At 43.5% G+C, this 72,089-nt stretch overlaps 1 protein-coding gene across 1 annotated transcript; it reads right to left on the bottom strand.

Moving 5' to 3' along the window:
* Positions 1-52,952: 52,952 nt before the first annotated feature.
* Positions 52,953-53,396, bottom strand: LOC133779236 (uncharacterized). The gene has a single exon (XM_062219223.1). It carries the CDS (start codon positions 53,394-53,396, stop codon positions 52,953-52,955), a length of 444 nt encoding a protein of 147 aa, XP_062075207.1.
* Positions 53,397-72,089: the final 18,693 nt, after the last annotated feature.

The raw sequence follows: 72,089 nt of genomic DNA, 5'->3' as shown, positions 1-72,089 counted from the left end.
AAAACTCTAAAAAACTTACCTCAAACATTAATGTGACCTTGCTAATCCCTTGCCAAATCTTCAAGCCTAGCTTAGGATCCTTGATGCTCAGCCTATCCTAGCTCTCCTCTGAGCTTTGCCCCAAGAAATTTGAAGAGAAATGGTGCTAGAATCCTCAAACCGCCCCTTTTAGGAAAACCCTCTGTTTTTCTCCCTTTTCTTTTTCTTCCTTTTTTTCTTTCTTTTCCTTCAGATTTCTCACACTCTCTAACAATCCCACTCACTATATAAAGCCTCATTTAATCTATCTCTAAGAATCCAATTGACCAAAATGCCCTCCCTATTAATTCTAAACCCTTTTGTCCATGTAGGGCCATTTTAGTCATTCTACCCAATTCCCGCTAATTCCTCAAGTGTCTCTAATATTTTCCCGTTGCTTCCCAATACCTGATAAATCACCAAATATGTATTCCTCATTATCAAAATTAATCTCAATATATTCTCTAAATTCCTGTTTATACCCTCAGGCCCGCTCCAAGCCGGGTATAAATTCCCACCTGGTCTTTTCCGCTAATCTGCTCTCTCTGGGATCGTCTCGAGTCACAAATCATAGATACATCCACATCACAATGTGGTCTCAACAATCAGCACATATCAATACAGTTATGCCCAAAATGGCCAAAATTACAATTATGCCCTTCCAACACAATCAGGGCCTACATGCATACTAATACACATAGTCATGCATCTCAAATAGTCAAATAGTCATATAACATGCTTTAAATCATAACCATGCATTTTACTCAATAAAGTCACACATAAATCCCAATATTCCCTCCCGGCACACTAATCAAGGCCCTTAAGCCTTATTAGCGAATTTGGGGTCGTTACAGTTTAGCTCTGCATAGATATCGAGAGAATTGGATGAGGAGATGTCCAGAGCAAGGATAAAGTTTGTGGGGTGGTTAGCCAATATTACTTTACAGTCGACCCTGTTAGAGTGGATTAAAGATAGGCAGTTGGTAGATGCATAGTTGCAGGAGGTTAGAGGGAAACTCTTAGCAGGAGTGGCTAAGGATTATTCCATTTCAGAGACTAGGTTATTACAATATAAGAGTCAGATCTGTGTCCCGACTGATATGGGGATTAGATGAGAGATACTCGATGAATCCCATACTACGTTGTACTCACTCCATCCAGGCACCACAAAGATGTATCAGAATCTACAGACGTTGTATTGGTGGCCTAGGATGAAGAAGGATGTGGTGGAGTACGTGGCCAAGTGTTTAACTTGTCAACAGGTGAAGGTTGAGCATCAGTGGCCAACAGGGTTGCTACACCTTTAGGTATTTTTGAGTGGAAATGGGAGGACATTACGATGGATTTTGTGGGAGGTTTACCCAGGACAGTGGGGCTACAGGACTCGGTGTGGGTGATAGTAGACAGATACACCAAGTCAGCTCACTTTCTACCACTGAAGTCGACTTGTACTATGGATTAGTATGCGGAGCTGTATGTGAGGGAGATTTTACGTCTCCATGGGGTTCCCAAGTCTATAGTGTCAGACTAGGATCCTATCTTTACCTCCAAGTTTTGGGGTGGATTGCAGAAGGCTATGGGGACTCAGTTGAAGTTTAGTACGACCTTTCATCGTCAGACTGATGGACAGTCTGAGAGGATGATTCAGGTATTGGAAGACATGCCCAGGGCATGCGTGATAGACTTGGAGGGGTCTTGGAGTAAGTATCTTCCATTGATTGAGTTTTCGTACAATAACAGTTATCAATCAACGATTGGAGTGGCTTCGTATGAAATGTTATATGGGAGGAGGTGTAGATCACCCATTCATTGGGATGAAATGGGCGAGATGAAGTATTTGGGACCGGATATGGTTCATAAGACTAATGAGGCTATCAAGAAGATCTGAGCTGGAATGCTCGCTTCGTAGAGCAGACAGAAAATCTACGCTGATCCTAAGCGTAGGGACGTGGAGTTCTAGGTAGGGGACCACGTGTTTCTACGAGTCTCACCACTGCGAGGGGTGAGAAGGTTTGGGAAAAAGGGCAAGCTGAGCCCTAGATTTATTGACCTTTTGAGATCTTAGAGAGGATCGAGCTGGTGGCCTATAGATTAGCACTACCACCGTCGTTATCAGGAGTTCATGACGTATTAAGCATTTTAATGCTTCGGAAGTACATCTCAGATACAACTCATGTGTTGAAGTATGAGGACTTAGAATTGTAGATAAATTTGTCTTATGAGGAACAACCAGTTCAGATCTTAGATAAGAAAGACAAGGTTCTACAAAATAAGACGATTCCTTTAGTTAAAGTGTTATGGATGAATAGCAAGGTCGAGGAAGCGACCTGGGAGCTTGAGTCAGCGATGCAGAATCAATATCTCGAGTTATTCAGGTAAATTTCGAGGATGAAATTCTCAATAGGAGGAGATAGTTGTAACGACCCAAAATCACTAATAAGGCTTAAGGGCCTTGATTAGCGTGCCAGGAGAGCATAATTGGTATATGTGTAATTTAAATGTTTAGATGCATGATTATGTGGCATGCATGATTAATATAATTATCTGACTATGTGACATTCATGTTTGTGAGTATTAGATATGCATGTGGGCCCTTTACAGCTTATAAGGGCATATCTGTAATTTTGGCCCGTTGAGGGCATAAATGTGATTATATGTGATAAATTGTTGAGACCACAGTATTATGTGAATATATTTGTAGGATATGGCTCGAGACGGTCCTAGTGAGCGGATTGGCAAAATAGTCACAACGGGATTCAATACCCGGCTCGGGGGAGCGTAGGGGTAAATTTGGGAATTTAGAGAATAATTTGGAAATTAATTGACATTGAATAAATAATTGGTAATTAATTGGATGACAAGATTAATTGGTAAATATTAGGAATATTTGAGGAATTAGCGGGAACTGGGGGAAATGACCATTTTACCCTTAGGGATAACTTGAGGGCTAGTTAATTAAGAAGGGTATAATGGTCTTTTGTCTAGGAACAAAGGGATACATTTAGAACTTGGAAGGTATAAGTAATTGGAAACTGAAGGAAAACTGTCTCCCTCACTCTCACGATTTCTCTCTCACTCTCTCTCATTGAGCTTTGTGGATTGAGGAAAGAAAAAGGGCAGAACTTAGGCCTTGAGCTGGTGTTAATTGAAGGAGAATATGAGGGAAAGGCTAAGCTGAGGCTTGGAAGTAAGAGATTAAGCTTAGGAGCTTAGGGATTTAAGCTCAAGATCAGAAGATTGAAAGCTTGTGGAGATTCAACAACTAATTAAGGTAAGTTCATAACCTAGTTTTTCTGGAGAGTTTAGTTTATTAGAATGGGATTTAAGTTGAGTAATTGAATGAGGAATTGTCACTGATTTGGGATAGAAACTTCAGTCGGTATTGTGGTAGTTTTATGTTTAAACAAGTGAATTAATGTCTTGAATTCGTAGCTAGTTTGATGTTGAATTGGGGAGGTTTGTTTAGGTAAAATTTTGGGTTAAGGTCTTGAGATTCTTGGCTGGGAGAAGCATGTGAAAAGCCCAGATTTTTCAGGCTCGAAGGGGGCACGCCGCGACCCAGCCCTGGGGTGCCATGGCGTGTGTGGCCATTTTGGTCTGGGATGATATCTGACTTGGGGGCGCGCCGCGACCCACTAAGCTAAGTTGCGGCCCGCCTCCCCTTTGGCTTGGGTACTTATTCTCTGACTTGGGGGCAAGTCGCGACCCACTAAGCCAAGTCGCAACCCGCCTGGGGATTTTAGCCTTAGAATTGTTTCTAGAATCGGTAAGTCTCGGGGGTTTGAACCTAGGTGCTCAGGACAATTTCTACTACCCGGTTTAGTAGAAATTGAGGTCCCGGAGGCTAGTTTCTATCTCCTAAGTATTTATTTGGATTGGAAGTTAACAATTACCCATTAGACATTGTGACTAGGTTTATCACCAAGGCTCGGGGCTGAGGATCGTGCTCGGAACCATTTCATTTTCATTGTTCAGAATTAAAGGTAAGAAAACTGCACCCTTGTGTGGCTGTGTTGGGACTGAGATTCCTTGTATTTGAATACAAATGTTATATGATTGTGATATGCCATGTGAGCATGAAATAAATGGCCTAAGAGAGCTGGGGTTGATAATTTGTGCACAGGACGCAGCTCAGCCACTGTGAGCTGGGGTCGGCTAGATAAACACTGCACTCGACCTAAGCGAGCTGGAGTTAGTGGGTTAAACAGAGGGTGCGGCCTAAGGGCCTTTGATTGTATATAACTGTTTTTGGAAGTTTGTTAATTTGTCCTTTAAACCCTGTTTTTGGGATCCTATGTGTGAAACATTTATTTTAATGAAAATTGTTCGTTTATGACCAAAATATTTTAACCCTAACTTGATTATGACTTTAGGAATACATCTTTATTCAAATGACTTGATTAGCAAGTCTTGCAGTATTTTAAACACACAGTGTAACGGTCTTGGTTATCCAGGGCGTTACAAAATCATTCCCATAATCACAACCAATCGTTATCACAACATTACCAACATTCAACCAACAAAACCTATGCTTTGAAACACTTAAAACCTCACCAAATACCCAATTCTACAATCAAAATTCAAAGCTTAAACATAACTTTAAAATAGAGAAAAAAAACTTAAACTAACTAAAAAACAGGAAACTTCAACTTAAAACCTTTCCTCAAACACAGAATTGAACCCTTTCCAAGGCTTAAACACAACCCTAAGCTCACAAGCCTTAATTCCCCAAGTTGAATCCTTAAGCTAAGCTTCACAATCTCAACCGAGAGAGAGAAGGAGAAAGAAACTCTGTTTTGCTTCAGCCTTAACCTTCTACAGCCCTCTAAGTTTAAACATATCCCTTGGTCAAAAGACCAAATTGCCCCTAGGGTCAATTTAAACCCTTACAGCCACGCAAGGGCAAAACAATCATTTCCGGTCTATTCTATTAATTATAATTAACGTCCTCTAATTCCCATTATTCCCAATATTCTTAAATAATAATTAAATCATACCCCATTACCCATTTATTCCTGGTAATGTACTAAGCATCAAATTACGCCCAGACTTACCCCGAGCCTGGAAATTAATCCCGTTACGACCAAATCGCTAATCTTGCAACCTAAGACTGTCTCATGCCGAATAGCTCGAACATATCCACATAATAATGTGGTCTTTTCCATAAATCACCAACATGCACATAAATATACAGATACGCTCTTAATAGATCAAAATTATAAAAATGCCCTTCTAATAAGAAGTGGGCCCACATGCGTGCAATTATCATCATATCATCATATAATTCACATAATCACGCATTTAATCACATAATTGCATATTAAATCAATTATGGCCCTCCTGGCTCCTAATTCCAGGCATTAAACCACATTAGGGAACTTGGGACATTACAACTACGCCACCCTTAGCGCCGAGGAACTGGACGTGGGGAGCTTGGTGACCACAGAAAACCTTTAGTTGGTCGGAATGCTTGCCACCAACTAGTCGATAGATGCTCCTAGCTTCTGGGGGATACAATGTGAGAGGGATCCTTCCCTGAGGGAGGAGTTGGCCCTCGTTCACATCGAGGCTGTGGAGGTTGCGACCAAGGCGGACACGGAGAAGAAGAAGGTGGAGCAGGCCCGTCAAGCGGAGAGGAATCCGTCCAAAGAACTGGACGCCATTCTCGAGAGGAGCCAGCCAAACATTGGAACTTCCAAAGCTAACATTTCAGGGCAAGGTAACTCACCTCTGATTTTAACTTATGCTCCTCATTTTGAGGACTTAGTTAGGAATAGGCTATAGTACCAGGACTATCTGCTCAGGACCGTCAATAAAGTGGGGCTTCCTTACCCTTTTTTATTAATACACTAACCCTCATGTACTCGTCCTGGTTCTTACAATACGGTAACTTTTTGGACCTCGATGACATGGGGGACCGAATTCACTCTTTCGCCCTAGGAGAGTTGAGTCGTGCCCGTTCTTTAGATAAAGCTTCGTCCCGGAGGACTTTAGACTAAAATTTCCCTTATTTTTTTCTACTTCTATCCCCATTCATATATTTTGTTGACCAGTTTCTTTGTCTGTTTATCTCAGATGATTCAGAAATGTCCAACCCGGTGGCCAAGATGAAGGAGATGATCGAGGCCATGGTGGCCGCAATCAAGACTTCGGAAAAGAGGGCCACCAAGGGCTCGACCAAGAAAAAGGTCATAGAGCTGATCTTTGGGGGACTAAATGCCAGTACAGGAAGCTTCTGAGAGGGCTCCAGCTGCAAGTTCCCTTCCGGTGGCGTGCGCCGAAACGATCTCGCCCCAACCTGCTCCTTTCTAGGTCATTAACTTGGAACATGAGCCCTCTGAAGGTGGAAGGGAAAAGAAGAGGGCAACATACTCAATCGCTGAAGAGTTCTCAAAGCGGGCCAAGAGGGCCATGACCAAGGATCTATCCTTGGTTGAGGAACACTCATCCGGGGAGGGCCTGATCATCATGCCACAGCTTCCGGATTCCCCCAGGCTCCCTATCAATCCAGCCCTTCCTGAGGAGGAGGACTTGATCCTTTAGGAAGACATGATGAAAGTGGTTTCCCAGTCTTGGGATGAAGGTCAAGACCAACAAGATGAAGTGGCCTGAGCTTTACTCATCTGATGGAAGGTGGAGTTTTCCACATTTCCGGAGGCCTTTAACACTCCCTAACCCATCGTTAACCGATTGGTGGCCGAGATCGGGTTTCGGCCTGCGCTGGGCCAAGACACAGCTTCATTGGCTGTTGATTTGCTAGCCTAGGTGGGGAATACCATGTCCACCTTCCAGTTGAAGTGGTATGCTACCATGACTAGCCAAGATGCCATATTCGTTTTCCAAGCCATTCGTCACCAGACCACCGTGGTAAATCACATGCCCGTGTGATCTTTTATTTTACCATACTTATTGCATGTATATTTTCTAACTTTGGTTTGTTCTAAGATGCCCTATTGGCACATAGGAATGTATATCTGGTGGCAATGAAGTTGGAGATGGCTCAGATGGAGTTGGAGGGGGTCGTTAACCAGCGGGAAGCTGCTAAGGAGGCCCTGGCCAAGGAAGCTACTCGGATTAAGGCTAACCGCGAGAAGGCTACCTGGGTTCAAGCCCAACATGAGGAAGCTTTGTCCAGGAAGGACGCCGACCATAAGAAGTTGATGGAAAAGCTGGAGGCGGAGATGCATCGTGTTCGTGGCTCAGAGGCTTCGATCAAGGCCTTTCTGGAGGCAGCTGAGTTCCAACTTTGCCAAGAGCGCGAGAAGGTGGCAAACCTTGAGACTGGAACCAGGCCTTGGATGACATGGTTCAGCTGGAGATGAAGCGGAATGAGGATGCTTGCCAAGCGAAGGAGCATGCTAATGCATTGCTGGAGGCCACTTTTGACGAGGCCATTTACATGGCCTGGCTCCAGGGCAAGAACATGAATCTCCTCATCTATCCAGATCCGACTGCAAAATGGATGAATTTGAGGCCAAGGAGAAAGATGATGTGGCGCTCTTAGTTGGGGATGAAGGAGGCGAGAATACTCCGGATGTCCTGGTTCAGAATGAAGCCTAGGCCCGGACCTTTGTATTTTAGTAAGGGCTTCCTTCCTATATTTTGTAATTGTATTATTTTATGGACGCTGATGCGTCCAAGAAATTTTTTATCATTCGTATTTATATATTGATTTTACTTTCTGTACTGTGATTTCCATTTTAAATTCATCTATTTTTCCTCAAAATTCACTAAGTGTTTTATCACTCTGCATGAATCTGGGTTGAATGTTGGGTCCTGGTTCCAACGGCCGGGACCACTAGGGAAATGTTGTAGAAGGTGTTTAGCCTATCATGAGACCCACGTTCGGGTCTTGACGGACTGGACCATTTTGGACTTATCAATATAATTTGACTGATTTACCCCGACTTTATAGTTCAGGCTCCAACGCCCTGGACCGTTAGAGATTTTCTTTAGATGTGACTTAGTTAGAAAACTTGTTCTAAACTTGATGTTCAGGTTCCAATGGTCTGGACCATTAAGGAGTTAATAATTTTTGTCTGATTTATTTATCCTGACTTTGGTGTTCAAGTTCCAATGATCTGGACCATCAGAGACTAGTTGATTAGCTTATTTTAATTCTGAGGTTCAGGTTCAAATGGCCTAGGCCGTTTATAAGACTAACTTTAAACAACTTGAATCTAAGATTCACATTTCAATTGTTCTAGGCCATTCAAAGGAAAACATGATTATGGATTTGGTTATCCGGGACCACGTTAGGTCTGGACCATATAGGTCCGGCCTAGGACTGGGCTTTGAGCCTTGCGTCCTATTGGGTTTTGAACCCCCCTCTCCCCGGACCATGTATGTCCGGGTTAGGACTGGGCTTTTAGCCTTGCGCCCTATTGGATTTTGAACCCCCAGGACCATGTATGTCTGGGTTAGGACTGAGCTTTTAGCCTTGCATCCTATTTTGTTGGGAGTTGGGTTTTGCACCCCAGTCTATATGATTCCGTATCAGGACTAAGCTCTGAGCTTTGCATCCTGTTTTGTCTTTATTCCTGGACTTACTTGTATAGATGGTCACACCCCCCAAGCAATCGAAGAGTGTATTCTTAGGTCACTTGTTTGTGTAAAAAAAAAATTAAGACGGACGTGAACTTTCTCTTTCCTTACAATATTTCTTATGTGTTTTGTATACACCATTTTCATTAAACAAGAAATCGCCATGGGGCTTACATTGTAAAGAAAATTAGGAAGGAAAACAGAATCAGATCCTCCCCACTACTGATAGTATTGGCGGAGGTGTTTTGTGTTCCAGGCCCTTGGTGTAACGCCCTGGTTACCCCAGAACAGTTACAGTGAACGGTGAACCGGAAATTTGACTCGCTACCCGAGTCCTTAGGTTAAAAACGTGATCTAGGTGTTGTTATTAGGTTAAGGTGGAAAACTAGTAAAAAGGAAAGGGTACATTTCATTAAGTAAAAAAACTGCTCATGAGCCTTTCAAAATGTTTACAAGGAGTTTGTAATACAAAAGAGTCACTATTGTTTCAAATTTACAGTCCCTGCTGGCCTAAGCGGCAAAAATAGGGTAAACCCCTAGTCCCTCTGAGAACTCCTTGACCGTGGCGGTCAAGCGGCCCAATATGTACACCACATCGCCCAAGCTCTCCACTCAGGGTTGGTTAAGCTTTTCCTTCCCTTTACCTGCACCACATAGCACCCATGAGCCAAGGCCCAGCAAGAAAGCATAGTAAAGCATGATATAATATCAACAACAGTCATAATAACCATTTAGGACTATCAGTCCAAGCAAATAGGTGGCAATAGCCAAAAGTCACAATAATGAGCATCGCTCCCTCTGGCCATGTGACGATAGGGTCACCAGGGCTTAACTGATATGTGATTCTTTCATAAGTTTGTTCAGGACAGGTGCAAGGTGAATAGTCACCAACATAACCTTCCTCACGACTTTAGAGTCGAAGCTATGGACAACGTCCCTTAGCCATGCGAAAAACGGGCACCGGGGTCATATACCTTGGCTATAGACATCTGGTCGTAGACCTGGCAAGTGCTTATAAGTTCTTCGACCTTAGGGTCGGTCCCGCATTAATGCCGTGGAGCTACTCAATGCGTGATCATCGACTTTAGAGTCGGTCCCTGACTAGTCGGTGTCATAAACAGGTAACCAGCGTTCATTAGCATTTAATATGCAAACCACGTCCACATATATCAACCAACATGCTTCAATATCAAACCATGCATGTCATATACCTTTACAGGGTGCAACTGTATTCATACACTGTAACGCCCTACTACCTTAGAGCCGTTACAAGTGAGTTTAAAACAGAAATTGTGCATTTAATTGACTCTAAGTGGTTTCTAAAACCAAAAGTGTGAATAAATCAGAGTTTAAGGCTGTACTCTTCGAAAATGATTAGTTTCATTGAAAACGTTAAATGTAAAACATCTGGGATCCCAAAATGAGGTTTACAAAATATTTACAACTCAAAAATAGATTTACACTTGATCAGTTATCAAAAGAATGATTTAATACAGCCATATACAAAATGCCCCCAACCAAAGCAGTCGGGCAGGCCGAACATGTACGCGCCGCCCCCACGCTCTCCATACTCATGGCCGGTTGACTGACTCCTTGCTTTTACCTGGCACACGGAGCACCCGTGAGCCGAAGCCCAGCAAGAAAACCCAAATAATACATAACATATGCAAATCAAATAGCTGGCATAATTTACTGATAAATAGGAAAACCATCATAATAAACAAGTACGGCCATGCCGCCCCCGAGGCCTTACCAAAGCCTGGGGTTTCGGTTCTCACCGCGAGGATAACTCATGTATCCCTTGGGTCCCACCCTGAATATAAGCATCCCATGTGCTGTGTGTTACTTTCGGCCCCACGGCCGTACCCGGCCTACGCCGCACTCGGCCCTTGCCGTTCATTTCATCATAATCACACATATAGTACATTCAAAATAATCATTCACACACATCATGATTCATTTAAGGTTAAACATTTGCACATAATACGATCTGGGGCCATGCCCTACAATCACACAGTGGGGCCATGCCCTAATCTCGGTTGTTACAGTTTTCTTACCTTTAGATTCAGTAGCCTTGATCAACCTGACTCCTTGAGCACGATCTTACCCGAGCCCTAGCGCTTACCTAAGCAAAATCCACAAATCAAAGTCATCACCAATCCTCAAGTCTGAAACCTAGCCTCGGGACTAATCCCGAGCCCCCGGGAAGTCCTAGATCCCCAAAACAACATGGCGGAAACGAGCCCCGAACCCTAGGTCAAAAATCCCTTCACAAAAGCCCAAAAATCCCCTCTGTGAACAGTGCAGCGCTACAGCACTCAAAAGAGGGCGCTGTAGCGCTACAAGCAGAAACACCCTCACCAGACAGGGGCTAGCGCTACAGCACCCCCTGCCTAGCGCTGTAGCGCTAGTTGCAGCAGACCAAAACCAAAAATCGCATCTTGCGATTTTCTTCCCCCATTTCGACCCCAAACTTGCCCAACTCTTTCTCAAGCCCAAAAACAAACTTATACACACCTCACACTCATCCCAAGCACCCCATGAACTCAATACCAAGCTCAAGCAACCCACAACTCAAAATCCAACTCAATGAACCCAAAAACCAGAAAATCACTCAAACAACAAGGATAGGGTCTTAGAAATCATACCGTGGGTGGAATTTCGACCTTGAACTGAACCCTAGACCTCCTTGGCTTGCACCTTCACAACCTTGACCTGTTTTCCCCAAAAACCCCATTCGTTTAGCTAAAAAACACAGCTCAAAACCAGCAAAACCCTAAAACCGAAAACCTCAAGAACTTACCTCAAATCTCGGATGTGATCTTGCTAATCCCTTGCCAATCCTCAAGCCTAGCTTAGGATCCTTGATGCTCAGCTAACCCTAGCTTCCCACTGAGCTTAACCTCAAGAAAAATCAAGGGAAATGGTTGGGGGAGCCACAAACCGAATCTTCAAAGCCAAACCCTTCAGCTTTCCCTCTCTTTTCTTTTCTCTTCTTTCTTTCTTTCTTTCAGCCTATGCTTTTCTCTACAAAACCCACTAAGTATAAAGACCTTCTTTATTTTATCTCTTACAAGCCTAATGACCAAAATGCCCTCCCTTACTAAATCTAAACCTTTATGTCCATAAAGGGGCATTTTAGTCATATTACCCAAATTCCCACTAATTCCTCAAGTGTTCCTAATAATTCCCGCTCGCTACCCAATACCGGATTAATCATGAAATATATTCCCAGATTCTCAATTAAACTCCCTAGGCTTAACCCAAGCCTGGTACAGGTTCCCGCTTTGACTTTCCGCTAACCCGCTCATTCTAAGATCGTCTCGAGTCATAGATCACAGGTATCAACATAGTCATGCCCAACATGGCCAAATTACAAATATGCTCAATCAGGTCTACATGCATACTAATTCACATAGTCATGCATCACAATTAATCAAATAGTCATATAACGTGCATTAAATCATATTCATGCATAAAACTCATTAAAGACACACACAGAATTCCTTTATGCCCTCCAGGCACACTATCCCAGGCCCTAAGCCTTAATACCGAATTTGGGGTCGTTACAACTATCCCCTCCTCATGAATATTTCGTCCTCAAAATTTACCTGAACAGCTCGGGATACCGCTCCCGCATATCCGACTCCAGTTCCCATGTCGCCTCTTCGACCTTGCTATTCCTCCACGGTATCTTAACCAATGCGATGGTCTTGCTCCTCAAGACCTTGTCCTTCCTATCAAGGATCTGAACAGGCTTTTCTTCATACGATAAATCCCGATCCAATTCCAAGTTCTCAAAGCTCAACACATGAGTAGTGTCCGAAACATACTTCCGGAGCATGGATACATGAAACACGTCATGAACCCCTGATAGAGCTGGAGGCATTTCTAACCTGTAAGCCACCTCCCCAACTCGTTCCAGAACCTCAAAGGGGCCAACAAACCTGGGACTCAGCTTGCCCCGAACGCCGAATCGTTTTACTCCTCTCAGGGGCGAAACCCTGAGGAATACATGGTTACCAACCTGAAATTCCACGCTCCTGCGTTTCTGATCTGAATAACTCTTCTGGCGACTTTGAGAGGCAAGCATACGAGCTCTAATCTTCTCAAGTGCCTCATTGGTCCTCTGAACCATCTCAGGACCTAAATACCTTCTCTCACCTGCCTCATCCCAGTGAATCGGCGATCTGCACTTTCTTCCATACAGCATTTCATACGGAGCCACTCCGATAGTCGCCTGATAACTATTGTTGTACGAGAACTCAATCAGAGGGAGATACCTACTCCAAGATCCCTCAAAATCCAACACACAAGCTCGTAACATATCCTCCAGTATCTGAATTGTCCTCTCAGACTGCCCATCCATCTGAGGGTGGTAAGCGGTACTAAACCGAAGCTGCGTGCCCATAGCCTTCTGCAGGCTCTTCCAAAACTTGGAAGTGAAAGTGGGGTCTCTGTCGGATACTATCGACCTCGGAGCCCCATGAAGTCGAACAATCTCCTTTACATAAAGCTCTGCATACTGATCCACAGTATAAGTCGTCTTCACCGGTAAGAAGTGGGCGGACTTTGTATACCTGTCCACAATCACCCACACCGAGTCATGCTGACCCACGGTCTTTGGCAATCCTACCACAAAGTCCATGGCAATATCTTCCCATTTCCACTCGGGAATCCCTAGAGGTTGTAATAATCCTGCTGGCCTATGATGTTCCGCCTTAATCTGCTGACAGGTTAAGCATCTAGCCACATAGTCCACCACGTCCCTCTTCATGCCTGACCACCAATACAAAACCTTCAAGTCATGGTACATCTTCGTAGAACCTGGGTGTAAAGAGTAGGGAGTGGTATGAGACTCGCCCAGAATCTCTCGCTGAATGTCTGGATCAATCGGAACACAAATCTGTCCTTTGTACTTCAACAAACCCATCTCAGAAATAGAGAAGTCCTTAGCTGCTCCCGTTAGGACATTCTCTCTACGTTCAACCAACTGGGGGTCCTTTCCCTGTGCTTCCTTAATCCTCTCGAGGAGCGTTGACTGAAGAGTAATGTTGGCTAACCTGCCAACCACTAGCTCTATACCTGCTCTGGTCATCTCTCCTGCTAGTCTGTCAGATATCTGCCTCGAACTATACAACTGTCCTGGGCCCCTCCGGCTCAATGCATCAGCCACTACATTAGCCTTCCCAGGATGGTACAGGATATCACAATCGTAATCCTTTACCAGCTCTAGCCACCGTCTCTGGCGCATATTCAAGTCCTTCTGGGTAATGAAATACTTTAGACTTTTGTGATCAGTGTATATCTCGCACCTCTCTCCATACAGGTAGTGTCTCCAATCTCTTACTGCTAATCCAAGGAAACTTCTAACTTCAGGAACATTGCTGGGTCTAGGCCAATCTCTTACTGCTTCCGTCTTGCTTGGGTCGACCAGTAACCCATCCTTACTGATAATATGGCCTAGAAATAAAACTTGCGATAACCAGAACTCACATTTGCTAAACTTAGCATATAACTTATGCTCTCTTAACTGCTGCAACACCAGGCGCAGATGATGCTCATTCTCTGACTCTGACTGGGAGTATACTAGGATATCATCAATAAACACAATCACGAACTTATCCAGATAATCCTTGAAAATTCTGTTCATCAAATCCATAAATGCCGCCGGGGCATTGGTTAACCCAAAGGACATAACCAAAAATTCATAATGCCCATACCGTGTCCGAAATGCAGTCTTTGGTATGTCCTCATCTCTGATCCTCAACTGATAGTAGCCTGATCGGAGATCAATCTTCGAAAATACTGTACTCCCCTGAAGCTGATCAAATAAATCGTCGATCCTAGGCAATGGATACTTGTTCTTGATGGTCAACTTATTCAACTCTCGGTAATCGATGCACATCCTGAGCGATCCATCCTTTTTCTTAACAAATAAAACTGGAGCACCCCATGGCGAGAAACTCGGTCTGACAAACCCCAAATCAAGTAGTTCCTGCAGCTGAACATACTCCCAAACTCCCAATGGTGGAACATACTCCTGCAGCTCGGCTTATGATGGTCTTCAATGGTGGAACATACTCCCAAACTCCCAAGGCTTGCTTCCCAAGCTTGAATCCTCAAAATTGGTTCAAAAGCCACAAAGAAAGGTGAAGAGAAGAAGGCACGGGAGAACTCTTTTGCATACTCTGTTTTTTCACTTTCTTCTTCAGCTGTCAAAGGTTATATCTATCCTAGGGGTGAAATGTCCATTTTACCCCTAGGTCAATTAATAGTTTCTAAAGACTCCCAAGGGCATATTTGGTACTTTCCTCCTATCTCGTTAATCATAATTAATGCTCTCCAATTCTCGCTATCCTCAATAATCTCAAACACCAATAATTCACAACCCGTTACCCTTTATCTCCCAGTAACGCTCTAATCATCAAAATCACCCCGAGACTCAACCCAAGTTCCGACACTTAAACCTGTTGTGACTAAACCGCTAATCAATATTCTAAGATCGTCTCATGTCAAATAGCTCGAACAAACCCACATCATAATGTGGTCTCAACACATATCATCGACATGCATACAATTAACATTATATTATAATATAATTCTCATAAACATGCATAAACACATTTAATGGCATAATTAAACAATTATGGCCCTCCCGGCCTACTAATCTAGCCATTAAACCACATTAGGGAATCCGGGGCATTACACTTGGGACCTCTGTTTCGTCTAGTTGCCTTAAGCAATTTGTTCCCGAACATATTTCGTTTTGGATTTCATATGGTCCTTCCTAGTTTGGTCCCAGAACCCCCACTCTTGGATCTTGAGTTGCAGGGAAGACTCTTCTAAGGACTAGGTCACCAGTTTTGAATCTTCGGCTCTTAACTTTAGAGTTAAAGTGCCTGGTGATCTTTCCTTGGTACATGTTTAGCTGCACCTGTGATTCCTCCCGGATCTCTTCAATGAGATCTAAGGACTCTTGGAGTAAGGCGTGGTTCTAGACAGGATCATATGTGTCCCGTCTGTGAGACGAGACCTCCATTTCTACTGGGATAATCGCTTTACATCCGTACACCATTGAATAGGGAGTTTGTTCGGTTGACGTTCTTTCTGTGGTCTGGTAGGCCCATAGGACGCGGGGTAACTCTTCCGGGCACTTGCTCTTGTAGGCTTGTAGTTTTTTCTTCAATGTCCCCTTCAAAATCTTGTTCATGGCCTATATTTTTCCGTTTTCTTGAGGCCTTGTGACTGCAGAAAAGATTTTGATGATTCCATGTCTTTCACAGAAGTCAGTGAAGTGGATGCTGTCAAATTGCTTCCCGTTGTCGGACACGATTTTGTGAGGGAGGCCGTATCGGCACACAATGTTGTTGATAATGAAGTCCAGGGTCTTTTTGGAGGTGATAGTGCACATTGGTTCCGCTTCGACCCACTTGGTGTAATAGTTGATAGATAATATGCGTATTTTACTCCACCCTTCCTTGTTGGGAGCGATCCTACAAGATCGATTCCCCATACTACAAAAGGCCAGGGACTGGTCATCAGTGTTATTTCCGTTGGATGGGCTCGCCAGATCTTCGTGTACCTTTGGCACTGTTCACATTTGCGGACGTAATCAACACAATCCTTCTTCATTGTTGGCCAAAAGTATCCTTGCCTTAGGATTTTCTTGGACAAGCTGAGTCCGGCCATGTGATTTCCGCAAAAACCTTCGTGCACTTCGTGCATGATTGAACATTTTTTGTTCCGGATACGCATTGAAGATATGGCATGGACAACCCCCTGCGATAGAGTTTTCCATCCATCATGACGCATCTGGGAGCCTGGTATTGAAGTTTCCTAGTGGCAGCCCAATCCACGGGAAATTCCCCCGTGGTTAGGTACTGGATGAGAGGGCCCATCCAGGATGTGGAGTAATGTATGGCGTTGATGATCGCGGGGGTTTGAATACTGGGCGCGGGAAGATGGTTGATCGGGACAACCCCGGAGAGTCCTTCAACATCAGTGGCCAATTTTGCCAACGTATTTGTAAACACATTTTTTTCTCTGGGGATCTGGCGGATGAAGTATTTCCCCCAAAATCTGCCTGACCACCAGTTGGGAGTCATTGTGGACTTCTATATTTGCTGCTCCTACCTCAGAGGCCAAGCATAGTCTGGCTAGCATGGCCTCGTGTTCAGCTTCATTGTTTGATGCTTTGAACTAGAAGCATAGGGTGCTCTGCAACTAATGACCTTGAGGATATATTAAGATGATCCCAGCCCTGACCCCATTTTCATTCGAGGCTCCATCTATGAAGACTTTACATAGAGGCATTATGGGGTCGATGGGTTCTTCATCTTTGGTTATCCCGGTGCATTCTAAGATGAAGTTGGCCAAGGCTTGTCCTTTAATAGAAATTCAATGGACATACGCTATGTCAAACTGGCTAATCTCCATGGCCCACTTCAAGAGTCTTCCTGAATATTCGGGTTTCTATAATACTTGTCGTAAGGGATGGTTTGTCAATACCTTAATGGCATGGGCCTGAAAGTAAGGTCTTAGCTTCCTGGATGCGATCAGTAAGAAAAATGTCAACTTTTCAATCAATGGGTATTTGGACTCTGCGCCCAACAACCTTTTGCTCACGTAATAGACCGGGAGTTGGACCTTTCCCTCTTCTTGCACTAAAGCGGCACTGATGGCGTGTTCCAACATGGCCAAATATAGGTATAACGACTCCCCATCCACTGGTTTCGACAAGATTAGTGCTTGGGCCAGATGCTCCTTTAATTTCTGGAAGGCCTCTTCACACTCGGCCGTCCATTCAAACCTCTAGCTTTCGCGAAGTATATTGAAGAAAGGGATGCATTTGTCCGTGCATTTTGAGACGAAGCGGCTTAGAGCCAATATTCTTCCCGTCAAGCTTTGAATGCCTTTATGCTTTCATGGTGAAGGCATAACTATCAACGCTCTGATCTTGTCCAGGTTGGCTTCTATTCCCATCAAGCTTATTATGAAGCCTAGGAACTTCCCAGATGCCACACCAAAGGCGCATTTTTTGGGGTTCAGCTTCATCCCATACTTCTGAATGATGTCAAATGCTTCTACCAGGTCATCCGCATGTTCATCCAAGGTCTTGGATTTGACCAACATGTTATCTATGTAGACTTCCATGTTCCTTCCAATTGGCTCCGGAACATCCTGTTGACCAGCCTCTGATAGGTGGCCAGCCCAAAGGGCATGACGTTGTAGCAGTACACACCTTTGTCTATCTGGAAGCTGGTATGTTCCTGATCTGCTACGTGCATTGAGATCTAGATGTATACGGAGTAGGTATCCATGAAACTCAATACCTCATACCCGGATGTAGCATCCACCATTTGGTCGATCCAGGGCAGAAGGAAGCAATCTTTCGGGCAGGCCTTGTTAAGGTTAGTGAAGTCGATGCAAGTTCTCCATGTCTCGTTCGACTTTGGTACCAACATCGGATTGGCTAGCCAAACGGGATACAGGGCCTCTCGAATGAAGTTGATCGAGGACAACTTCTCAACTTCTAATTTGAGGGCCTCTGCCCTCTCTGCTCCTAGAGGTCTCAGCTTCTACCGGATCGGAGTTGCATATACGTCAATGTTCAGGGTGTGACATATGACTTTGCGGTTGATCCAGCTCATATCCGAGTGAGACCAGACCAAGACAACCTGCTTCTCTTTTACCCAGGCAATTATGGCAGCCCTGACCTTCGAGTTCAAGTGCCTCCCGACTTGGATTACTCTGGTCGGGTCATTGTCACTAATGCATACCTCTTCCACCTCCTCCATAGGTTCTAATTCCCAATCCGCTCCTATCCACGGGTCCAATTCATCCTCCGCTCGGACCACCCTCCATGCTGGCTTTGGTGGTGGAATTGGATTATGATTTTCCTCTTCAAGAGGCTCTTCACGAACCATGTAGATTGGTCGGGCGGAGATGTGATAGCACTTTCAGGCGCTTTTCTGATCTCCCCACACAGTTCCCACTCCTCCGTTATTGTACGGGAACTTTATGCAGAGATGGCGGATGGAGGTGATGGCATCGAAATCGATCAAAGCGGGACGACTGAAAATAACGTTGTAAGTTGTGGGGCAGTCCACCACTACAAACATACAATATTTGAACGAGCGTTGAATCTCATTCCCCAACGTCACAGGTAGTTGAATCTTACCCATCGAGAGAAATGCATCCCCATTGAAGTCGTAGATCTGTGTTGGTCATGAAGCCAGATCTACCTCGGTCAAACCAATTGTGGTGAAGGCTGGCTTGAATAGTACATTGACGGAGCTCCCGTCATCCACCAATACTCGGGATACCATTTTTTTTGGCGATTCAGGCATCAATGACCAATGGGCCATGATGCGAGAAATGAACATTTTGGGCATCCTCTTCTGTGAAGGTGATGGGCAGGTTCATTAACTTTGGGCGTTGGGCCGGAGTCTGGACCAAGGCGCATACCTCATGGTCGTGATCGAGTTTGCTAAGGTGTCATTTCTGATCGTTCTGGGATGGCCCTCCCAGATGCGGGCTGCCTGATATGGTGGCCACGTGACCATCTACTCGTAGAGGCGTAGTTTTAGGAGGGTATGGCATTCCAGGTCGAGGTGCTTGTACTATTGGGGCTCCCTGAAGGGCCTGTGCTCTTGAACCTGTGGCGTACCCTCCCTGAGGAGGTCAGTACGATCCAGGTGCACTTGGGGCCAGCGGTTGTCTGGGAATTACTGTCAGTCCCGGAACACCCACTGGCATTCTGACCCATTGGTGGAGATGCCCCAGCTTGATCAGGTTCTTATCTCGTCCTTCAGCTGATGACACTCTTCAGTCGTATGACCCACGTCCTTGTGGTAGGTGCACCTTTTGCTAGTGTCCCTCGAATTCTTTCCCCCTTTGAACATGGGGGCTGGTTTCCGGTAATGGACTACGTTGCCCGTTGCTAGATAGATGTTTTCCCGGGTGTCAACCAGGTCAGTGTACTCTGTGTATTGGGGTTCATAACCCCTTTTTCCCTTTTTTCAGGGCTTTAACCTTTGCCTGATCTCTTTCCTCGGGAAGGGTTTATGCTGGCTACAACTCCTCTATTTTGGAGCGGTTGGGCACCGCCGGGTGCGACACTGTATCTGGTGGGCGTCGCTCTATACCTGGAGAATGGGGTTGATGGAGACGGAGCATACCCTGTTGAAGTGGGCCCATAGACCTTCGGGGTCATGAATGGTGTCCCATGGTTACCAGTGGATCCAGAAGTTGTCTGCGGTACCGGATAGAAATTTGCGGGATACTGTATTCCGTATTCGGGGAAGGTTTGGGCAGTCGACTGTGTTGCCGGCTGCCACCTGAAGGCTTAGATTTGGGCTTCCTCCCAGTTGATGAAACCTTGTGCCCTCATGATGAACTCTTCAAGGGTGGCCGCCTTGCTGCGCTGCATGTCGTCCCAGAGAGGGGATCTAGCTCTGATCCCGGATTGGAGAGCCACATGGCGCTGTCGTCATCCACTTTAGTTTTTGAGGCTTCCTCCATGAAGCACTGGATGTAAGCCCTGAGGGTCTCAATGGGATGTTTCTTGACATTGGCCAGCACTCTGATTTGCATGTCCAATTTCATGGTGGCCACAAATTGCTTACGAAATGTTGACTGCAATCCAGACCAAGATTGATCCGGGCATGAGTCTTTTCCACCACTCTTCTGCGGGTCTAGCCAGAGTGATTGAGAAACAGAAGCACTTATCGCTGTCACAAATGTGAGCCACAATCATCAAGCGTTTGTAATGTGACAAGTGATCCCTGGGGTCTGCGTTCCCGATATAGGCGGGTAGATTCGGCATCTTGAACCCCTTTGGCAGTACCATATCCAAGATGTGTTTGGCGCATGGCTCATTTTCCTCCTCTTTGGAATCAGAGCCTCCACCTTCTTGTTTCCAGACTAAGAGATCCGTGACCTTCCTAAGAGCGATCAACTGTTCCATGAACTGTTTGGCCATTCCATCGTCCATGGGTACTCTCTCGTTCCTCCTGTCGTTGAGGTTATTCCTCAAATCGCCTCCTCGGGGGCGAATCTTTTCTTTGTGGGTCCGCTCCTTTCGAGCATTAAGTCCATCGCGCAAGTCAACCCGGGAAGTATCGTCTCCTGAACTGATGGCTTCCGGTTCTTCTTCACGTTCCTGTTCATCTTGTCTAGGGACATTCCGGGGCTTGACACCCTGCGGGCGCTTCCCCTGTAGATTGTTCGGATGATCCCATCCTGGGACAGGATTCGTCTGATCTTTCCTAGGGAATTTCCCTAGGTTGGCCCCGGTTTTTGGAACGGGACGATCTTTCTTCTGGGTTTTTTTTCCCACAAGATCGACCACTTTGGCTTTTCCTTTCTCTTGAGTGGGATTCGACGGGCCGACTCCGAGATGTGGTCCTGAAGGAGGGATAGGGCTAGTGTTGTTGGGTACTCCAGTCCTGATTGGTGAGACAAGTGGCTATGTTTCTGGAGGCAGAACAGTTGAAGGATTGGCTGCCAATCCTTGGGCAGCAATGAAGGCCTGAAGAGCCAGGAGGGGCTCTTGCATCTGGCGGGTGGCTTCTTTTGGTTCAGTTATCCTAGCTTCTTGATCCAAGACCTGTTATCTTAGGCAGACCACCTCTGGATCCTCCTGTTCAGGTTTCATATTCTTTTCTTCAAGATCAACGTGGTCTTCGGCCTTATGATCTTCGTACTCCCCTCCATCTTCCTCATAATATCCTTCGTCGTAGTCACCCCCGTCCCCGATGCTCTGGGAATCTTCAGGCAGAGGGCCCTGATAGGGTGTATCCTCAAGTTGGTCTTGAGGAAAAGTTTGGTTGGGCAATGGTTCTCCATTGTCTTGTTATTGCTGGTGAGCAGGATCGAACACGGTGTGCCTAGTATTCACCATTTGTGCAGATGATCAAGTTTGATTCACGCTTTCTTTAGCTCTCAATGAAAGCACCAAAATATTTACCAAGTTTTTCGGAACTAGAAATGTAATGAGAAATAAGAGCTAGAAAGAAATGATCAAAGATAAACAAACAAGATTTTTACGTGGTTGGGGCATTAATGAGCCTTAGTCCATGAGTCTCTTGTATTAGATTTTAGAGAGCTTTTGACAATGGAGTTTTCTGCAAGTTTTAGCTGAGTAATTGCTTACAAGTGAAAATCTGGGATCCTCGCTACAGTGGACAATTATTCCTATTTATAGGCAGTCAGGTGCAATGGGCTTGGGTCAGATTAATCTTAGCCCAATAGGGATGTAATCATGGTTTACTCGCTAATGGAGTCATAATACAAAGGATATTGCTTAATAAAACATATTAATCAGGGCCCATTGGGCCGGCTTGGGCAGAGCCAAGCCTTACAATTGCCAATCGTACGTAACTTCAAACTGGTCTGTGTGGGCTTCTAAGGGGATCCTGGGGACAGGATCTGTCAGAGTAGTGGCATTACTATTTCCTAGGAACAGCGTACGTTCCGTGCGTAACCTCTTCTGCAGATTAGTTGAGGAGACCAACTTTTGTGTTTCTTCGAGACATGTCAGCGTCAGGGAAGATCAAACTTACCCTATCCGGACGTCTGGTTCGGGTTCCTTTACTAATGTCTCGGTTCATTTACTGGGGTTCTGGTTCGTTCACCAGGACTCGGGTTCATTCTTGACAAGGTTTTATTCCTAGACTAGTGTGCCTGCCACCTCTATTGGCATTCCCGAGGATATGGGCAGGTTGGGACCAGGAAGAGGATTTGGGCCTGCATCTTGGTCCTGGTTCCCTTGTTATGGCCGCGCCCATCGAATGTTGTTGGGCTCTTCGACGATTGTGCCATTAGGATTTTCTTCTTCCCTATTCATCAGACTCATGATGGGTCAGGGTCTCTGTAAGGGAGCCCATGGACCCATTGCGTCATGCCACGTGTCCCAAGGGGAAAACAGGGATAACAATTGGATTTTATTTAATTTAATCAATTTAAAATAAGTTTTTATTAAATTTTTATTTTTAAAGCGATTTTTATTTTTTTTCTAATTTAATATCAATTAATTAATCAAAATTGTTTTAAAATATTTTTTTAAATGCCACAGCAGCACACCGTTAATATTTTGGACGAAATGGGAAATTTTGAACAGTTTACATTGTTTTGAGGATATTTCCCAAGCAAAAAAAATTCAAGGGCAAGATTCTACACGTGCTATAATTAGGGAGGACATTTTTTTTTTGTCTTAATATAATAGTAACAGCAACGGTAACTATGGGAAACAAATTAATAAACTAATATTGCATTTGGAAAAAAATTTAGTTTTGAATTTTTTAAACACAAAAACAAAAATACATTTTTTATTCTTGTTTCTTTATTTTTAATATATAAAAATGTGTTTGGTAACTATTTTTTTAAAAGAACAATTAAAAACGCATTTGGTAACTTTTATTTTTTATTTTTTTTATTTTCTAAAGTAAAAAATAAAAATATTTTTTGTGACCATTATTTATATTTTAAAAATAAATATAATAAAAATATGATAAAATGATCAAATTAATAATATCTAAGTAACCTCAAACCTCGAAACTCATTATCTAACTATGAGATAACACAAAATGAATAAAGTCTACATAGTAAAATAAAAATATATAAACTAATAATTGTCCAATCTTGAAGAAAAATATTAAACGAGTAATAACAATCAACAAATATATTTAATCATTTCCATGATCGTCGATTAACTCTCCATATATGATTAGCGATTTCATATATTTATTGTTTTTTTAAACAAAAAATAAAATAAAAGTTACACTATCATTGAGTTTTGGAAATGTTAAACTTTACAGTATCATTTGAAATTCTAACAATGATTGTAAAGTGGTAGCTTGCACTTCAAAATTTTCCTCATCTCCATCAAAATACACATCTTTTTCTGCATTGGTCCTTACAAAATTGTGAATACCACAACAATTAATCACAATGTAGTTTTGAATACCTAAATCATATCACGACATTTGCTTTAAAATTGGAAAGTGAGCCTTCAACACGCCACAATGATGAGTGCCTATTTATGTTTGTTTTATCTTGATTTGATGTGCTTACTTCGAGTTTTTATGTGGATTTGATGTGTTATGTTAAAGTGTGTAGGAATAAGCTTAATTGATGAGTTTGTGGCCAACTTGGAACTTCAAGCCGAATTTTGACTATTATTCCTTCATATTCTGGAATCAATCTTAGAAATAGAAGTTGTAGATATTTTTCTCAGCTTTCCATAGCTTTTTAAATCGTTGAATTTGGAGTTTTTATGAAAAGTTATCCATATTTTTCTGGACAATGCCGAAACCGAGGAGTGAAATGAGCTAAGAAAATCAAGTCTACTAGAAACTGGCATGAAAGGTGCCATTGCGCCTACACTGCTGCCAGTTACATTTTGTGAGCCTTGAGTTAGAGCTTCAGGAACCATTGCGCCTTGCGCGTAGATTCTAATTTTTAATTAATTTTAAATGGGATTTTTAGGGTAATTTCGAGTGGGCTATAAATATACACATAGGGTTTCATGAAATGGACTTTTTGGAACATCTCGGAGGTAGAGAATACATTGGAGAACAAGGAAAACAAGAATTGAAGCCTAATTGAACAACTAATCTAGTTTTTCTTCTCTTACTTTTCTTTTTTAGTTTAATTAGTTATGAACATGAATGTTATTGGTTTAATGTTTGTGATCATGAACTAAACATATTTACCAAAATATTGATGGAACTATTTTAAATTATTGAATTAAAGTTTTGATATGATTCCCATGAGGTTTCTCTAGTTTGTTCATGCATTCTTTTGTTTAATGCTTGATCACCATTGAATTGAATTGAGATTTATGATTTTACACTTGATAGGGTAATCTTAAATTGGACCTAGAATGGTCTGATAAAGGAAAAGTGTGAGATTGAGAGATTCCAGGATTTCTATGAGTTTCATTAAAAGAACCATATTACTTAATGAATTCTTGTTTAATTAATATTGAATAGAGATATCATATTGATTAATTAAGAATAATTTCATTTATACTTGAGAAAGATAGATGATTTAAATTAGGGTTCTTAAAATTACAAACTAGGGGAACATATTGGGATAATTGATAAACTAAGATTCGTAATTTGAAATAGGGAGTTCAATATTCTAGGTTTATATTCTCTGATTTTTAATTTGATCATCGTTCTTATTTTATTCTTTTATTTATTTTGTTAAACATTCTTATTTTCAATTTCTCTAATTAAAATTAAAGGCTTAAAAGTTAAGTAATTAAAAAAAACCTAGAAAACTAATCGAATCTAACCTAAGAGACTAAGCACCATAGGCTTAACACCTAGAAATTAGACAATCCTAGTAGTGCGAGAATGGACTTTGGTCACCTCCCGTGGAAACCGAGCCCAAGGATCTCTGACCAAGTCTCTTTATCTCGAGACGCGAATAGAAGGCCGAGTACCCTGTACTTGGTCATGCCGAGACTTGGGGCAACTCCCGTGGACATTGCGCCCTAGGAGCTTGGACCCAAGTTCGGGAGATCCGTGACATGGGGAGCTTGACTAGTCGACAAGCGAAGCACCCCTAATGTCACCTGATCCCACAAAACACCTGGAGAAAACCCAACACAAAAGTCCAATAGCGCGAACTTAGAGATTTAGGTTACTTCTCGAGGAAATCGGGCGCCTAAGGAGCAATAACCAAATCCTAATCAACGAGATATGGATGGATGCTCGAGCCATGTATGCGTGGGACCCTCATTAACATCACCTCCCGAGGACGTTGAGGTCGAGGGGGTGTGGGACAATCTGAAAGTGACGAGACATGCACTCAGAAAGCAGTGTTGAAACCCTTGCCTGACCTCCTAAGTAGTGCGTACTCAAAGGGCAAGCGGTTTCACGTGAGAGGCCCCCTGAAAGCCTGAATCTTTGGATTGCGGGGAAACAGGACACCGAGTGAGGACCGATAGTAAATATCATATTAAAGTTACTTCTAGGACTATGAGTCTATAAGAGACACTAAATGCTAGAATCACTTTTAAAACGGGTTGAGTTCTTGTTCTCGTGGCAGTTTTGTTACGTTGAATTTATAGAACTAAGTGTTTAAAATGGTTTGAGTTCTTATTCTCGTGGCATTTGTGTTATGTTGAATTTATAGAACCAAATTCTTAAAATGGGTTGAGTTCTTGTTCTCGTGGTAGTTGTGTTACGTTGAATTTATAGAACTAAGTGTTTAAAATGGTTTGAGTTCTTATTCTCGTGGCATTCGTGTTACGTTGAATTTATAGAACCAAATGCTTAAAACGGGTTGAGTTCTTTTTCTCGTGGCAGTTGTGTTACATTTAATTTATAGAACCAAGTGTTTAAAATGGTTTGAGTTCTTATTCTTGTGGCATTCGTGTTACGTTGAATTTATAGAACCAAATGCTTAAAACAGCTTGAGTTCTTGTTCTCGTGGCAGTTGTGTTACATTGAATTTATAGAACCAAGTGTTTAAAATGGTTTGAGTTTTTATTCTCGTGGCATTTGTGTTACGTTGAATTTATAGAACTAAATGTTTAAAACAGGTTTGAGTGCTTATTCTCTTGGCAATTAGGTTGCGTTGAACTCATAGAACCAAACCAAATTGAAAAGGCAAGGAAAGTTACACAATTCTTAAACGAGAAAATAATTACAACTATGCTCGGAGGTCTAGAGTTGTTTGTCTATATCCCAATAAGTTATGGCACGCAGGCCCAAGTATAAAAATTATGAACAATCCTTGGGGACCTTCTCCACCAGGTCGATGATTGGGTCTGTACTTGGGATACCCTCTGCCTGGGCCATTTCAGTAGCCGGAGTCACCTCAGTTGGCTGGATGGTTTTGGTTGGCATGGTTGCCTTACCTGTTTGAGCCACTTGGATCACCTCGGTAGCTGAAGTCACTTCCACAACCTGGGTCACTCAGAGACACACTTTGAAGAGGAGTCTATACTTCTCGGGCTCTCCAGTGAAATCCAAGCTCATGTATTGGTTGTGATACCAGGCCACATAGAAGGCGTCCTCGCGCGACTGTCTCGACTTGTTTCTCTAGTTTGTCAACCTGACACTGAGAGGACCTATTCATCTCCATGGCCTGGAGGGCTTTTCTCTCCCCTAGCTCAGCTCGGTCGATGGCCTCCTTAGCTTTCTCCTAAAGTTGGGAGTTCTCAAGGACCACTCGGGCGACCTCAGTTGTGGCCTTCTTAGCCCCCTCTTGGGCTCGCTGCATACTCTTTGTGGCTATTTTTGTTTCCTTCTTTACCCATTGCATGTCCTCGGTGGCCTTCTGGACAGCTTCTTCAAGCTCCTAAGAGCGTTTCTGCTCTGCTGCAAGGGCAGTCTGGGCTCGGGCAAGCTCTTCTCGAGGGCCTCAAAGTTTCTCCTTGAGGGAGGTAATTTTTTCCTGGGACCTCTGGAGTTCATATGACTTCTCCATCATGATGTCTCCCAGGCGTTGGCAGGCCAAGGCAGACTGCAGAAAGAAAAAGTAAAAAGAGGGAAAAGGTTAGCGCACTGAATTGAATTAAAACGTGAGAATGAATAACTTACCCAGATAGAAGCGTACCAACACGAGGCCACAAGAGAAGCCTCGTTGCTATCGCCTATTTGGGAGAAGCTTTTGGTAGTCAACTCGCACATAGCGGAGCTGACCCTCTGAAGGAGCTTGACGACGAGAGGGGCAACAATCTCCCCTAGCTTGGCGAAGAATAATGTCTCCATCTCAACCCTACCTATTGGAGGAAAGGATGGCCTCTCTCGGGGTGGATTGAGTTGACGAAGGGCCTCAGCTGTCTCGTTCAGAGCCTTATTACCTTCCTCCAGCCTTGCTTCAAAATGGTGAAGCATCTTCTCGTATTGCTCCAGCAGGGCCCCCTTGTATTTCTCGGGATACACCAGAAGAAGGATTTGGGGTGGCATCGCCTCTTGCTCCAAGTCTTGGACCGACCCTTGAACCAGCTCTTGAACCGCCTCTTGCCCCGGCTCTTGTGCCACCTCTTCTGGCCCGGGTGAGGATGGGATCTCCAGTATCGGGGGTGGATTGACTATAGGAATGGCTATGGGGGGAGTAGGGACCCTCTACCTCTTGGTGAGAGAAGGGGGTTCTAGATGCTCCTGAGGGCGTGATGACCCCTCTCACGCTGAAGAGCTTGGGGGTGCTCTGAGCCTCAGGGCTGACCGGGCAATGTCAGCTAACCCCATGTGTGCTGCAAGAACAAATTAAATTGTTAAGAGTATTCCCCTAAGTAAATTAATGCCACAACATAAGATGCGCAGAGGCCCACCGTGAGTTAAGCCTCGGTGCAGACAGTGAGGGTGTCTTATCCTATTTCCGACCTCACAACTTATATTGGTACCATATTGTCAAAACTAGTTCGAGTTGAAAGACGTCACTAGATTTAGGGGTACAAAGCCCCGAGGAGTTTACTATCTCCTCGAGTGGTGGAGATACACGTCTGTTAGATCTATGTAATCTTGGAATTCTTCCCTAATCCAGCGCCGATATGAAATTTGTCCACAGCGAAGGAGAGCTAGGGAAGCCCAAACGTGCTTGGGACTTATCCTATCCCCTACCCCGGGAGTGTGATATAAGGTGAGGGGTAGTTAACCTGGAGCAGCGTGCAAAGCTTCCATCCCCGCCTGAAGCTCTTCCTCGAACTCCTGATCCTCCTAGGCTTCTCGGGCTTCTTCCATGACACGCATGTTCTCCAGCCTTTCCTCCGCTAGCCGCTTCTCCAGGCCGTCTATGTAGTTGATGTTGTTGGGAAACTTATACAGGATCTTTATTTATTTTCATGTAGATCTAATATTAAATAAATTAATTTGAGATAACCTAGAAAATGTTTCTAAGATTGAATTCAAAGAGAAACAACGATAAGAATACTTACACTATACGCATCGGAATGAATGAGTCCTTCCTTCAGTTTCACTAACCCTTGTATCCTTTTTGTCACAGAGTATTATCAAGAAACTGAACCGATCTTCTATTTTCTTCACACTCTTCCAAAGTATCCTTAGAATCACCTAGACTAGAGTGAGCAATTCTCAACACATGAGATAGATACAGAGAGAAGAAGAGAAAACAACAAAGATGCTTAGAAAAGGACTTGTATTTAGAGAGAATCTAAAAACTATCAGAAAATCTGACTTGTGACTTGTGTTTTGACTTCTCTCTAAGAACTCCTTTTATAGACTTAATTAGGTCATTTAATTTAATTAAAAAATCAATAAAATAATAGCAAATTTGAAGCCCTAGGTTGAAATTATTATGGGCTTTAGGCCCGTGAAATTTCCCATTTGATTATAAGCCCATTGGACTTAAAATCAAGGCATGTATTATTTTCTATTGATTTAATTAATTATATAATTATTTAAATCATTTATCAAATTAATTATTTATAATTTGAACCTTATTTAAACTTATTTATTAATTTAGATGCCAATTTATCTTAATTAATAAATCTGCCATAATTTCTCTTTTCTACTCAAAATTACATAACTCTGTGAAACTATCCAAAATTGACCTGGTCAACTTTGATAATTATAATTGATAATTAAATCAATTAATTGAGACTATCTAGATGATTTTATCCAAGGTAAAATGGGGACCACGGGCCTATGAAATCAAGCTCCAATAAGTTATCATAAATCTAACAAATAAATTTACTAACTTATTAATTCCTCGTGACTCCACTAAAGACTCAGAATTGCACTCTTGAATTCATAGAATGCTTTATAACAAATATAGATACTCTATTAATTATCCATTGTTACAACTATAATTGTCACTCAATCCTCTATAGACGGTCTACAATGAGATGGGACTAAAATACCGTTTTACCCCTCATTGTATTTTATCCTTAAAACACTTGGTTCCTTGTAAATGATATTTCAGTAAACTAATTTAATTACTGAAATGGGATCTCTATCATTTAGCACCTTGAACCAAACTAAAAGGAAACCATCGTTTCACTTCTTCATCAAAAGCTATAGATGTTCATATATGTGATTAACACTCCCACTCAATTATATTACCGAGTTCCCAAGATGTAAGTATGGGCTAGTCAGTAGGGTATGCTGGTAACGAACAAGTCAAAGAACTCAAATAATACAATCAGTTAGAATACTAACCACTCAGAATTGAGATTGAATTGACCTATGGTCAACTATATGATATGACTAGAATAGATAATAACGGTATGTTTACTTATCTTATCAACTATCAATATCGGTCTTGTCCGATGTAACAAATACATCTGATCTTACCTACTGCGCTAATGTTCTGGAAAGAACATAACACTACAATGTGTAAGTAGATCATATCGTAGATTGGAAAGTCACTGTAAATCCTGTGCACTGACTAATCTTAGGACTAACTTATTTTTAACATATAATCATATTTATATTCCACTGTGATTACGTCACTATAAATATGATTAGCTATATACTTGGGATTTAATAGAAGTTTATATTAAACAAATAACATGAAAATAAAACATGTGAGCAAAGTGATTGACCAAGTCAAAAAATGATTTCTATTATTTTATTGATAATAAAATGAGATTACAAAGAATTTGGATTTTAATTATGGCATAAAACCCCAACAGATATCACGAGATGCCAACTCCCAAGATTTTCTAGACTGGCTAAACTTGGTCAGCTCCAGGTTGCTTAATCTTTGTTCTACTCTGAGAAGCCTTGACCTAATGAGATTTGCTTTAGTTACCAGGAAACTAAGGTCCAAATGTCGGTTGGGGAGAGACTTCATTCCCTGGAGATGATCCTCAAATAGGTGGGTTTAGTGGGTTCAGTGAAAAGGGCCTATTTAAAGGAATTGACTAAGTGTCGAACACAAAAGGCCCTAAAATTGTAATGCCCTGGTTAACCAAGACCGTTACACTGTGTACTTTAAATAGTGTTTAACTCGCTAACCGAGTAACTAGGCCATAAGCATGCATCTAAGTGTGATTATTGGTCCAAGGTTAAAAATCTCAGTTTAAAGGAATGGATGTTTCATTAAAAACATTAAATTGTACATGGGATCCCATAATAACGTTTACAAGGTTGTTTGAAGTTCCAAAATGGTCATTACAACTCAAAAGTTACAACCCGCCGAGCTAAATGGAAAAAATAGGGTTACACCCTAGTTCCTCTGGGAAACCTTGGTCGTGGTGGTCAAGCGGCCGCATATGTACACATTGCCACCTAAGCTTTCCAACTCATGGCTGGTCTAGCTTTCCTTTCCCTTTACCTGCACCACGTAGCACCCATGAGCCAAGGCCCAGTAAGAAAACTTAATGCAAGTGCATGAACAATATATACAGATTTAGATGCATGTCAAGCACGCTCAACAGTGATAACACTACTCATGCATGCATACGATTCAAATAAAGGACTACAACATCATATGGGACCAAATGCCCTAAACAAATGATTAACAGAATTATATCAGGGCACATTGCCAAGCACATGACTAATAAGTCACACTGGGGTCTCAACGCCCTAGGCTCTGGGACTAATAAATCACCCTGGGGCCCATTGCCCTATCCTCTACATAATCAGCCTTGGAGCTGACCTACTGTACCTGACACTTTAGTTTTCTACGACCATTGGGTTGAACAAGCATGTAATACGCTCCTGATTAGATCTAATCATATTGACCAGAGCTCAGCGCACTATTGCCTCCTTGACTCATAAGTCAATGCTTTACAACCAGCGCTCAACGCTATTGTCGTCCTTGACTAATAAGTCAATGCTTTTCTCAAGTATATAATGCTTAACAGGCATTCATCATATAATAAACATCCATATATAGAGCACTCAACATGCTTCATCAATAATCACAGGCATAATCATAATCATGCACATTTACAAGGGCCAATGCCCAATCAAAACCATATTCAGTATTTAGGCCAAGCCCTAATCACGTATGTCACATAATGGGTGCAGTTTTCTTACCTCAGGTTTGAGTATAATGTAAAATAAGCACGATCTTGATCCTGACCCCTAGCGATAACCTAGTCATAACCAAGTATAGAATCTCATCACAAATGAGTAAATAAAGGCTTCTGGATCGAGTCCTAGCCTCTGGGACATCAAATCCTACTAAACCGGGTAGTATAATTGACCCCGAGCCCTTAGGTTTGAGTTCCCACACTCAAAACCTCCCTAAGGCCAACTTTCCCCTTAAGCACTGTGGCCCCACACCCCTGAGCTACGGCCAGCCTCTAGACAGAGGCCCCTGCCCTTTTCTGCTTGCGCCTCGCGCCGCAGCCTGCCTACCAGGCGCAGCGGCCCTAATGCCCTTCAGCCATGTTCTCTTCTTCGTTAAGCTTAGGCCGCGACCTGACCTGGAACTCAGCCAAAAACCTTCATTTTCCCATTTCAAAACACTCCATAAACCTATCCAAACATATCCAAATCCCAAAAACAAAGTTCCCAATCATCTCAATGGCCCAAAACCATCAAAACCCAAGCTTCAAACAACTCCAAAACTCATTAAAACATAGAATCCAATTCAAAACTTAAGAAACTTTAGGAAATGGAAACTCAGAAATTCAAAGCTTAAATTACCTCTGATTATATCGTTTCTTGCTAAATCTTCCTATTAATAAGCTTCCAATCTTTCCTGGCATTACTATGACTCGATCCTTGGTTGAATCTGAGTCCTAAAACTCGAGTTTCCTTCGAAAATGCGATGAACGGTAATAAGGAATAATGGGATAGAGAGAGAGAGAGAGAGAGAGAGAGAGAGAGAGAGAGAGCGAGAGAGAGAGAGAGAGAAAGAAAATTATTTTGAACGTATTTTCTTCCTAACAGATTACTTCAAGCTTAAGTAACCTCAAGTAAATCCCAATGCTCGGGATCCCAAAAACGCCCCTGAGGGTAAAATAGTCAAAATTCCCAGAATTTCCTCCTGATCTCACTAACCCCAAATATATCATCAAATAATCATTCCCATTACCCAATATCCCGGTACTGTACTATATAACCAATATACCCCTTGACTCACATCGAGTCAAAAATTGATCCCATTGTGACTTTCCCACTAGCTTGCTCCCTAGGATCGCCTCGTGCCGAGTAACCCAAATATATCCACATAATAATGTGGTCTCACACATATATGCCTGTGAGCACCACAAATTGGACATGATCCTGAAAGACCCAGGCCTCACACAAGGTCTTCGCAAGACTGACCTGTCTCACCCCACATGAGGCCTCACACTTACCTCACTAAAGGTCCTATGGACCCGGGCCTAAGTGCCGCGCTTAGGTTCCCAGGACCACGCCTCAAATGCGCTTAGGTGCCCAGGCACACCGTCCCTCTCGCGAAGCCCAGCCATCTCGCGAGGCCTAAGCGCATCGCCCCTCTCGCAAAGCCTAGCCATCTCGTGAGGCCTAGGCGCACTGTCCCTCTCGTGAAGCCTAGCCATCTCGCAAGGCCTAGGCGCACCGCCCCTCTTGCAAAGCCCCAGCCATCTCGCAAGGCCTATACGCACTGCCCCTCTCGCGAAGCCTAGGCGTGTTGCCTTCCTGTGAGGCATGCACCTCGCAAGCTCCCATGTCTCCTATGGAGCCCCGCGTCATGCAAGGCGTCTTGCGTGGCCACCCTGAGTGCCCTGTTTCACCCCTTGCCAATTTCGCGAGGCACAGCCTCGCCTACAAGTGCCTCGCGCCAACGACCCAAGGGCCCCCTCTCGCACCGCGACCCTGCATGTACCAGGTGTCTCACGAAATGCGCCTCAAGATCGTGTCTCCTATGAAGACCTATGGAGATTTCAACATTTAAAGGTAAAAACCCAAGTATAATTCAAAGAGATCATACAAGTATGAAGCTTGTAGGGGTACGACCTTTAAGACCCCGTATGTCTGATCCGAATACCCATGCCAGACAAGTAGTGGGAGTGCGAGGAGTGGTGACATGGCCTACATGTCTCTGACCATATATCAGAGTCGACACCACAACCACCTACACCACTACGTCTGGTACCACTTATCTGACATGCATACTAAATAAGTAGTGGAGGCATCCCCACGGATCCTGACTATGTACCAGAGCCGACACCACAACCTTCTGCACCACTACTACCTGTGCCACAATCCTGACGATGTTCCCATATACCACATGGTCCCCTGGGACCACAATGTATCATAATCCATTAGAGCTTCACTATAATGGATTCGGACCCCTCAAACAAAGGGGTTGGAAAAAATTCTTGTAAGATCAGATTAATCTAAGAGCAAAATATGAGTTTTCTTTCTATTTCCTACTTGCAATTTTCCTTCAAGTTTATATAAGTCCATTTGAGTTCATTAGATATTGATTTAAGTTTTTGAGTATTCCATCCATATTTCGTAGACGAGTTCTTACCGTCAACAGTTTGGCACCGTCTGTGGGAAGGATAAGTGCTAAGCCACTGTTCTTCCATTGATTCCAGTAGGGAAAAAATGCCAAGACGTTCTAAATGACTGAGAGAGCCACGAGAGGTGGAGGTCCACCTTGACGGAGATCAGCTGAAAGCCTCCATGAAGAATCCTCCTCCACCCAAAAATGTGGATGTCCTAAAGGAGCCCGGGGTTCACGAAGATGAAAAGGGGACCTCATCCCCGGCCGTCCCACCTGATGAGAATCGTCCAAGGTCAGCAGCTGCCCCTGTGAGAGATGCTGGTGAGTTCCCGCCCCCAAGGCCGCCGCAGGTGCTGAACTCCGGCTGGCAAGTTCCGGGCCCATCGACGCGCAGGCCTGACAAGCATCCCCAAGTCCATTCCGTGAGCTCGAGTTCTAGATCTTGATTTTACGAAGAGTAGATACGCGAACTGCACCGTAAGAAACAAAGGCTAGAAACCACCTTAGAGAACATGCAAGAGGTGTTGAATGGCCTACTACAAGGGAAATTAAACATATATCTCCCTAGGCAAAAAGAGAAAGGTCAAGAGGGGGCAGAAACCACAGTCCTAGTGGACGATGGGAGGACTTGACTCTCCACCAGTAATATCCCCTAGAAAAAGCAGCGCGAACGTCCCGGACCCCCAAACTAGCCCCAGAGGCCAGAGCAGAAGAACAACGCTTACCCTCGTAACGAAGTCAAAGTCACTTCAAAGAAAACACTCTCAGACTTACGGGAAGATCTCAACAAGAAAAGGGCGGATAAAAGGACTACACCTCCTATGGCGCCCCGGGAAGACAAAGGAAAGGGAAACGCTAACCCGTCCACGTTGAGAGACTCCTTGAACAAGAGGAGACAAGACCTAGACTCAGAAATGAGGAGCCTCCAAAGCAAGATAATCACCGCATTTGGGGGACAAGCCATCAATGATGAGTTCAACCATGAATTGCCCTTCACTAAGGAAATCCAAGCCATCCGGCTCCTAGCCATCTTCAAGGAACCTCATACGACCCCATATGAAGGAAATACGGATCCTAAGTACCATCTAGATGCATTTAACGATCTAATGAAGTTAAGGGGGATTTGTAGCGGGGCCAGATGCCATTGCTTTGCTGTCATGTTGAAAGGACATGCATACAAATGGTTCAAAAGACTTCGACCAAGGTCCATCAGGTCTTGTCAACAATTTTCTGATGAATTTCTCCAGTGACATCACGTCGTGCGTGATTACACAATGTCGGGAACCAGCCTCGCTAATGTGAAATAGGGAGAAAATGAGAGTCTAAAGAGCTACATCCACAGGTTCAATATGGAGGCAGCCAAGGTAGGGAGCTTGAGCCATAGAGAGCTAAAAATGGCAATCATGGCCGGAGTACGCCCGGGGAGTAAGTTATGGGATAACATGCTCAAGAGAGAGGTCACAGATTTGGACGATTTCTATGAGTGGGCACAAAACTATATTCGTGTAGAGGATGGTCACGCGAGCCTTAAGGCCGGAAAAGACCGGTCCCCACCAAAACCCTCAATCTGGGAAAACCAAAGCGGTGCAAAGAAGAAGAGGACCTATGAAGGGACAAGAGATGATGAGCGCAGGCAAGTCCCCTACACCTTTTATACCGACCTCACCCATGCTAGGGAACATATCTTCGTCACAAATGAAAACCAGGTCCCTTTTTAGGAGGCCCCCACCAATGAAAAAAGACTGATAAAAAAGAGACCTCGATAAATACTGCCAGTATCATAAAGATATCGGCCACACCACCGCAAATTGCACCCATTTGAAAATAGAAATCGAAGAGCTTATACGTAGGGGACATTTGGGCAGATACATCCGCAAAGAGAACCAAAGACCGGAAGAAGGAGTATCCTCGCCATGGGCACGAGAGGTAGCCCCAGAAATACAAGGAGAAGTTAGGACCATCTTTGGGGGCCAGGAGTCAGAGGAGAATCAAGAAAGGGGAGAGACAAATATGCCAGGGAGGCCAGACGAAGTCCACCACCGTGCGTCTTAAGTTTGGAGCAACGCCCCCTGAAGCATTTTAAGGGCGAGAATGACTCGATAACCTTCACCGAAGAAGACGCACGAGTTGTACATTTCCCTCATAATGAACCCTTGGTGTTGACTGTCCAGCTTGCAAACGTGAGGGTGCATCGGGTCTTGGTGGATAATGGAAGCTTTATGGACATCTTATATCGCCCCGCTTTCGAGAAAATTGGACTAAACATCCGGCACCTAAAGCCTTACAATACCTCCCTGTATTGATTTACAGGAGATTTAATACAGCCCCTAGGGGCAATTGAGTTAGCCCTCACCATGGGAGAATAACCCAGACAAACCACCATAATGGCAAACTTTGTCGTGGTAAATTGCGCCTCAGCCTTCAATGCGGTATTAGGGAGACCCTCCCTAAGAGAATTGAAGGCGATAACTTTCGTGTACCACTTAGCTATGAATTTCCCAACTCCCAGGGGAATAGCAAGCGTGAAAGGAGAGCAGAAGGAAGCGGGGGAATGTTATAACACATCCCTCCGCACGGCCATAAAGCCATCAGTGCCTATGGCAATGGTTGTGCATGAAGTTGCAAACCCGCACGAGTTGGACTCGCGAGTCGCAGAAGAACCCAGAGCCGACCCACTAGAAGAGTTGGAGGACCAGCGCTAGAGATCTGACCTATCATAACTGAGGGACTAGCCTCCGCCTCCGTCTGAGTCAAAGCAAATACCCTGGCGGGAGAGAGACTGTCTCCCTGCTTTGGCTCTTCCTTCTTAATTTGTGGGCATTCTTTCTTCAAATGGTTGGCACTCCCACAGACAAAACATGCCCTAATCCGGCATTCACCATGATGTCGTCGCCTACATCAAGGACACACTGGAAAACTCCTCCAGTTGTCACCACTGCCCTGGCGGCCACCAACAGAACCCCGCACCCTCCTATCAGAACTAGGAGGAGTAAATGAGTCTGGAACCCTTCTTTTGTGCTCATTGGGGCCACTGCCCCGACTAGACCCAACGAAAGGAGGCACCGTCCTCCTGGCATCGCGCCTAACAGCGCTGTCCTTCCATATCTGATCCTCAGCCCTCTCAGTAGTAAGGGCCTTATCCACTGCTCATGCATAAGTAGTAGTCTCTGGAACCAAGGTAATATTCACATCACGGGCAATCATCACATTCAATCCCCGTATGAATCTGTCTCGCCTGGCTGCATCTGTTGGCACTAGATCTGGCGCAAACTTTGCCAGTCTGTTGAAGCTCAAGGCATACTCTGTAACTAATAACCTATTCTGTGTCAGGTTGATAAACTCATCAACCTTCGCAGCTCGAACTGCTATGCTGTAGTATTTCTCATTGAAGACACTCTTGAATTCTTCCCACTTCATGACTGCAACATTCCTCCGCTGTCTCACCACATCCCACCAGATGCGGGCATCATCCCTGAACATATAGCTAGCACAAGCTATCCTTTCACTTCCTTCAACCCTCATAAAGCCCAAGATCAAAGAAATCATGTTCATCCACTGCTCTGCCCGCAGTGGGTCCGACCCACCCTCAAAGGTAGGAGGTTGGTGCTTCCTGAATCTTTCGTACAGGGGTTCCCACCTGTTCTCAGCCACAGGCTGAACCGGCACTGGCGGAACATTTTGTTGTATCAGCAACCCTGCAACCTGTGGAGGGGCCTGTTGCCTCATCTGACGGAGTTCTTCCTCTGTTCTCTGTAGTCTAGCCTCCATTTCGGCCAATATCTACTGACAATTCTGTGGGGCAGGTGGTGGGTCCTGACCCTAAGAAGGAGGAGAAAAAGCAGAGTGACAGTCTTGCTCCTGCCAGGGTATTCACTTTGACACAGACTGAGGCGGAGGCTAGCCCCTAAGTTGTGACAGGTCAGATCTCTAGCACTGGTTCTTTGTATATTGCATTGTTTGATTCAAGGGCTACCCATTCATTTTTATCTGCTAGAGTGATAGATCAGCTTTGTATACCTAGTGGTGTGTATGCTAGGGGATTTCAGACTTTGTTGCCAATAGGAGAACTGGTAGTCTCTAGGAAGTGGATTAGGGCATTTCCAGTAGAGGTAGATGGTAGGGAGTTGTCTGTTGATTTGATTGAGCTGGAGATGGATGATTTTGACATGATTTTGGGAATGGATTGGCTATCCAAGTATGGAGCAGCGATTGATTGCAAGCGCAGAATGGTGACTTTTGAACCAGAAGGGGAGGTACCCTTTGTGTTCGTGGGGTCAGTTAGTGGACTGCGTGTACCAATGATTTCAGCCTTAAGGGCTAAGGACCTGATGCAGGAACGTTGCATAGGATTCCTGGCAAGCGTTGTGGATACTTCTAGGGTGGTGTCAGTTGGACCGGGTGAGGCTAGATTGGTGTGTGAGTTCCCAGATTTGTTTCCAGCGGATTTTCCAGGGTTACCGCCGTAGAGGGAGATTGACTTCGTTATAGAATTGGTACCAAGAGCGGAGCCAGTATCTAGGACACCTTATAGAATGGCTCCAGCGAAGCTAAATGAGTTGAAGATTTAGTTGCAAGAGTTACTTGATTTGGGGTTCATCAGACCGAGTTTCTCGCCATGGGGTGCTCCAGTGTTGTTCGTTAAGAAGAAGGATGGGTCCCTTAGGATGTGTATTGATTACAGGGAGTTGAACAAGTTAACCATTAAGAATAAGTATCCACTGCCTAGGATTGACGATTTATTTGATCAGCTACAGGGGAGAACAGTGTTTTCCAAGAAAGATCTCCGATCAGGTTACCATCAGTTAAGGATTAAAGAGGAGGACATACCAAAGACCGCTTTCCAAACGAGATATGGACACTATGAATTCCTGGTTATGTCCTTTGGATTAACCAATGCCCCAGCAGCTTTCATGGACATGATGAATAGGGTTTTCAAGGATTATCTGGACAAGTTTGTGATAGTATTCATTGACGGCATTCTAGTGTACTCCCAGTCAGAGGCAGAGCACAAGTAGCATCCACGGTTGGTTCTACAACGGTTGAGGGAGCATAAGTTGTATGCTAAGTTTAGTAAGTGTGAGTTTTGGTTGCCACAAGTTACATTTCTGGGCCATATCTTCAGTAAGGAGGGGATTTTGGTTGACCCAAGTAAGATTGAGGCAGTCAGAGATTGGCCTAGACCGAGCAGTGTTCCTGAAGTGAGAAGCTTTCTGGGTTTAGCAGGGTATTATCGGCGGTTTGTTGAGGGGTCCTCCATAATAGCTACGCCATTGACGGAACTGACAAAGAAGAAGACAAGGTATGTCTAGACGGACAGGTGTGAGAACAGTTTTAAGGAACTGAAGCGGCGACTGATTATTGCGCCAGTGTTAAGCTTGCCGACAGAGAATGAAAAGTTTGTGGTCTACTATGATGCATCTAGGCAGGGTTTGGGGTGCGTGTTGATGCAAGCTGGCAAGGTGATAGCCTATGCATCGAGACAGTTGAAGGAATATGAGCAGAGATATCCTACGCATGACCTGGAGTTGGCAGTGATGGTGTTTGCACTTAAGATTTTGAGGCATTATCTCTATGGTGAGAAGTGCGAGATATACACCGACCATAAGAGCCTGAAGTATTTCTTTACACAGAAGGACCTGAATATGCGCCAGAGGCGGTGGCTGGAGTTGGTTAAGGAATATGATTGTGATATCCTATACCATCCTCGGAAGGCTAATGTAGTGGCTGATGCATTGAGTCGAAAGGGCCCAGGACAGTTGTTTAGCTCGAGGCAGATATCTGATAAGTTAGCTGAGGAGATGACCAGAGCCGGTATAAAGTTGGTGGTTGGTCAGTTGGCCAACATCACTCTTCAGTCTACACTCCTTGAGAGGATCAAGGAAGCACAGGGGAAGGATTCTCAGTTGCGAGGTCATAGGGAGAGTGCCTTAGTCGGAGCAACAAAGGACATTTCCATTTTAGAGATGGGGTTACTGAAGTACAAGGGTCGGATCTGTGTTCCGATGGATTCTGGTATCCGATGAGAGATCTTGGATGAATCGCATACCACTCCCTATTCTTTGCACCCGGGTACGACGAAGATGTACCAGGACTTGAGAGCTCTGTATTGGTGGTCTGGCATGAAGAGGAATGTGGTGGATTATGTGGCTAAGTGCTTAACTTGTCAGCAGGTTAAGGCTGAGCACCAGAGGCCAGCGGGGTTGTTGCAGCTGTAACGCCCTACTACCTTAGAGCTGTTACTAAGTGAGTTTAAAACAGAAATTGTGCATTTAGTTGACTCTAAGTGGTTTCTAAAATCAAAAGTGTGATTAAACCAGAGTTTAAGGCTGTACTCTTTGAAAATGCTTAATTTCATTGAAAACGTTAAGTATCAAACACCTGGGATCCCAAAAATAAGGTTTACAAAACATTTACAACTCAAAAATAGATTTACAACAGGTTTGACTATCAAAAGAATGAGTTAATACAGCCATATACAAAACGCCCCCAACCAAAGCAGTCGGGCAGGCCGAACATGTACGCGTCGCCCCCACGCTCTCCATACTCATGGCCGGTTGACTGACTCCTTGCTTTTACCTGCCACACGGAGCACCCGTGAGCCGAAGCCCAGCAAGAAAACCCAAATAGTACATAACATATGCAAATCATATAGCTGGCATAATTCACTCATAAATAGGAAAACCATCATAATAAACAAGTACGGCCATGCCGCCCCAGAGGCCTTACCAAAGCCTGGGGTTTCGGTTCTCACCGCGAGGATAACTCATGTATCCCTTGGGTCCCACCCTGACTATAAGCATCCCATGTGCTGAGTGTTACTTTCGGCCCCACGGCCGTACCCGGCCTACGCCGCACTCGGCCCTTGCCGTTCATTTCATTATAATCACACATATAGTACATTCGAAATAATCATTCACACACATCATGATCGTTTAAGGTTAAACATTTGCACATAATATAATCTAGGGCCATGCCCTACAATTGCACAGTGGGGCCATGCCCTATTCTCGGGTGTTACGATTTTCTTACCTGTATCCCGAGCTTTCCGATGCACCACGGTCACGAGCACGGTCCACTAGCATGAGCCTCTCCGAAATCCTAGTCACAACACACATAAAACACTTTTAATACTAACCAAGCCCAAAACCACTTCCTGGGACCAATCCCGTACTCCCGGGACCTCTAAAACCTTAAAACAACACCCCGAAGACATCCCCCGAACCCCCGGAGCAAAGGCCTAAAATTGCCAAAAATGATATCCTGAAATTGGCCTTGTGCCGCGGCACAACTTTCTTGTGCCGCGGCACCCAGCAAGTCAGGGGCTCCATGCCGCGGCACGCAAAAACTGTGCCGCGGCACGCCTTCGCAAGCCCAGAATTCTGGGTTTTCCTTCGCGTTTTCCCGAGCTTCAACCTCTCCAAATCACCCCAAACCAATACCTAAACCCCAAAACTCAAATCCAAACTTCATATGAACAATCTATCAACCTATAGACACTAGAATCAAGATCAAAACATCAACACAGCCAAGATCCACACCTTTGATCTCTAATTTCAGCAACTAACCCAAAACTTAACAATGCTTAGCTTAGGCTTTAAATTCCTCAAATCAAAACAGAACCCAAACTTAAATGTGTATAAAACCCTTACCTCAAATGGAGAATTCACACAAAGCTTCCTTGATCTCCTCCTAGACTCCCACTTCTCCTTCTCTTCTTCTTCTTCTTCTTGCCCTAACCTTTCTTTCTTCTTCTTTTTCTTCTCTTCTAATTTGATCAAACACTCAAATGCCCAATGCCCAAACTGTGCCCCCCTAAATCCCAGCTGCAATTTGTCTATTACCCTTGCCAAAAGACCATTTTACCCCTTCTTCATAACCCTTCCTAACTAAACCTTCAAGGGCACTTAAGTCCTTTCACTTCTATTTCATTTCTACCATTTTCTATCTAAAACTTGTTACTCACAGCAGTTACAAATGGTTACCCAGGTTACCCAATTACCAATAACTAACCACTCATTCTCAACTCACTTATAAGATTCCCGAAGTACCCTTAGGCTCCTCCCGAGCTGGGTACAACATCCTGTTGTGACTTTTAGACTAACTGGCTCACTAGGACCGTCTCGATGCGTGCATCCTGATAATAACATCACACTCACATGGCACGATCACATAATACAATTATCACAGTTGTGCTCTAAAATGGCCAAATTACAATCATGCTCATTCTAATACAATCAAGTCTACATGCATACTAATTCACATAGTCATGCATCTCAAATAATCAAATAGTCATATAACGTGCAATAAGTCATAATCATGCATTAAATTCATAAAAGTCACACACAGAATCCCATTATGCCCTCCAGGCACACTACTCCAGGCCCTTAAGCCTTAATAGCGAATTTGGGGTCGTTACAGCAGCCTTTGGGGATCCCACAGTGGAAGTGGGAAGATATTACTATAGATTTCGTAGTTGGTTTACCGAGAACTGTGGGGCAGCATGACTCAGTATGGGTGATTGTGGATAGGTATACCAAGTCCACCCACTTTTTGCCTGTTAGGAAAACTTATACTGTGGAGCAGTACGCTGAGTTGTATGTGAAGGAGATTGTTCGACTTCATGGGGCTCCAAGGTCGATAGTATCCGGCAGAGACCCCACCTTCACCTCCAAGTTTTGGGGGAGTCTGCAGAAGGCTATGGGCATGCAGTTACGGTTTAGTACCGCTTATCATCCTAAGATGGATGGACAGTCTGAGAGGACGATCCAGATATTGGAGGATCTGCTGCGAGCCTGTGTGCTTGATTTTGGGGGATCGTGGAGTAAGTATCTCCCTTTGATCGAGTTCTTGTACAACAACAGTTATCAGGCGACCATTGGTGTGGCACCATACGAGATGCTTTATGGAAGGAAGTGTAGATCACCTATTCAGTGGGATGAGACAGGTGAGAGGAGGTATTTTGGTCCAGAGATGGTTCAGAGGACCAATGAGGCGATTGAGAAGATTAGAGTGCGTATGCTCGCCTCCCAGAGTCGACAGAAAAGTTATTCAGACCTGAAACGCAGGAGCGTGGAGTTTCAGGTTGGTGATCATGTGTTCCTTAGGGTTTCACCCATGAGGGGTGTGAAACGGTTTGGTGTTCGGGGCAAGTTGAGCCCTAGGTTTGTGGGCCCCTTCGAGATTCTGGAACGAGTTGGAGAGGTAGCTTACAGACTAGCGATGCCTCCAGCTTTATCAGGGGTTCATGATGTTTTCCATGTATCCATGCTCCGGAAGTATATGTCAGATTCAACGCATGTTCTAAGTTTTGAGAATCTGGAGCTTGATCAGGATTTGTCCTATGAGGAGAAGCCAGTTCAGATTCTTGACCGAAAAGATAAAGTCTTGAGGAACAAGACCATCGCCTTGGTGAAAGTGCTGTGGAGAAACAACAAGGTTGAGGAGGCGACGTGGGAACTTGAGTCAGAGATGAGGGAGCGGTACCCCGAGTTGTTCAGGTAATTTCGAGGATGAAATTTCTGTAAGGAGGGGATAGTTGTAATGACCCGAATTTGCTAATCGGGCTTAGGGCCTTGATTAGTGTGCCTGGAGGGCAATAAGTGATTTAATATGCCAATATGTGGATTTATGTGAATATGTGATAATGATGCATGTTTAATTGAGCTAAATGTGTATGTGGGCCCCGTCAGGGTATTAGGGGCATAAGTGTGATAAATGTGATAAATGTTATATATATATGTGATATGTTTGTGCAGCACGATCCGAGACAGTCCTGGGAGCGGTTAGCCAGAGAGCCACAACGGGGTTGAGATTCGGACTCGGGGTGAGTCGAGGGGTAATTTGGGTACTAGGTGTGTTATGGGATTATCGGGACATGAAAATAAATATTTAGAGATATATTTGAGGATAGAATGTCTAGGCGGGAGTATTGGGGAAATTTACCATTTTGCCCTCGGGGACGTTTTGGTACCCCGAGCCTTGAGGTGACCATATAGACATAAGTTGAATAAGACAAATCTTAGAACTATTCAGAACACTTAAGGAACCGACTCATTTTCTCTCTAAGCAAGTGGATGTTTTTCTCTTTGGAGACTTAAGGAGAACTTAGAAGAATTGGCTAGAAACTAGAAGGATTTCAGCTGAGAAATCTTGGGGAGCTTGGAGCTTCAGGATTGAAGATCAACTTCTGGGATTGAATTCAGCAAGGGGTAAGCTTTAATTATAAGAATATGCTTAGATTTGCTGCTGGTTTGTAAGAGTTTGCATGTTGGTTAAGTTTGATATGTTTTAAGTATTTTGGTTGAGCTTTGGAGTAGGATTCAATGGGGTTTTGGTGCTGTTATTGAGCTGAAATGATGGTGCTGGTTATCTGGGATTAATAGTTAAGTTTAGGATGAATTGGCTTGAGGAAAGGTTTAGAAAAATGGTGTGAAAATCTGGGTTCAGTGGGGAGGGCCGCGCCGCGGCCCGTGTGCGCGTGCGGCCATGGGAGGCCGAGAAGTTCATGCGCTTCGCGGCGCTTGGTGCGCACGCCGCGACCCGTGTGTGTTGCAGGGGTGTGCTAGCCTCTGTTTTGAGGCTAGCCGCGACTCTTGTGGGTGGGGCCGCGGCCCTTAGTGCCAGTTTGAGTTTTTAAGAGTGTTTAGGCTTGGGAACTCAATGGGTAAGGCTCAGGATGGATTTTATCACTCGGATTGATAGAATTCAAGGTCCTAGAGGTTAGGATTATGGCTCGGAGATATTTATTGGATTAGAATTTTATGAATGGATGTTATTAATGTGTTGTGATTAGGGTTTCGGCGAGGCTCAAGTTAGAGGACTGTGCTCGGGACATCAGTCTCGGAAAGCTCGGAACTCAGGTAAGAAAACCCTTGTTCCCATAGAGCTTGTGTGCAGGGCTGAGCCCAATGTGTTTGAATAGAATTGGTATGCAGGGCTGAGCCCAATATGTTAGAACTACGGGGCATAGCCCTTTAACTGAATATGCTAGAATTTTGTACTTGCTTGCTATGCTATGTATATTATGATGTGAATGATCGGCTAGAGCTGGGAACGGTGTAGACCGAGAACGGCGAAGGGCTGGGAACGGCGTTGGGCACGTTGAGTGCAAGGCCGAGAACGGCAAGGGGCCGGGAGCAGCGTTGAGCACGTGGAGTGCGAGTTGCCAGGGCGAGTCCCTAAAAGGATACCTGGGATATCCTCACGGCATGGTCCGCAAACCCAAGGCTTGGTAAATGCTTGGGACGGCTAGGCCGTAAGTGTTTAGCCCATTGGTGGCCTGTTTATATGCTTGATATATGTGTTGCATATGTTATCTGTTTGTGGGTTTTCTTGCTGGGCTTCGGCTCACAGATGCTCTGTGGTGTAGGTAAGGGTAAAGAGAAGATCAACCAACCATGAGTACAGCAGGCGTGAGGCGGCGTGTACATGTTTGGCCAGCCTGGCTGCCACAGCCAGAGGATTTTGGGAGATGCTTGTAAATGAACTTAGATTTTGTCGTTTAGCCGACTTGGTTCTATTTTTATGTTGTAAATATTTCTAAACTGTATTTCGGGATCTCAGGTGTCAAACTTTTATGATTTTCAATGTTATGGAGTTAATTCTAAATTTTTCCTTGGTTTATGGTTTTATTACACTGTTTGACTTAAAACCTCGATTAGCGAGTAGAAAGCATGTTTTTAAACTCACCTGTAACGGCTCTAAGGAAGTAGGGTGTTACAAAAAGGTCCTACAAAAACAAAAAAGAGCCTCCCAATAAAGGCATATGCTTCCACTAGAGGAAATGCCTCAGGAAGAGCACTCACCAATAAGCCTAGAGCGGCTACCAAGCCGTCTAGCCAAAAAGGGTCCTGAAAGGGACCCTTGCAAAAATAGTACTATGAATAATGACGAGAAGGACGCTTCTCGCAAGAAATAATAAGCGTGCGCAAAAGTATATAAAAGGATAACTAGAACCCAAAGGGTCAACATATCCTTATAGATACAATCAAGATGCACCAAAGAGAGACCTATCGAACCCCTTTGCGTGGGCTCCAAAGGACCTCAAGCCTGATAAATAAAAAGTATATATAAAAAAGAGGACCTATCAAACCACATTTTGCGAGCTCAAAAGGACCTCAAACATAGAGGAACAAAAGCAAATAATCACACATATATATATACAGAAAAAAGGAGTCACGATAATGTCACAGGACTAATAAAAGTTCCAACAACAAAAAAATTAATTAAAATTAAAAACCCAAATGAGCATATAGTCAAATTGAATTAAAAGATAAGATCGCAGAAGCAGAATCTCAAGGCCTCCTGCCGCAGGCATTCCACTCAGGCACCCTAGCAACGACGTGCTCACTAAAGGAGGAGAAATCGAAGTTAGGATTTTTCCTCCATACTCCGTAGAGGGCTCGCTCTATGGATTTATACTCGATATCAACCAAATTCACCTCTAAGGAAGTGACCCTCTCCTACAACGTTGCGATTTTAGCTTCTGCTCCACTAAGATCGGCCTTTAGGCGAGCAACCTTTTCCTGCAGCATCACGGCTTTGGCATTCGCCCTCTTCTTCTTTTTCGATGATGAAGAGGACTTCGCCAGGGCCTTCTCAAGCTTAAGCTTTGTGTTAGTAAGTTCCCTCTCAAGCCCCTGAACCTTGACCGTTAGACAACCTCTTTCGGCATTTGACGAGGAGAGGTCCTGCGCAGAGTCGGCAAATCGTTGGGCCATTGTATAAGTCTGCACAAAAAAAATAACAATAATGATGATGAGCAAAAAAAAGAGGGGGGGGGGGGGGGGGGGTAAGGCTAATGTAAGATGCATGAACTCACCCAGGTGGTGGAGCGTACAAGAGTCTCCCTAAGCTCCAACGGGGCAAAATTCCCAAGACTTCCCCAATAAATATTAAGAAGCGCCTCAGCGACCCAGGTATACCGTTGCCCATAAGAGGTCACCATACGACCCACCCAAGGTGTCCTTTTCGATTTAGGGGCGCCTAGCTGGGTAGGGACGGATGACTCGCTCACCGAAGGAGGAGGGGCACAGGAATATCGGGAAAATGACCCCCCAAAAAACCAGGATTGAGGGAAGCATGAGGGAGAGCATCGTAGTCCTCAGAAAAGGGAAAGACGAAGCCCCTCGGCATGCCCTGTTGACCATGGGAGTGAGAGGCCATGTGATGGTCCATAGGGGCCAAAGGAGGGCACCCCCTAGGAGACAGAGATGATTGGCGAGGTCGCCTGTGTTCTTGGGAAACCTCCTCGGGCACCCACTCCGCATCACCTCCATCAGAGTGATGCTCAACTTGAGGCACCTTCTTCCTTCGCTCGAAAATGTGACACAATGCATCATGATTCGAGACAGCGGACAAGTTGTAGCGATTCAGTTTTGCCACAGTGAAGAGGCGATCGGCCATTTTTTGGGTGGGGTCGGCATGAAGGATTTTGTCCACTGGCGATGCCTCCGACCGGGGAATGTCAGGGTCACCAAACTCCTCTGCACAATCAACACAGTTGCAAATATAAGCATAAGTTCCAGAATAACCAATTCAAAGCAAAAGGACGACAAGCTTGAAGCACTTACTTGGAGACGAGCGAAAGCACGTACGTAGAGGGGACCTTTTACGAAGAAAAAGTCCTGCTTCCAGAACCCCGAGTTTGAAACAGAACCCTCTATGAGGGAAACCTACAAGTTGGCCTTCTATAAGAAATAAAAGCCTTTGGATTTGGGGGTTGGAATGAGGTTGTACATAAAGTGCACCTCCCGAGCTGTAGGAGTGCGCTGGTTGAGCTTAATTAATGCCATGTATAGGCAAAGGTCAACCAACTGTTTGGCGCCAGTTGGAGCGGAGCAAGGTCAAAATGATTAAGTATCGTGACAAAAAACAGATGCAGAGGAATGGTCCCACCCGCTTTCAGGATATGCTCGCTCATGACCAAGCACCCCTGAGGGGGATTATCGGCCTGGCAGGTATTGGAAGGAACAAACAATTTGTATTCCTTGCCAATGCGGTATTTCATAGATAGCTCTAACAGTCGGTTCTCCGACACGTTGGACATAATGGAGGATGCTAGTAAAGGACCAGAACCTTGCACCTCAGAAGCAACCTGTCGTCGTACTCTCTTTTCCATATCTGCAAAACCGAAAGAAAAGGGTGAGGTAGAAACAGGGCACTTTACCCTCCATTTTTTCTTCCTAGCAAGAGTCTTCCACCGAGGCACTGAGTGTGAGAGCACTAAGCAAGGGTGGATCAAAAACAGGGGTTAAGGGGAACCCGGGATGACCCCATGACAATCATAAGGGGAAAACGGGGCAGGAGGTTCAGGCGGGAGATTTCCCTCCATGAACTCTAACTCCATCTACAGATCTAAAAAGGTCACTCTAAGGTTTGTTATATGGTCGCTATGGTCAAGGGGGAAAGAAACTTTGTCGCCCCTCAGAACTGAGTCTATTTCTCTCTCCACCACCCAAATTTTATGTCTATGTTCGGCCATATGCTCAAGGTGATGTATACGGGCCTGCCTCAAAGTGTCATAGTCTTAGTAAGGGTTGTTTTCGAGGGACTACGAATCTGAAGATAAGTCTACAAACTCGACCCTTAGAGGAGCACTAGGTGATCCCTCACATGCCATGAGACCTCGTCTCATAGGTAATTAGGATGCACGTGCAAATGAGAGGATTGCTACAAAACACAAAGTAATGGGCTCAAACCTCTAGGCACAAGCGCTCTAAATGACCAACTACAGGGCATAAACGAGGGCGTGTAAATGGATTAATTCACAACGAGCTCCGACCAAGGCAACCCATTCTGAGTGGTGCTAATATAGACCCAGTGAGCATAAGAGAGAAAGAAAGTATACCTCGAGTAAGTAATATAAAGCATTGTCGCAGTCGAAGAGAAGCAAGGAGCCGAAAGTATGTGTCTGCAAAAACAAAAGAAAAAGGTGTTTTAGTCCTCAAATACCTACATGGATATTGATATAAAAGAAATGAACTCAAATTATAAAATAAAAAGATAGCAAAAATGAGGTTTTGGGGGATGGAACCCCTTACCTCTTGAAAGGAGTAAGGATTCCAAAACCACTAAGCTGAAGAGGTAAGGTGTAAATAATAGGCTAGATATGAAGGCCTATTTATAGGAGCCACATGCTCATCTTAACCATCGAACCAAAGGCCTAATCAATGGTCAAGAAGGGAGCTTGGCACTTACCTTGGGATCCGCGAAGCACAATGATAGGCTTACATTCAACCTCAAAATCTCGCGGACATCCTGAATGCATTGTACCTTGAAGTCTACAAGAGGGCCTAAAGACTCTCTCGTAGACTGGGGGCAAGTGTGAGCACCACAAATTGGACATGATCCTAAAAGACCCAGGCCTCACACAAGGCCTTCGCAAGACTGACCTGTCTCACCCCACATGAGGCCTCACGCTTACCTCGCTAAAGGTCCTATGGACCCGGGCCTAAGTGTCGCGCTCAGGTGCCCAGGACCACGCCTCAGATGTGCTTAGGTTCCCAGGCACACCGCCCTTCTCACGAAGCCCAGCCATCTCGAGAGGCCTAGGCACACCGCCCCTCTCGCGAAGCCCAGCCATCTCGCGAGGCCTAGGTGCACCACCCCTCTCACGAAGCCCCAGCCATCTCGCAAGGCCTAGGCGCACCGCCCCGCTCACAAAGCCTAGGCGTGTTGCCTTCCTGCAAGGCATGCACCCTGAGTGCCCTGTTTCGCGCCTTGCCAATCTCAAGCGCCCCCTCTCGCGCCGCAACCCCTGCATGCACCAGGTGTCTCACGAAATGCGCCTCAAGATCGTGTCTCCTATGACGACCTACAGGGATTTCATCATTTAAAGGTAAAAACCTAAGTATAATTCAAAGAGATCGTACAAGTATGAAGCTTGTACGGGGTACGACCTTTAAGACCCCGTATGTCTGATCCGAATACCCATGCCAGACAAGTAGTGGGAGTACGAGGAGTGATGACATGGCTTGCATGTCTCTGACCATATATCAGAGTCGACACCACAACCACCTGCACCACTACGTCTGGTACCACTTCTCTGACACTCGTACTAAATAAGTAGTGGAGGCATCCCCATGGACCCTGACTATGTACCAGAGCCGACACCACGACCTTCTGCACCACTACTACCTGTGCCACCATCCTGACGATGTACCCATATACCATATGGTCCCTCGGGACCACAATGTATCATAAGCCATTAGAGCTTCACTATAAATGGATTCGGACCCCTTAAACAAAGGGGTTGAAAAAAAATCTTGTAAGATCAGATTAATCTAAGAGCAAAATATGAGTTTTCTTTCTATTTCCTACTTCCAATTTTCCTTCAAGTTTATATAAGTCCATTTGAGTTCATTAGATATTGATTTAAGTTTTTGAGTATTCCATCCATATTTTGTTGACGAGTTCTTACCGTCAACAATGCCAAATATACTCATAACGGACCAAATTACGAAAATTTCCCTTATATTAAGAAACGAGCCCACATGTTTAATTAATACACCTAAACATGCATATCAAGTCATATAGTAATATAACTTACATAATCACATATTTACACGCATATAAAACACATAAACATGTAATTTCCATAATTTGCTATCCTGGCCCCCTAATCAAGGCCTAAGCCTTATTAGGTAATTTGGGACGTTACAAAAATTGTGAAAGAGAACATGGTCGGGAAGATACTCACCACCTCTGGAGAAGTAAAAAATCAGGGTCGGATTGCTGCGAGTCAGGAAGTCGTTCATGAAGAAGAAGGCATCCTTGTTGTCCCCAGAATGATTCTCATTGTGGTGAGGAGCCTTGTGGTCGAGCGACGAGGTTGCCTAATTCGCCAAGGCATAATACCCATCTCATTTGGTGTTTTTCTTTCGTGGAGTGGTGCGGAAGCTGCAGAAGTAGAGGATCTCTGCCGGCGAGGGCTCGACCCATTTTTGCTTCCAGTATAGAATGTACATCCCCACGAGCACTATGTAGCCATTGGGGGAGAGCTGGAAAAAGGCTATCCCTACGAACTTCAAGAAGTTCACAAAGTATTGTTTGAGGGGTAAGGTAGCCCCTACCATCAGGTGGGCCTGGCTCCAGGCGCCTAGACCGTTGAAGCTGTGGTGCGCCATTTCGGACTCCCAACAGAGGCAGATGAGACATTTGTGCTTTGAACCCAACTAAATAGTACTTCATGATAGCCTCAATGGCATCAGGGTGTTGAAGCAGAGTATGGTAATCCTCTGCTTTGAACCCATCACCCTCGTACATTTATGTAGGGTTTGAAAGTGGGGCTCTGTTAACCTCCTCCACGGTTAACCCCCTGTCTTCGGGCGTTTCGGGCCTCTCCGCCACTTGGTTGTCAGGACGAACGAATAACTCCTCAACCAGATCTTCAGCTCTCGTCCTTACACTGCCTTTGGAGGCACCTTATTCTTGGGCCATATCAGAAATCTCCTAGTCGAAGAGATGGAACCCGTGTTCATGTAGTTGCCAGAGTTTCTCGGACATCTGAGACAAAAACCAAGCAGTTAGTATTCTGACCGAAGGAAAGATGGCCAAAACACAGATGACTCTAGGGATACTGCTTGGGGAGAGGAGAGAGATTTTAGAAATGCGGGGTATCCCTGACTCCTAAGGCTAGGCCGGAGGGGGTGAACCTACCGAAATCTGGGAATTCCCCATATTTCGGTCACAAGCCCATAAACGCAAAGTTGACGCAAATACTTTTGAGGGCCATTTTGAATGCCTCTAATGTTAGAATGTACCTAAGGTGACTCGTGAAAGCTAAAAACAGACTCCTAAAGGCCATCTCACTGGCATTCCTAAACATTTATTATTATGCTTATTGTTAAGGGAGATTTCAAAGCCCTAAATATGATTTCTTGGTTTTAATAATTTTTATTAATCTTCTATTCCCTTCTATTAAAATGCTTCTATTTTTCTAATTGAATGTTATGAATCTTGTGAGATCTTGTTAGGTGACCAACTAATTAGGGTTTTTCATTATTCTACTATCATCTTAGGATTGTTACTCACCTAATAGTTTAGGATTCTAAGTAGAAATGATAAATTGCAATTGATAGTATTGTCATAGTTATTATTAATTGTGATGAAGTTTAGAACCTAGGTTAAACGAATTATATGCTAAATTGATTTGTTGCTTAGATTAACCTATCTCCACATAACTTAATGTTATTCCTAGGTTAAATAGATTACATGCTTCATGGATCTATTTCTTGGTATAAAAATTTAATTATTGAGAGCTTCGCATTGATTAATTGTAATTGGGAAATTAAGATAATTGACTGCTTCAGCATTATCTGCAGGGTTAATAGTTTAATTGAGAATATAGATCAATGTTATTATTAAAATGCTTGAATGAATATTTAGTGATAGAGAATGACCTCTTAACTATTTTAACAATTAACTTTATTTTTAATTATTTTTATTTTTATTTTTATTTTTACTATTAAAAACCACGTCTTTATTAACCTTTTGTCTTTTGAATGATAAATTGAATAGTAGTCCTCTTGGGTTTGACCCTTATTTACCGCTATACTGAAGTAGCTGATATAAGGAATTAATAAAATCAATAATTAAATTTGACACGGCACATGACACCCGTCAAATTTTTGGCACTGTTGTCGGGGAAATGTGTGTCGCGCCCTAAAAATATTCTTCGTCTGAAATAGCGCTTGTGGGCCGTGGCCTGGGAAATGCGTGTCGCGACCTGCCAACCCTCCTGAATCTTTTCTTCAAAAAAGGGTCGCAGCCTAGGAAAGGTGTGTTGCTGCCTGATCCCTCTTTTTTTTCAAACTTTTTCAAAAAAAATTTCACGGTTTTCACGGTTCTAATTATAGAAATTAAATTAAAATCACCACAAAAAAAAAAAGAAAAATAAAGATTAAAAAAATAAATGTTCAACTTAAAGAAAAAATAATTAAAATAAACTAATTTACAAAGTAGCTAAGTTTACAGGTGCTAGCTCGACTTAGTGCTTCATTCATCAACATATACCGGGTCAATGAGGTGAATCACAACAGCTTGTTCCCCATTGATTCGTAATATGGCTTTAATCTCTGACCATTCACCTGGAATGACTTTCCGGTACTTGGACTTACAACTTCGACCACTCCATGAGGAAAAACCTTGGTGATAGTGAACGGATCTAACCATCGAGACTTCAACTTCCCAGGAAAAAGTTTATGGCAAGAGTGATACATGAGAACTTTCTGACCTTCCACAAAACTCTTTCGAAGAATATGTTTATCATGAAAAGCTTTAGTTTTCTCCTTGTAGATTCTCCTGCTCTCATATGCTTCATTGTGTATTTCTTCTAGCTCATGCAATTGAAGCATTCTTTGTTGTCCTACAGCAACCATGTCCATGTTGCACTTCTTCACAACCCACCAAGCCTTATGCTCTAGCTCTACCGGTAGATGGCAAGGCTTCCCATACACCAACCAATACGGTGACATACCGATAGGTGTTTTATATGTCATACGATAAGCCCAAAAGGCACCATCAAGCCTTGTGCACTAATCTTTCCTGTTTGGATTTACGGTCTTCTCAAGAATCAATTTGACTTCACGATTAGAAACCTGTGCTTGCCCGTTGGCTTGTGGATGATAAGTAACTGTCACCTTGTGAGTTACACTATAGCGGCGAAACAATGCTTCTATACTCTTGTTGCAAAAATGAGTGTCGCGATCACTAAGTATAGCATTGGGTGTACCAAATCTCACAAAAATATTAGAACGAATGAAATTCACCACTATTTTTGAATTATCCACTCTAGTTGGAATTGCTTCTACCCATTTAGACACATAGTCCACTGCTAAAAGAATATATTCGTAGCCAAAAGAAGATGGGAAAGGTCCCATAAAATCCATACCCAAAACATCAAAGATCTCTAGACTTAAAATTGGATTTTGCAACATTGGATCTTTGGCTATTATGTTACCAACCCATTGACAACGATCACATACCTTACAATACGCATAAGAGTCTTTGGAAATTGTAGGCCAATAGAAACCACTGTCAAATATTTTACGAGCTGTCCTCTTAGGTCCAAAGTGTCCACCATTAGCATAAGCATGACAAAAAGCAAGGATGGAACGAAATTTAGATTTGGGTACACACCTTCAAATGATTTGATCTGTACAATGCTTCCAAAGATAAGATTCGTCCCATATGTAGTGGCGAGCATCATGCTTGTAACGACCTGGATAACCAAGACCGCTACATTGTGTGTTTGAAATAGTACAAGACTTGCTAATCAAGTAATTTAATTCGAAATGTGTTTCTAACGACACAAACAGATTAGGTTAAAAATAATTTTGGTTATAAATGATTAAATTTTATTAAAAACAGATGTTTAATACATGGGATCCCAAATCAGGGTTTAAATGAGGCAAATACAAAATTCTTAATCACAAATAAGTAACTCAGCCACTCTAATGGCAAAAAGTACGTTTTAGGTCCCTGCCCCTGTACAAATCCTCAACCGTGGTGGCCGAGCAGCTGACAATGTACACCTCGCCCCCAGAGCTCTCCAACCCATGGTAAACTTGCTTTACCTGCACCATGTAGCACCCGTGAGCCGAAGCCCAGCAAGAAAACATAATATCATAACATAACAGTATTAGCAGCTAAACAGTTCGCAGATCATAATCCAATAATCACAAAACATTAATCAGTTCCATCAAGCTATAAAATTCATTCAAGGCTGCTCACTGGTCATTAACCAATAATTCAACTCCAAACACTCATCAAATCATAGACAATAACCCACAATAGACACATGTCAAGCAATAACTAGGGTTAATGCCCGCAGGCCGCACCCTCTATTTAATTCACTGCCTTTGGCTCACTTAGGCCAAGCCCAGTGACATACCCACTGACTCCGGCCAGCTTAACCAAGCTCAGTGATTAATAAGCTGTCGTCGGATACCAGTGTCTGAGCCGCGCCACGTGCGCAAATATTGATTTCGGCACCCTTAGGCCGCTTATCACTTGTCCCTGTGGCATAATACCACCTCATGACATTTATACAATTATAGGGAACTCTTAGTCCTAACATATTCACATAACAATACATTCAAATATAGGGAACACATAGTCCCATCCTATCCACCTACACAGGTGCAGTTTTCTTACCTTGATTCCAAGTGCTTTAATTAGAAAGGACGACCCCCGAGCACGATCCATTTCCCGAGCCCTAGCTTATCACCTAGTCACAATCAAGATAATGGATTCCATTAATATTCACATATAGGTTTTCATGTACAAAACTAGCTTCCGGGAAGTCGAATCCCACCAAGTACGGTGGTGAGATTGATCCCGAGCACCCTAGGCTCGATCCCCGTACTTTAAAACCTTGAACGTTCAAGTATGCGTCTAAGGGCTGCGGCCCCTAAAGCTTAGCCACGGCCCTGCCCTTAAACAGAACCAAGGCCCTCCCTGAAAAAAGACACGCGCCGCGGCCCTTGCCTTGGGTGCCACGGCCCTTCCCTTCGAACCCAGAATTTCCACCATTTCCAACCTCCAAACCTTACCCAAAATCATACCAAAGCTCCCTATTTCAATATCAATCATTCCCAACACTTTCAAGACAACTCTAACATCATAATTCAACAAAAAACCCAACCTAGAACTCATTGCAATCCATATTTCAATCTCTGAAACTCAAGAACATTAAACACTAAAACCAACCATACAGAACTCAAATTTAAGCTTCTAAATCATAAATTAAAGTTTACCTCTTCAGCTGAACCCCTTCTTTAAGCAGAATCCCAGCTAGTTCCCAAGTTTCTAGCTTCAATTTAACCTTAACATCAAAGTTATAATTATCTTACTACTCAGAAAAACTCAGAGCTTCTAACCTCAAAAACACAGTTTGATTCTCACCTTGGCTTTGATTAAATGTTCCTTGGATAATCCTTGAGCTAAGCTTTTAGATCCCCACTGAAACCCTTTGAAATCCCAGCCCAAATCCTCCAAGTTTCCTCTATTTTCCTTGTGTTTTTTCTAGTTTCCTTGAGAGAGAAGAGGGAGAGAGAATGAAAGTCGGTCTAATCTTCCTTTCCACTAGCTTCTGTTTTAACTAAGTCTATCCTTTATCCCATTAAGTCAATCACGAGCCTCGGGGTGCCGGAAACGTCCCCGAGGGCAAAATGGTAAAATTCCCCAATATTCACACTTAGACTTCCTGACCTCAAATATACCTCCATATATTAATTTTCATAACCCGATAGTCTAAATAACTACCCGATACCTAAAACACCCCTGACTTGTCCAAAGTCAATTGTTAAACCCCTTTGTGACTTCTCCCGCTATCAAGCTCTAGGATCGCCTCGTGCCGAAAGCTACAAACACACACATATTCATATATATATATATCCACCTATCCACATAATAATGTGGTCTCAACAATTTTATCACACACAATCACGTTTACGCCCTAACGGGCCAAAATTACAATTATGCCCTTACTAGCCAAACGGGGCCCACCTACTTATCCAAACCCATATTCATGCTTTCTTACCATTAATTCTGTTAACCTCCAGTTATGCCCTCCCGACACACTAATCAAGGCCCTTAAGCCTTAATAGTAATTTTGGGTCGTTACAACTATCCCCTCCTTATAATAATTTCGTCCTCAAAATTTACTTGAACACATCAAACGATAAACCTTATACCTTTGACGACAATTCCCAAGGTCTAATGTCCTTACTCTTAATCTTTGATAATACTCAAACCCAAGTAACTATATCGTTTCATAAGATCTTGACTAATATTTTTACTTCCTTTAACTTTTACTTGCACACCAGATCCGTTGTAATTCCAGAGTCTGTCAGTTCCCAACGATCTCTTCATTGATTTGTTCTCACTGCCAGAAATACTTATGAATCATCACCCTTACCAGGGTGGGATCAGTTTATAGGCCCTTGGCCAAACCCTTGTTACAACCTTAAAACTCTTGTAAAATCGGGAGTTAGAACCCTTCTTTCTTTCCCAACTATCATACTCTTTCTCACTATCCAACTTGGAGAGATACAAATCTCTCATCCTGGAACCCTGTACTCCAAAGTTAACAGTTTACAGGTTCCTATATACTTTTAGATAGGCAGACATCCCTGCCTTAAGAATTCCAACATCCTCTTTGGTTTTTTCTTTGAAGCAAAACTGAATCGCTGTATCCACTAACTTCCAACTCTTTACTTTTACCTTACCAGGTCCTATGCCCTGTCACTTTAGCTATACCCCAGCATCCAATACCGTGACTGTCACATCAAAGAATACACTTCCCTTGATATCCCAAATGACTGCCAAGAGCTCTTTTTCAGTGGTAGAATAATAAAGTTGAGCATCATTAAGAGTGTGAGAAGCATAGTATATAACATGAGGGAGCTTGTCAACTCGCCACCCAAGAACAACACCCGCGGCATAGTCACTCGCATCACGCATGAGTTGAAAAGGCAACTCCCAATTTGGTGGTTGAATTATAGGAGTTGTAGTCAAAGACTCTTTTAATTAGTTGAAAGCCACTAAACATTTTTAATTAAACTCAAACTTTACATCTTTTTGAAGAATGTTGCATAGTGGTGTGGAGATTTTAGAGAAATCCTTGATAAATCTCCTATAGAACCTGGCATTCCCAAGGAATGATCTCACTTCTTTCACACTAGTCGGAGGTGGTAGAGAACGAATTAAATCAATATTTTCCTTATCAACCTCGATTCCCTTGACTGAAATCACATGACCCAAAACTATACCTTGGTTTACCATAAAATGGATTTTTTTTCCCAATTAAGCACAAGGTTAGTTTCAATGCACCGTTGTCGATCAAATGAGTCACCATAAACACTAAAATCATCCATAAAATCCTCAATGATGTTTTCAATATATTCTGAAAAAATTCTCATCATACATCGCTGAAAAGTGACTGGAGCATTACATAACCCAAATGGCATACGTCGGAAAGCGAATGTACCAAAAGGGCATGTGAAGGTTGTTTTCTCTTGATCTTCAGGAGCAATAACAATCTGATTATATCCCTAATAACCGTCAAGAAAACAATAATAAGGATGACATGCTAACCTCTCAAGCATCTGATTAATGAAAGGTAATGGAAAGTGATCTTTACGAGTTGCTGCATTCAACTTGCGGTAGTTTATACAAACCCGACACCTGGTTTGCATTCTTGTTGGCACCAACTCGTTTACTTCATTCTTTAACATTGTGATTCCAGACTTCTTTGGCACTACTTGAACTGACTCACCCATCGACTGCCTAAAATTGGGTAAATAATACCCACACAAAGGAGCTTCAGTATCTCCTTTTTCACAACCTCCATCATAGGTGGATTTAATCTTTGTTATGCCTCACGTGTTTGTTTAGACCCTTCTTCAAGAAAAATTCGGTGCATGCACATATAAGGGCTAATTCCTTTAATATCAGCAATAGACCACCCAATGGCTGTTTTATAATCCTGAAGCACTCTTATCCATTCTTCTTCTTGAACTTGGTTAAGATTTCTTGCAATTATAACTGGAAGTGTCTCGTTCTTCCCCAAGTAAACATATCTGAGATGCTTCAGAAATGGCTTCAATTCAAGTGTAGGAGCTTGAACAATTGATGGCTATAATTTCTCATTAGAAATCAGTAAATCCATAAATGCAACCCTCTTAAAAGTCTTGTCAAAACCACTATTTAGTACAGTTATGACGTCCATAATCTCATCAAAAAAATCTTCATCGGTCAACACAAGATGCTCTCTCAATGCAACCTCCAAATAGTCTTCATTATGCAAATCTAAGACTCGTTGAGAAAGGATATCAAACACATAAAGAGAGTAAACAACATGCACATCACTTAGATACCTCATAGCCTCAAAAATACTGAATCAAATTGTCTCCCCATCAAATTCCATGATCAATGTACCGCCATGCTCATCAATCTTGGTTCTTCCAGTTTTCATGAATGGTCTTCCCAACAAAATTGGAGTAGAGCATGGAATGGATTCATCTTCCATATCAAGAACATAGAAATCTACTAGAAACACCAATTCATTCACTTGAACTAAAACATCTTCTATTACACCCCTGGGATAAGCATTCGACCTATCAGCAAGTTGAATAATTGCCCTTGTTTCTTCAAGTGGACCGAGATTCAATGAAGCATAAATAGAGAATGGCATGGCATTTATAGAGGCTCCCAAATTCAACATACAACGCTCAATTCGTTTATTTCCAATAGTGCAAGGGATAGTAAAAGTATCAGGATCCTTACACTTTGGTGGAAGCTTCTTTTGAAGAACTGCAGAAACATTCTCCCCCACACTAACTTTTTCATTACCCCTCAACTTACATTTATTAGTGCACAATTCTTTCAAAAACTTAGCATAATGCAGCACTTGTTTAATAGTGTCAAGAAGATGAATATTCACTTCTACCTTGCGGAATGTATCAAGAATTTCCTTGTCAACCTCTTATTTTTTAATCTTCTTCAGTCTACTTGGGAAAGGAGGTGGAGTGACAAAAGTAGGCTTAGGGATTAGTTAAGTAGGGTTGGTTGGCTTTGGAGGCACATCTTCATCAACTGAGCAATCAACTTGTGGCTTGGATGACAATTTACTAGGTATTGGAGGACTAGGTGGATCATATTGCTTCCCGCTTCTCAAAGTTACTGCACTAGCATTCTCCTTGGGATTCATCTCAGGTTGTGAAGGAAATTTATTAGACAGATGAGCTTCCAACCTGTCATATGATGCTACTAGTTGTCCCACCTGATTCTCCAAACTTTTGATGGAAGCATGGGTAGTTTACTGAAACTGAAGAGTATTTGTAGCAATTGAATTGATTAAATCTTCAGTAGAGGGTTTGGCACTTGGTGGTGGCATAGCTTGTGGTGGTTGCGATGGTCTAGGTACAAAATTTTGTTGAGACCATTGTTGAAGAGTGAAACCAGGTGGTCTCGCAGGTGTAGACTATGGAGCAACTTGTTGTTGATTCCCATAACGAAGATTTGGATGATCACGCCAGGCAGAATTATAAGTTTGTGAAAAAGGTTCATAGTACATTTGGCATAATTGTCCTGGGAAATTTCCTACAGCATTAACACCCTCAGTCTCTCCCTCAAATAGAGTAGGACAAGTATCAGTTGCATGCCCCACAACTTGACAAATTCCACATGGCCGCACCTGTTGGCTTAAAGAAAGTTGTTGTACCATTGCAGTTAATTGAGCCAATTGCTGACCAAGATGATTAGCATTAGAAGTGATCACTTCATTAACTGATTTGGGGGGTGGATTTGGGTCTTGGCAAATGCCAAACTGTTGTGAGTGGCAGCCATATTAGAAATCAAGATCCTGGCTGCGGCAGGAGTCCTATCAACTAGTGCACCCCCACTGGCTGCATCAATCATACTCTTATCCAGTGATTGTAATCCTTCATAAAAGTACTTGATTAGGATTTGTTCACTTATATGATGATGAGGAAAACTAGCACACAACCGCTTAAATCTCTCCCAATATTCATACGAAGATTCCCCTATATATTGCCTTATACCGTAGATCTGTTTCCTGATGCTTCCAACTTTAGATTCTGGAAAATATCGTTCCAGGAACATAGTCTTCATGCCATTCTAGGTTTCAACAGTACCAGATGGAAGATAGTACAACCACTCTTTAGCTGCATCCTTTAGGGAGAAAGGAAAACCTCGCAGCTTAATTTGTTCTTCAGTCACTGCAGCAGGTTTCATACTAGAACATACAATATAAAACTCCTTCAAATGTTTATTTGGGTCCTCACCGGCCAACCCATGGAAAGAGGGCAATAAGTTAATGAGGCCTGACTTCAACTCAAAGTCAACATCCAAGGGTGGATACTGGATGCAAATCAGTTGTTGATCAAGATCCAGCGCTGCCAACCCTTTCAACGTCCTTTGCTGGGCCATTATTCTATAGGATCGAACTAAATTGTCATAATCAGATTCATTGTCAGACGGTAATGGCTCTTTAACATACTTTGCACATTGATAATGACGCTGAAAGAGTGGATTCTCAATGATAGTTCTGGAAGGGTGTGACACGGATGATGCCTCAAGATAATATTTGATCTTTTGTAGTCAATCTTGTGTATCATCCTCACCAGACATATACACCTGACAATTCCATAGTAAAAACTAATTAGCTGCAAACAAATAAATTTGAATAATAAAGAGAATAACAATAGCCCCCGTGAAATTTTTTAAAAATTTTGATGTGTCGTATACCACAACAAGTTGAAAATTATTTTCTTTCAATACTTCCAATTATTTTAGTATAATAGCAAGCACAGGCTGAACCCATGAGAACTATCGTTCACTTTATTATTCAAAATTAGCACTAAGACTTAAAAGAGGGATTTAGATTTCAAACTCAAAATTAAATAACATAAACTAGAAAGAAAATACAGATTAATATTACGATATTTAGAAACATTTAAAGGTTAATCTCCACCCTCAACAATCATTCTCAATCACTAATAATAAATATTATTCCAATTTCTCAATTAAGCTATTAACTCCACAGATAACGTTGAAGCAGACAATTATCCCAGTCTCCCTATTACAAGTAATCTAGGCGAAGCGCTCAATAATTAACTCTTTTAGCCAAACAATAAATCTATGAAGCATACAATCTATTTAACTTAGGTAAAGCATTAAGTTATATGGAGACAAGTTGATCTAGGAAATAAATTAATGAAGCATATAATTCATTTAACCTAGGTTCTATTTTTCATCACAATCAACAATTCTTTTGACATTACTATCAATTGCAATTTATCACATACACTTAGAATCCTAAAATATTAGGTAAGTAGTAATTCTAAGATGACAATTGAATAATGTAAAACCTTAATTAGTTGGCCGCCTAACAAGAAATCACAAAATTCATAGCATTTAATTGCAAAAATAGAAACAATTTAATATTGAGATAAATTAAAGAATAATACTCATTATCAACAATCAAGAATTCATATCTTGGGTTTTGAAGTAACCCGTTTACCGATCATTTTGGAAACTAGAAATAGATTAAGAAATAAGAGCTAGGAAGAAAGGCTCAAAGAGAAACAAACATAGTTTTTATGTGGTTGGGGCGTTAATGAGCCTTAGTCCATGAGTCTATTGTATTAGATTTTAGAGAGCTTTTGACAATGGAGGTTTCTGCAAGTTTTAGCAGAGTAATTCCTTACAAGAGAAAATCTCGGATTCCTGCTACAGTGTACAACTGGTCCCATTTATTGGCAGTCAGGTGCAATAGGCTTAGGCCGGATTAATCCCGGCCCAATAGGGATGTAATGATGGTTTACTCGCTAATGGAGTCATAATACAAAGGATATTGCTTAATAAAAACATATTAATCAGGGCCCATTGGGTCAGCTTGGGCAAAGCCAAGCCTTACAGCTGCCAATAGTACGTAAGCTCAAACTGGTCTGCAGGGGCTTCTAAGGGGCTCCTAGGGATAGGATCTATCAGAGTAGTGGCATTTCTATCTTCTAGGAATAGCGTATGTTTCGTGCATAACCTCTTCTACATGTTAGTTGAGGAGACCAACTTCTGTGTTTCTTGGGGACATGTCAGTGTCAAGGAAGATCAAGCTTACCCTATCCAGACATTTGGTCCAGGTTCATTTACTAATGTCCTGGCTCATTTATTGGAGTCTTGGTTCGTTCACCAGGACGGGTTCATTCTTGACAAGTTCTATTCCCAAACTAGCAAGCCTACTACATCTATTGGTATCTCAGAGGATACATATAGGTTAGGGCTGGGAAGATGAGTTGGACCTGCATCTTGGTCCCGGTTCCCTTGTTATGGTCGCACCCATCAAATATTGTTGGGCTCATTGACTATTGGGCTGTTAGGACTTTCTTCTTCCCTGTTCTTCGACCTCAAGATGGGCCCAGATCTCTTTGAGGGAGCCCATGGACCCATTGCGCCATGCCACGTGTCCCGAGGGGAAAACAGGGATAACATTTACCCCCCAAGTATTAATCTGTGTTTGCATGGTGGAGACTTGCCTCACTCGCCCGGATCAAATCCAAATACCTCAGTTTGTTTCCTAGAAGACGGGTTCATTTACTTGGGGGCCAATTGGGGAATCTCCGTCCCTTCGAATCCACAATGTTTCGCACATGTGTCTTCAAGTTTATGGTGCATCTACACCACTCGTGCCTCACAAATCTGGAAAGAATCTTTTGATTGTCCCAGTGACCAATTGATGTCAGCATAATTTCTAAGCGCCTCGTCTGTACGAGCAAAGTTGATAGGGTACTCGAGTGGGTTGTTTAATGTCTTTGCACCATCTAGGACTGTTGGATGGGGATAACTTTGAAATTTTCAATGTAGACCATTGGATCAGGTAAGTGTGGATTGTGGATTGACGAATCCACGATCTGGTGCTCGGTTGGGCTAATTAAAGCCTCTGAGTCATCCGAGACCGTTAGATGGGGATAATCTTGAGAGCCCCATTTTGAACTGTTGGATCCCACAATGGATTTTTGCCCTATAAATACTTCGACAGTTTCATTTCCAACTTTACACATTCTACATGTTCAGAGCAAAGAAAGAGATCTTTTTATGTCCCAACTTACCGACGAGCTTTTCCGGCAATCAGTCCATTTCTGTAGCTATCTGTTTCTAACTAGGCCTCTTTCCATTCAACCATCAGACGATTTTGTCCCATTTCAGCCAATAGACGAGTTGTTGTATCATCTTCTCAGATTTAAGGCTGAGATTTTGCCGACTTTTTCGCCTAAGATTTCACAAATTTCAAACCCAACACCTCTCAGTAAGTTTTCTGGTAATTTTTCTTTCTCTGTTTATTCTTTTTTTCTTTTTACTGTAATGTTTTTCCTGCGACCATAAAATTTTTAGGGTCGTGACCACTGTATAGGGTGGTCCTAGGTAGGATAATGTAGGTCTGAGTTGTAGATTTTCTAGGCAATCATTCTCGTCTAGTTGTCCTGGATCAATTCGAATGTCCCAATGTTGACTTTGGAGAATTAGAGAAAACCTTCAATTTTTAGTTCCCGACCCAGGATCTTGGGACCTTCATTGATCTCAAATCTGGGTCTGGAGGGGACTTATCCGAGCAATTTTAGGTGAACCCCAGTACCTTAACCAATATTTTTGGGTTTTGGTGCTAATTGCTTGGCATTTGTTTTATTTTTCACGTCCAGGTCCCTAATCATGAGTGGTGGTGTCACTCTTCATCCGGAGGACTTCATTCAATTGGGCCCCATAGTCCTGGAAGGGCACAAACTTCCCACGGGCAATACATGGGAAATGGATGGGGAGAGGAACGAATTTTGAAACTATCGAATGTTGGATACCTTGGAGAAACATCTGGGAGTGGATTCGACTTCAGGGCTCTTCTACAACCGACTAGCCCGGAAGGAGGAGAAGGCCTATACCGGCATGGGCGAATTCAGGGCCTGGAGTATAGGCCACATCAGTGCGGGAGCTACTCTCCTGCTCCATTATTACTTCACGCGATTCCTTAAGTTTGTGGGGATCGCACCGTTCCAACTTTTTCCCCATGCGTACAAGTTGCTCATGGGATGGCGCATCTTCTGCGCGTCGAAGGAGATCCCGACGCCTACCCCCACGGAGGTGCTATATTTTTACACGCTGGAGTCGCAACTTAACTCTAAGGACAAGACCTGGGATGGATTTTACAAATTGAAACCCTGTGGTAACTATCCGGCTCCATTCATCACCTAGAAGCACCCCCCAGATGTTAGACATTATTGGTTTATGACATTCGGGTTCCTCCTGGAGAAGAACCCCACATTGGTGTTGGACTTTCAGCGCGTGGGTGAGTCGATTTTCTTCTTTGTTTACTTAGTTTTTTAGTTTTGTCTGCTCCCCACTCACATTCCTGGAAAACAGGTTCGTATGCCTAGACTCTACTCACCAAGTCCATCCTGGACCGCATGAAGTACTACGCCACCCTTAGCATCGAGGTTTTGGATGAAGGAGGCTTAGTGACCACGGACAACCTTCGACTGGTCGGTATGCTTGCCACTAACCAGTCAATTGATGCTCCTAGCTTCTAGGGGCTACAATGTGATAGGGATCCCACCCTGAGCGAGGAGCTATCCCTAGTTCACATCGAGGCTGTGGAGGCTGCAGCCAAGGTAGACGCGGAGAAGAAGAAGAAAGAGCAGGCTCGACAAGCGGAGAGGGTCGTGTCCGAAGAGCTAGACGCCATTCTCGAGGGGTGGCAGCCAAACATTGGAACTCCCAGAGCTAGCATTTTGGGGCAAGGTAACTGACCTCTGATTTTAACTTATGCTCCTCATTTTGAGGACTTAGTTAGGAATAGGCAACAGTACTAGGACTATCTGGTCTGGACTGTCAATAAAGTGGGGCTTCCTTGCCCCATTGTCATAGATACACTGACCCTCATGTACTCGTCCGGGTTCTTACAATAAGGTAACTTTTTGGACCTGGATGACATGGGGGACCGAATTCATTCTTTCACCTAGGGGAGTTAAGTCGTGCCCATTTTTTAGATAAGAGTTCGTCCCAGAGGACTTTCGACTAATATTTCCCTTGTTTTTTTGACTTCTATCCCCATTCGTATATTATGTTGATCGGTTTGTTTGTCTATTTCAGGTGATCTAGAGATGTCCAACCCTGTGGCCAAGATGAAGGAGATGAACGAGGCCAGGGCTGCCGTGGCCAGGCTTTGACGAAGAGGGCCGCCAAGGGCCCAGCCAAGAAAAGGTGATAGAGTTCATCCTTGGAGATTCAAGGCCATTCTCGGAAGTTTCTGAGAGGGCTCCAGCTGCAAGTTCCCCCCGGTAGCGCCTGCCGATTCGATCCCGTCCCAAGCTGCCCCTCTTTAGGTTATTAACTTGGAACATGAGCCATCTGAAGGTGGGAGGGCAGAGAAGAAGGCAGCAGACTTGACCGTCGTAGAGTCCTCGAAGCAGGCCAAGAAGGCCAGGACCAAGGATCTTGCCTTGGCCGAGGAGCATTCCTTAAGGGAGAGCCTGATCGTCATGCAATAGCTCCCGGATGCGCCCAGGTTCCCAGTCAACCCAGCCCTTCCTGAGGAAGGGGATCTAGTCCTCCAGGAGGAGTGGATGAAAATGGTGTCCCAGGCTTGGGACGATGGCTGGGACAAACAGGATGAGGTGTACCGAGCCCTAACCATCTGGCGGAAGGTGGAGTTTGCCAATTGTCTGGAGGCTTTCAATGCTCCCCGACCCATCGTGGACCAATTGGTAGCCGAGACCAAGTTTCAGCCTAAGCTGGGTCAGGATATGGCTCCGTTGGCTGCGGATTTGCTAGCCCAGGTGGGAACTACCATGTCCACCCTCCAGCTTAAGTGGTATGCTACCTTGGCCAGCGAGGATGCCCTGTTCGTCTCCCAGGCCATTCGTCACCAAGCCACCGCGGTAAGTCACATGCCCGTATAAACTTTTATTTTATCATACATATTGCCTGTATATTTCCTAACTTTGGTTTGTTCCAGGACACCTTGTTGGCCCATAGGAACGCGGATCTGGTGGCCGAAATGGCTATGAAGCTGGAGACGGCTCAGATGGAGCTGGAGGGGGTCGTTAACCAGTGGGAAGTTGCTAAGGAGGCCCTAGCCAAGGAAGCTGCTCAGATTAAGGCTGACCGCGAGGAGGCTGCCCGAGTTCAAGCCCAGCATGAGGAGGCTTTGTCCAGGAAGGACACCGACCATAAGAAGTTGGTGGACAACCTGGAGGTGGAGCTGCATCATGTTCGTGGCTCTGAGGCATCGATCAAGGCCCTTCTGGAGGTAGCTGAGGCCCAACTTTGTCAGGAGCGGGAGAAGGTGGCAAACCTTGAGTTCCAGAACCAAACCTTGGATGGCATGGTTCAGCTAGAGATGAAGCGGAGCGAGGAGGCATATCAAGCGAAGGAGCAGGCTGATTCATTGCTGGAGGCCACCTTTGATGAGGCCATTTACATGGCCTGGCTCCAGGATAAAGACATGAACCTCCGCGTCTATCTGGATCTGGCTGAAAAAAGGGCTGAATTTGAGGCCAAGGAGAAAGCTGATGCGGAGCTTTTGGCTGGGGAGGAACAAGATGAGAATACTCCGGGTATCCCGAGTCAGGGAGAAGCCTAGGCCTGGGCCTTTGTATTTTAATTAAGGCTTTCTTCCTGCCTTTTTTTGTAATTGTACTAATTTTATGGACGCGGATGCGTCCCAGACGATTTTCATCATTCGTATTGTTATATATTGACTTTATTTTCCGCACAATGATTTCCCTTTTACATTCATCTGTTATTCCTCAAAATTCACTAAGTGTTTTATCACTCTGCATGAATCTAGGTTGAATGTTGGGTCCTGGTTCCAATGGCCGGGACCACTAGGGAAATGTTGTAGAAGATATTTAGCTTGTCTTGAGACCCATGATCTTGATGACCTGGACCGTTTTGGACTTATCAATATAACTTAACTAATTTACCTTGACTTTATAGTTCAAGCTCCAACGACCTGGACCATTAGAGATTTCTTTTAGATATGACTTAATTAGCTAACTCATTCTGAACTTGATGTTCAGGTTCCAATGCCCTGGACCGTTAAGGAGTTAATAACTGTCATCTGATTTATTTGTCCTGACTCTGGTGTTCAGGTCCCAACGGTCTGGACCATCAAAGATTAGTTTATTAACTTATTTCGAGCCTAAGGTTCAGGTTCCAACGGCCTAGGTCGTTTATAAGACTAATTTTAAACAACTTAAACCTAAAACTCATGTTCAAATAGTTCTGGGCCATTATAAAGGAAACATGAATAGGGATTTGGTTATTTGAGACCACGTTAGGTCAACCAATTTTTAGGAGTTGTGTTTTGAGCCCCTGGGCCATATAGGTCTGGGTTAGGACTGGCCTTTGAGCCTTGCGTCCTATTGGGTTTTGAACCCTCCGGACCATGTATGTCCAGGTTAGGACTAGACTTTGAGCCTTGCGTCCTATTGGGTTTTGAACCCTCCAGACCATGTATGTCTGGGTTAGGACTGGGCTTTGAGCCTTGTGTCCTATTGGGTTTTGAACCCCCCGGACCATGTATGTCCGGGTTAGGACTGGGATTTTAGCCTTTCATCCTATTTTGTTGGGAGTTGGGTTTTGAACCCCCAATCTATACTAGTCCGGATCAGGACTAAGCTTTGAGCTTTGCATCCTGTTTTGTCTTTATTCCTGGACTTACTTGTATAGATGGTCATAAACCCCAAGTGATCGAAGAGTGTAGTCTTCGGTCACTTGTTCGTGTGAAAAATTGAGACAGGTATGAACTTTTTCTTTCCTTACAACATTTCTTTATGATGTTTTGTATACACCATTTTTATTAAATAAGAAATCGATATGGGGTGTGCATTGTTAAAAGGAAGAAAAATTAGGAAGGGAAAACAACAAAATCAGATCCTCCCGACTACTAATAGTACTAACGAACATGTTCTGCATTCCAGGCCCTTGGGACCTCCGTTCCGTCTAGTCGCCTTAAGCGATACATTCCCAGACATACTTCGTTTTGGATTTCATAGGGAACTTCCTAGTTTGGTCCTAGAACCCCCACTCCTGGATCTTGGGTTGTAGGGAAAACTCTTCTAAGGACTAGATCGCCGGTTTTGAATTTCTGGCTCTTAACTTTAGAGTTAAAGTGCCTTGCGATCTTTCCCTGGTACATCTTCAGCTACACCTGTGATTCTTCCTGAATCTCTTCAATGAGATCTAAGGATTCTTGGAGTAAGGCGTGGTTCTGGGTGGGCTCATAAGTGTCCCGTCTGTGAGAAGGGACCGTCGTTTCTACTGGGATGACCGATTCACATCCGTACACCATTGAATAGGGAGTATGTCCGGTTGATGTTCTTTCTATGGTCTAGTATGCCCATAGGACACAAGATAGTTCTTCCGGGCACTTGCTCTTGCAGGCTTGTAGCTTTTTCTTTAATGTCCCCTTCAAAATCTTGTTCACAACCTCTGTTTGCCCATTTGCTTGAGGCCTTGCGACTGCGGAGAAGCTTTTGATGATGCCATGTCTTTCACAAAAGTCAATGCACAGGACGTTGTCAAATTGCTTCCCGTTGTCGGACACGATTTTGTGAGGGAGGCTATATGGACACACAATGTTATTGATGATGAAGTCCAGGGAATTTTTGGAGGTGATGGTGCTCATTGGTTCCGCTTCGACCCATTTTGGGTAATATCCGAAGGCCACAATGGCGTATTTTACTCCACTCTTCCTGGTCGGGAGCGATCCTACTAGATCGATTCCTCATACTGTAAAAGGCCAGGGACTAGTCATCAGGGTTATTTCCATTGTAGGGGCTCCCGGGATCTTCGCGTACCTTTGGCACTGTACATGTAACGCCCTGGGTAACCAAGACCGTTACACTGTGTATTTTAAAATAGTACAAGACTTGCTAATCAAGTCGTTTTAACAATAATGTGTTCCTAAAGTCAACTATCAGGTTAGGGTTAAAAGATTTTGATCATAAATGGTTAATCTTTATTAAAACAGATGTTTGGTACATGGGATCCCAAAAACAGAGTATAAGTGGTAATTTACAAGCCTCAAAAGTTTAATACAACAAAAAGCCACTCCAATGGCAAAAGACAAGTTTTAGGCCTCTGTTCCTGTACTTTCCCTCAGTCATGGCAGTCGAGTAGCTGATTATATACACTCTGCCCCCAGAGCTCTCCAACTCATGGATGGTCCATCTTTCCTTTGCCTTCACCTGCACCACGTAGCACCTGTGAGACAAGGCCCAGCAAGAAAACTATAAACAGCAAACACATATACAGTATTAGCATCCAATCAATCTCAATACAGTCACTCAGAAATTCAACATGATATAAGCATCAAGCTAATAACAGTAAACATGTATTTTCAAGAATATATTTTAACCAGTAATACAAGTGTTCAGGGTCGGCGCCCTTAGGCCGAACCCTCCGTTTACTCAGTAGACCCCGGCTCACTTAGGCTGAGTCCAATGATTATTTAGCTGACCCTTGCCCACAGTGGCCAAGCCACAACCAATGCGCTAATCGTTAGCCCCAACTCCCTTAGGTCGTACTTTAACATTTCACATAATAATAATAATACAGTTACATAATGCATATATCCAGATACATGGACGCTTAGTCCCAAACACAACCACATGGTGCAGTTTTCTTACCTTAAATTCCCAAGCGGAGAATTAAGAGCGGTCCCGAGCACGATCCTCAGTTATGAGCCTTAGCAATAAACCTAGTCATAGTTTCAATGGGTAATCATCCATTTCTAATCCAAATAAATACTAAGGAGACAATAGCTATCCTCCTGAACATCGAATTCTACTAAATCGGGTAGTAGAAATCGTCTCGAGAGATGAGGTTCGAACCCCCATGCCTTCCCAATCCTAAAAACCAACCTAGGCCAAAGTTCCCTAGGCGGGCCGCGACCTGGCCCTAGGGGTCACGGTGCGCCTCAAATCAGAGGCTCGATCCCATGCATCTGGGGGAGGTGGGTCGCAACTTGCCCCCTAGGGTCGCAGCGCGCCCTCAAAACAGAGAGCCCTCCCAAGGTAATTTGGGCATGCAGGCTGCGGCACCCATGAGCTGGGTCGAGGCATGCCCCACGAACCAAGAATTTTCTGGGTTTTCTCAGCATCCTTCCCAGCCAAAAACCTCCAAATTTCAACTAATTACGCTCCCAACTTCCAACCAAATTCTAGGAGCAAGTCCAAAACTCCTAATCATATATTTTAAGCATAGCATAACACATAAAATTCTACTAAAACTTCCAATCCAACTAGCAACAATTCATCACTTAAAAACCTAAATCAATTGATCATTAAACCATGAATCCTTAAAGAAACTAGACCAAAAATCCTTACCTTAATTGCTAGTCCAACTTCCTTAAGAACCTTTGTCAAACCATTACTTGTGTTCTCCCTAGCTTGAACCAGCCCACAATTCAGCTTAGTCTTGAGTCCGCTTCAGTTTTTTTCTTCAGCTTCAATACATAAGGAGAGGGAGAGAGTAGGGATACATGTAGAAGGTGAGAGAGAGGGAAATTCTACGAGTTTTTGGTTCTTTTCCCTTAATCTTTTGAGTATATCCTAACCCAACAAATGTATATTTTGTCCTTTAGACTTATTAATCCTCTAAGGGTTCTAAAGGGTAAAACGGTCATTTTCCCTCGGTTCCCGCTAATACCTCAAATGTTCCTACCATTAATCAAATAACCTCATCACTTCTAATTATTTACCAAATACTTATTCATTACTCAATATATCCCAAAATATTCTCTAAGTTCCCAAAATACCCCCAGGCTCCCTCTCGAGCCGGGTATTTAACCCCACTGTGACTATTTCTCTTATTTGCTCACTAGGACCGTCTCGAACCATATATAGCAAATATATCCACATAATAATGTGGCCTCAACCATTTATCACATTTAATCACGTTTATGCCCTTAACGGGCCAAAATTACAAATATGCCCTTATAAGCCATAAAGGGCCCACATGCATATCTAATACTCATAAACATGCATATAATATATCCATATAATCATACTAATCATACATGCCACATAGTCACGCATTTAACTATTTAAACATTCATATATGTCAATTATGCCCTCCTGGCATGCTAATCAAGGCACTAAGCTCTATTAGTAATTATGGGTCGTTACAACTATCCCCTCCTACTGAGAATTTCTTCATCGAAATTTTAATTGAATAACTTAGGATATTGATCCCGCATCGCTGACTCAAGCTCCCAGGTCACTTCCTCGACCCTATTATTCCTCCACAATACTTTAACTAGAGAAATCGTATTTTTTCGTAGAACCTTATCTTTCCAGTCCAGGACCTGAACCGGTCGCTCCTCATATGACAAGTCTGTCTGCAACTCCAAATCTTCATACCTCAACACATGAGTTGTATTTGAGACGTACTTCCAAAGCATAGAAATGTGGAATACTTCGTGAACTCCTGGTAACGACGGTGGCAGTGCCAACCTGTATGCCACCTGCCCAATCTTCTCCAGGATCTCAAAATTTCCTATGAATCTAGGGCTCAACTTGCTCTTTTTCCCAAACCTTCTCACCCCTCGCAGTGGTGAGACTCCCAGAAATACGTGATCGCCTACCTGG

Source organism: Humulus lupulus, chromosome 5, assembly GCF_963169125.1.
Source record: "Humulus lupulus chromosome 5, drHumLupu1.1, whole genome shotgun sequence".
Classification (NCBI taxonomy): Eukaryota; Viridiplantae; Streptophyta; class Magnoliopsida; order Rosales; family Cannabaceae; genus Humulus; species Humulus lupulus.
Note: the sequence above shows the minus strand (reverse complement) of the source record. Positions and strands in the feature narration are given on the sequence as shown.

Coding starts and splice junctions, on each gene's coding strand:
- LOC133779236 (XM_062219223.1), bottom strand. CDS start 53,396: ATGTCACCGTATTGGTTGGTGTATGGGAAGCCTTGCCATCTACCGGTA.